At 44.9% G+C, this 72089-nt stretch overlaps 1 protein-coding gene across 1 annotated transcript; it reads right to left on the bottom strand.

The window, feature by feature from the left end:
* Nucleotides 1-24438: 24438 nt before the first annotated feature.
* Nucleotides 24439-68585, bottom strand: KLB (klotho beta). Its single transcript, XM_063922756.1, has 5 exons — nucleotides 67697-68585; nucleotides 37167-37677; nucleotides 35907-36175; nucleotides 28967-30110; nucleotides 24439-26958 (listed from the first exon to the last, which is right to left on the bottom strand). The coding sequence occupies exons 1-5, from the start codon at nucleotides 68435-68437 to the stop codon at nucleotides 26552-26554; spliced, it is 3072 nt and encodes a 1023-aa protein (XP_063778826.1). The 5' UTR covers nucleotides 68438-68585; the 3' UTR covers nucleotides 24439-26551.
* Nucleotides 68586-72089: the final 3504 nt, after the last annotated feature.

Below are 72089 nucleotides of genomic sequence, written 5' to 3'. Positions count from 1 at the left end.
TGACAGTAAGCACTGACCTAATGAATCCAGCCGGAGACCAGGATCAAGCGGCCAGGCCGATGCAAGAACTGGCAGCCCGACTTGAACATCAGGAGGCTGCACAGGGCCACATCATCCGCTGTCTCCAGGATCTCTCCACACGGCTGGATGGGATTCAAACGACCCTCCGTGGACCTGGCACGTCCGGTGCGTCCACTACAGTGACACCAGCTGTAACCCCACCCACCTTACCCATTTCCAGTCCACATCTTCATCTTCCAACGCCAGCAAAATTTGATGGATCTCCAAGGTTCTGCAGGGGATTTCTCAATCAATGTGAAATCCACTTTGAGCTTCTACCTGGCAATTTCTTCAGTGACCGTACCAAAATTGCCTATATCATCTCCCTTCTCAGTGGCTCAGCCCTTGACTGGGCATCACCTTTATGGGAGAAGTCTGATCCCCTGCTATCCTCCTATACTGACTTTGTAGCTACATTCAGGCGCATCTTCGACGAGCCAGGCCGGATAACATCTGCTTCATCTGAGATTCTTCGTTTACGCCAGGGAACACGTACCGTGGGACAGTATCTTATACAGTTTAAAATCCTGGCATCCGAACTGGCATGGAACGACGAGGCCCTGTATGCTGCATTCTGGCATGGCTTATCAGAACGCATCAAGGATGAGTTAGCTACCAGAGACTTGCCCTCTAAGTTGGATGAGCTAATTTCTCTTTGCACGAAGGTTGATCTACGTTTTAGAGAGAGAGCAACCGAGCGAGGAAGATCATCTACTCCTAAATCTTCTGCTCCTCCTTCTCGTCAACCATCTCCATCCAAGGATGAGCCTATGCAAATTAGTCGTTCCCGTCTATCTCCTGCTGAGCGCCGAAAACGTCTCTCTGAGTCTCTCTGTCTCTACTGTGCAGCTCCGTCGCACACTATCAATGCCTGTCCCAAACGTCCGGGACTCCAGATCCTAGCTCGCCAAGGAGAGGGCCGGCTAGGAGTGATGATCTCCTCTCCATCTCCTCATGACTGTAACCTCCCAGTGTCGCTCCAAATTGCTCAACGTTACAGGAACGTCATTGCCCTCCTTGATTCCGGAGCAGCTGGGAATTTCATAACCGAAGTTTATGTTAAACGGTGGTCCCTACCCACCGAGAGACTGTCCTCGTCCATCTCTTTGACTGCCGTGGATGGCAGCAAGATTTTTGACGCAGTCATTTCCTTAAGGACTCTTCCAGTTCGTCTGAGAGTGGGAGTTCTTCATTCTGAGTATATTTCTTTTTTTAGTGATTCCAAGAGCCACACATCCAGTGGTTTTAGGCCTTCCATGGCTCCGTCTCCACAACCCATCAATTGACTGGACGACTACGCAAATACTGGCATGGGGTCCCTCCTGTGCTGAGACTTGTTTAGCCAAAGTTCTTCCTGTTTGTTCTTCCTTCCCCAGGTCAACTGATGTTCCGCCTCCTCCATATCAAGACTTCACGGATGTGTTCAGTAAAGCCTCTGCTGATATCCTTCCTCCTCATAGAGAATGGGACTGCCCAATCGACCTCATTCCAGGGAAGGTTCCACCGCGAGGCCGAACTTATCCGTTGTCTCTGCCCGAGACACACTCCATGGAAGAGTACATCAAAGAGAACCTGGCGAAGGGTTTCATCCGACCATCTTCTTCTCCAGCCGGCGCAGGCTTCTTCTTCGTTAAGAAGAAAGACGGTGGTCTGCGTCCGTGCATCGACTACAGGGGTCTGAACGACATTACCGTCAAGAACCGATACCCTTTACCCCTGATTACTGAGCTCTTTGATAGAGTTAGTGGTGCAACCATTTTCACAAAGCTGGACTTGAGGGGTGCCTACAATCTCATCCGAATCCGTGAGGGTGACGAGTGGAAGACCGCCTTTAACACCCGTGACGGACATTATGAGTACCTCGTCATGCCCTTCGGATTGAGCAACGCTCCAGCAGTCTTCCAGCACTTCGTGAATGAGATCTTCAGGGACATCTTGTACCGCCATGTCGTGGTTTATCTAGACGACATCCTCATCTTTGCTAATAATCTCGAAGATCATCGTTTCTGGGTAAAAGAGGTTCTTTCCCGTCTCCGTGTCAATCACCTCTATTGTAAATTGGAGAAGTGTGTGTTTGAAGTTAAAACCATTCCGTTTCTAGGTTACATTGTGTCCGGTTCCGGACTAGAGATGGATCCTGAGAAACTCCAAGCAATCCAGAATTGGCCTATACCCTTAAGCCTCAAAGGGGTCCAGAGGTTCTTAGGGTTCGCCAATTATTATAGAAAATTTATACGAGACTTTTCCACCATTGTGGCGCCTATCACTGCATTAACCAAGAAAGGTGCTAATCCGTCCAAGTGGTCCGAGGAAGCTACACAGGCCTTTCACCTTCTGAAGCAACGGTTCATCTCTGCACCAGTTCTGAAACAGCCTGACACCGACTCTCCTTTTATCTTAGAGGTAGATGCCTCCTCCGTTGGAGTAGGAGCAGTGTTATCCCAGAGGGCCAAAGATGGACATCTACATCCTTGCAGTTTCTTCTCCCGGAAGTTCTCCCCAGCTGAGCGCAACTATGCCATTGGCGATCAGGAGTTGCTAGCCATCAAGCTCGCTCTGGAGGAGTGGAGATACCTGTTGGAGGGAGCTTCCCACTCAATCACCATACTTACCGACCACAAAAATCTTTTATATCTCAAAGGCGCACAATGTCTCAACCCTCGTCAGGCCAGATGGGCACTTTTCTTTTCCAGATTTGACTTTAAACTCCAGTTCTGTCCGGGTTCTCAGAATCGTAAGGCCGATGCCCTTTCCCGCTCATGGGAGCAAGAAAATGAGTCCGAGTCTGCAGACAAGCATCCTATTATTAATCCGTTGGCATTCTCCACGGTAGGGATGGACTCTACGCCTCCACCAGGGAAAAGTTTTGTTAAGCCAGTTCTAAGGAAGAAGCTCATGCATTGGGCCCATGCTTCCCGTTTTGCTGGACATACAGGCATTCAGAAAACCCTTGAATTTATTTCTAGGTCCTACTGGTGGCCAACTCTGAAGAAGGACGTTATGGAATTTATTGCCTCCTGCCCAAAGTGTGCCCAACACAAAGTCTCCCGCCAGTCGCCTGCGGGGCAACTGGTTCCATTATCTGTTCCCCGTCGACCTTGGACCCATTTGTCGATGGACTTTGTTTCCGATCTACCTATCTGCAACAAGTTTAATACCATCTGGGTGGTAGTTGACCGGTTCACCAAGATGGCACATTTCATCCCTCTCACCGGTCTTCCGTCAGCTTCCAAGTTGGCTCAAGTGTTTATACAAGAGATCTTCCGACTTCACGGTCTTCCTGAAGAGATCATCTCGGATCGTGGAGTACAATTTGTAGCCAAATTTTGGCGAAGTTTGTGTCAAGCCCTCCAAGTCAAGTTAAAGTTTTCCACGGCTTACCATCCTCAGACCAATGGTCAAACCGAGAGGGTGAATCAGGACTTGGAGGCCTTCCTCCGTATATATGTGTCTTCCTCTCAAGATGACTGGGTTCAACTCCTTCCTTGGGCCGAGTTCAGCCACAACAATCAATACCATTCCTCATCTTCTTCTACACCATTCTTCATTAATTATGGATTCCACCCTAAAGTCCCAGAATTCCAACCGCTTCCCGCAACTTCTGTTCCAGCAGTGGATGTCACCTTGCGTCAGTTTTCAAATAACTGGAAGAACGTCCGCGCAGCCCTGCTTAAAGCCTCATTCAGGTATAAAAAGTTTGCCGATAGGAAGCGTAGAGCGGTTCCTGCTCTCAAGGTGGGTGATCGTGTGTGGTTGTCCACGAAGAATTTGAGGTTGAGAGTTCCCAGCATGAAATTTGCACCTCGCTACATCGGACCCTTCAAGATTGAACAAGTCATCAATCCTGTTGCCTACAGGTTACAGTTACCATCCTTCTTGAAAATACCCAGGACATTTCATGTTTCTTTGTTGAAACCGCTGATCCTGAATCGGTTTCATTCCGCACTTCCTCCAGCTCCCAAAGTTCAGACTCAACGGGGAGTCGAGTACGAGGTGGCCAAGATTTTGGACTCACGTTTCCGTTACGGTCAGTTACAATACCTCATTGACTGGAAGGGCTATGGTCCTGAAGAACGCTCTTGGACCAATGCCTCAGACGTCCATGCTCCTGCCTTGGTCCGAAATTTCCACGCAAAGTTTCCTTTAAAGCCTAAGAAGTGTCCTGGGGCCACTCCTAAAGGGGGGGGTGCTGTCACGATCCGGGTATCTGGACGCCATTACTTACCCTTCAGATGCCTCCTAAGGCTGGCTCAGCATTCCAGGACCGGATCCCGCTGTTTCTGAGTTTCCACATGCAGAATGTCAGAGTGGTGATTTCATCAGCTGCGGCCTCCGCTGTGCCCGCGTGGTTAAATGTGCGCTTGTCAGTCTGGCGTCTCCTGTCTCCTGTGGCCGGCGTCGCCATTACTGTTTCAATTCTCACATGGATTACAAACCAAACTTCCCTCCAAGTGTCTGCATGGGCGCAGCCATCTTGGTTTTTGTCATCTGATCATTTCCACCAATCTGCTGTCTGTATTGTTGATTTGCATAATTGCCTAGCCAACCCCTTCCTTGCTGCAGGTATAAGTAAGCTGTGCCTGAACAAGGAAGGCGTCAGTGCTTTGGTTGTCTAACCTAGTTCCAGTTTGTCTCTCTCCTGTGGTTGTCTTCCAGGTTCCAGCTCCTGTCTCCAGACTTCTGCTATAGAGACCCGCACCAGCATTCCATCTGCGGTGTAGCCTGACTCTCCGATCCATTCTGGACTCACCTGTTTCCAGCTACAGCAATCACCTGCTTCCAGCCGAGCTTCCAGCAGTGTACAGCTTCCCTTAAAGGGCCGGTGTCCTTTCTGCAGTTTACCACTCTCCACCGGTATTATTATTTCATCGCTCTCAAGTCAATCACCTGCTTCCAGCCCAGCTTCCAGCAGTGTACAGCTTCCCTTAAAGGGCCGGTGTCCTTTCTGCAGTTTACCACTCTCCACCGGTATTATTATTTCATCGCTCTCAAGTTTGTTTATTATTTAACTGGTTCCAGCCAGTATCCACTCCGTACCAACAACAGTCTGGTTCCAGCCAGTATCCACAGCAGCCGTTTTATCTTCTGCAGCCCAGCCTTTCCTGGAACACCAGCTGGTACGATCCTGGGTTCTCTCCATTGCTACAGTCAGGCCTGGTAAGGACTTTCCAACTAGAAGATTATTAGAACTGTCTCACACTACCAGTGCCTGTGGCCCTTGCCACCCTGTAGTACCCAGGAACTGTATTATTGCCCTGCTGACTTTTATGTTTTCTTATTTTCTGCTGTGTTACGGAGTTTGTCATAATAAACATCATTGACTTTTATCCTGGTTGTCGTGGTCACGCCTTCGGGCAGTTATTCTACATGTTACTTACATGTCTAGGGGTCTGATACAACCTCCCAGGTTCCGTTACATCTCAGCCCCTACAACTGAGGTTGCCTCCCGTCAACTCAGGCCCTCAGTTGTGACACCACCTACCCGTGGTTTATTTTTTTTTTCTATCTTCTTGATACTAGTAGCTTACTTTAGGAGTCTGCAGTGCTGAGTCTGACAGACAGTGTCCAGCAGGTCCGTCATTACATAATATATACCTGTCCGGCTGCAGTACTAGTGTGATATATATATATATATTTTAATTTTATCTCATTATCATCCAGTCTATATTAGCAGCAGACACAGTACGGTAGTTCACGGCTGTAGCTACCTCTGTGTCGGCAGTCGCTCGTCCATCCATAATTGTATACCACCTACCCGTGGTTTATTTTTATTTTCTATCTTCTTGATACTAGTAGCTTACTTTAGGAGTCTGCAGTGCTGACAGACAGTGTCCAGCAGGTCCGTCATTACATAATATATACCTGTCCGGCTGCAGTACTAGTGTGATATATATATATATATTTTAATTTTATCTCATTATCATCCAGTCTATATTAGCAGCAGACACAGTACGGTAGTCCACGGCTGTAGCTACCTCTGTGTCGGCAGTCGCTCGTCCATCCATAATTGTATACCACCTACCCGTGGTTTATTTTTATTTTCTATCTTCTTGATACTAGTAGCTTACTTTAGGAGTCTGCAGTGCTGACAGACAGTGTCCAGCAGGTCCGTCATTACATAATATATACCTGTCCGGCTGCAGTACTAGTGTGATATATATATATATATTTTAATTTTATCTCATTATCATCCAGTCTATATTAGCAGCAGACACAGTACGGTAGTCCACGGCTGTAGCTACCTCTGTGTCGGCAGTCGCTCGTCCATCCATAATTGTATACCACCTACCCGTGTTTTTTTTTTTTCTTCTATCTTCTTGATACTAGTAGCTTACTTTAGGAGTCTGCAGTGCTGACAGACAGTGTCCAGCAGGTCCGTCATTACATAATATATACCTGTCCGGCTGCAGTACTAGTGTGATATATATATATATATATTTTAATTTTATCTCATTATCATCCAGTCTATATTAGCAGCAGACACAGTACGGTAGTCCACGGCTGTAGCTACCTCTGTGTCGGCAGTCGCTCGTCCATCCATAATTGTATACCACCTACCCGTGGTTTATTTTTTTTTTCTATCTTCTTGATACTAGTAGCTTACTTTAGGAGTCTGCAGTGCTGAGTCTGACAGACAGTGTCCAGCAGGCCCGTCATTACATAATATATACCTGTCCGGCTGCAGTACTAGTGTGATATATATATATATATATATATTTTAATTTTATCTCATTATCATCCAGTCTATATTAGCAGCAGACACAGTAAGGTAGTTGACGGCTGTAGCTACCTCTGTGTCGGCAGTCGCTCGTCCATCCATAATTGTATACCACCTACCCGTGGTTTATTTTTATTTTCTATCTTCTTGATACTAGTAGCTTACTTTAGGAGTCTGCAGTGCTGACAGACAGTGTCCAGCAGGTCCGTCATTACATAATATATACCTGTCCGGCTGCAGTACTAGTGTGATATATATATATATATATTTTAATTTTATCTCATTATCATCCAGTCTATATTAGCAGCAGACACAGTACGGTAGTCCACGGCTGTAGCTACCTCTGTGTCGGCAGTCGCTCGTCCATCCATAATTGTATACCACCTACCCGTGGTTTATTTTTATTTTCTATCTTCTTGATACTAGTAGCTTACTTTAGGAGTCTGCAGTGCTGACAGACAGTGTCCAGCAGGTCCGTCATTACATAATATATACCTGTCCGGCTGCAGTACTAGTGTGATATATATATATATATATTTTAATTTTATCTCATTATCATCCAGTCTATATTAGCAGCAGACACAGTACGGTAGTCCACGGCTGTAGCTACCTCTGTGTCGGCAGTCGCTCGTCCATCCATAATTGTATACCACCTACCCGTGGTTTATTTTTTTTTTTCTATCTTCTTGATACTAGTAGCTTACTTTAGGAGTCTGCAGTGCTGAGTCTGACAGACAGTGTCCAGCAGGTCCATCATTACATAATATATACCTGTCCGGCTGCAGTACTAGTGTGATATATATATATATATATTTTAATTTTATCTCATTATCATCCAGTCTATATTAGCAGCAGACACAGTACGGTAGTCCACGGTTGTAGCTACCTCTGTGTCGGCAGTCGCTCGTCCATCCATAATTGTATACCACCTACCCGTGGTTTATTTTTTTTTTCTATCTTCTTGATACTAGTAGCTTACTTTAGGAGTCTGCAGTGCTGAGTCTGACAGACAGTGTCCAGCAGGCCCGTCATTACATAATATATACCTGTCCGGCTGCAGTACTAGTGTGATATATATATATATATATTTTAATTTTATCTCATTATCATCCAGTCTATATTAGCAGCAGACACAGTAAGGTAGTTCACGGCTGTAGCTACCTCTGTGTCGGCAGTCGCTCGTCCATCCATAATTGTATACCACCTACCCGTGGTTTATTTTTATTTTCTATCTTCTTGATACTAGTAGCTTACTTTAGGAGTCTGCAGTGCTGACAGACAGTGTCCAGCAGGTCCGTCATTACATAATATATACCTGTCCGGCTGCAGTACTAGTGTGATATATATATATATATTTTAATTTTATCTCATTATCATCCAGTCTATATTAGCAGCAGACACAGTACGGTAGTCCACGGCTGTAGCTACCTCTGTGTCGGCAGTCGCTCGTCCATCCATAATTGTATACCACCTACCCGTGGTTTATTTTTATTTTCTATCTTCTTGATACTAGTAGCTTACTTTAGGAGTCTGCAGTGCTGACAGACAGTGTCCAGCAGGTCCGTCATTACATAATATATACCTGTCCGGCTGCAGTACTAGTGTGATATATATATATATATTTTAATTTTATCTCATTATCATCCAGTCTATATTAGCAGCAGACACAGTACGGTAGTCCACGGCTGTAGCTACCTCTGTGTCGGCAGTCGCTCGTCCATCCATAATTGTATACCACCTACCCGTGGTTTATTTTTTTTTTCCTATCTTCTTGATACTAGTAGCTTACTTTAGGAGTCTGCAGTGCTGAGTCTGACAGACAGTGTCCAGCAGGTCCATCATTACATAATATATACCTGTCCGGCTGCAGTACTAGTGTGATATATATATATATATTTTAATTTTATCTCATTATCATCCAGTCTATATTAGCAGCAGACACAGTACGGTAGTCCACGGTTGTAGCTACCTCTGTGTCGGCAGTCGCTCGTCCATCCATAATTGTATACCACCTACCCGTGGTTTATTTTTTTTTTCTATCTTCTTGATACTAGTAGTTTACTTTAGGAGTCTGCAGTGCTGAGTCTGACAGACAGTGTCCAGCAGGTCCGTCATTACATAATATATACCTGTCCGGCTGCAGTACTAGTGTGATATATATATATATATTTTAATTTTATCTCATTATCATCCAGTCTATATTAGCAGCAGACACAGTACGGTAGTCCACGGCTGTAGCTACCTCTGTGTCGGCAGTCGCTCGTCCATCCATAATTGTATACCACCTACCCGTGGTTTATTTTTATTTTCTATCTTCTTGATACTAGTAGCTTACTTTAGGAGTCTGCAGTGCTGACAGACAGTGTCCAGCAGGTCCGTCATTACATAATATATACCTGTCCGGCTGCAGTACTAGTGTGATATATATATATATATATATTTTAATTTTATCTCATTATCATCCAGTCTATATTAGCAGCAGACACAGTACGGTAGTCCACGGCTGTAGCTACCTCTGTGTCGGCAGTCGCTCGTCCATCCATAATTGTATACCACCTACCCGTGGTTTATTTTTTTTTTCTATCTTCTTGATACTAGTAGCTTACTTTAGGAGTCTGCAGTGCTGAGTCTGACAGACAGTGTCCAGCAGGTCCGTCATTACATAATATATACCTGTCCGGCTGCAGTACTAGTGTGATATATATATATATTTTTTAATTTTATCTCATTATCATCCAGCCTATATTAGCAGCAGACACAGTACGGTAGTCCACGGCTGTAGCTACCTCTGTGTCGGCAGTCGCTCGTCCATCCATAAGTATACTAGTATCCATCCATCTCCATTGTTTACCTGAGGTGCCTTTTAGTTGTGCCTATTAAAATATGGAGAACAAAAATGTTGAGGTTCCAAAATTAGGGAAAGATCAAGATCGACTTCCACCTCGTGCTGAAGCTGCTGCCACTAGTCATGGCCGAGACGATGAAATGCCAGCAACGTCGTCTGTCAAGGCCGATGCCCAATGTCATAGTACAGAGCATGTAAAATCCAAAACACCAAATATGACTGTGACAGGCCACTGGGTAGATGTATGGACTCCCGCCGCAAGAACAGCAGCGGCGGCACCAGTAGCAGCATCTCGCAAACGCCAACTCTTTCCTAGGCAGGCTACGCTTTGTATCACCGGTTTCCAGAATACGCACACAGCTGAAAACCGCTTACGGCAACTGAGGAAGATCATCGCGGAATGGCTTACCCCAATTGGACTCTCCTGTGGATTTGTGGCATCGGACAACGCCAGCAATATTGTGTGTGCATTAAATATGGGCAAATTCCAGCACGTCCCATGTTTTGCACATACCTTGAATTTGGTGGTGCAGAATTTTTTTAAAAACGACAGGGGCGTGCAAGAGATGCTGTCGGTGGCCAGAAGAATTGCGGGACACTTTCGGCGTACAGGCACCACGTACAGAAGACTGGAGCAACACCAAAAACGCCTGAACCTGCCCTGCCATCATCTGAAGCAAGAAGTGGTAACGAGGTGGAATTCAACCCTATATATGCTTCAGAGGTTGGAGGAGCAGCAAAAGGCCATTCAAGCCTATACAATTCAGCACGATATAGGAGGTGGAATGCACCGGTCTCAAGCGCAGTGGAGAATGATTTCAACGTTGTGCAAGGTTCTGCTGCCCTTTGAACTTGCCACACGTGAAGTCAGTTCAGACACTGCCAGCCTGAGTCAGGTCATTCCCCTCATCAGGCTTTTGCAGAAGAAGCTGGAGACATTGAAGGAGGAGCTAACACGGAGCGATTCCGCTAGGCATGTGGGACTTGTGGATGGAGCCCTTAATTCGCTTAACAAGGATTCACGGGTGGTCAATCTGTTGAAATCAGATCACTACATTTTGGCCACCGTGCTCGATCCTAGATTTAAAACCTACCTTGGATCTCTCTTTCCGGCAGACACAAGTCTGCTGGGGTTCAAAGACCTGCTGGTGAGAAAATTGTCAAGTCAAGCGGAACGCGACCTGTCAGCATCTCCTCCTTCACATTCTCCCGCAACTGGGGGTGCGAGGAAAAGGCTCAGAATTCCGAGCCCACCCGCTGGCGGTGATGCAGGGCAGTCTGGAGCGACTGCTGATGCTGACATCTGGTCCGGACTGAAGGACCTGACAACGATTACGGACATGTCGTCTACTGTCACTGCATATGATTCTCTCCCCATTGAAAGAATGGTGGAGGATTATATGAGTGACCGCATCCAAGTAGGCACGTCAGACAGTCCGTACTTATACTGGCAGGAAAAAGAGGCAATTTGGAGGCCCTTGCACAAACTGGCTTTATTCTACCTAAGTTGCCCTCCCACAAGTGTGTACTCCGAAAGAGTGTTTAGTGCCGCCGCTCACCTTGTCAGCAATCGGCGTACGAGGTTACTTCCAGAAAATGTGGAGAAGATGATGTTCATTAAAATTAATTATAATCAATTCCTCCGTGGAGACATTGACCAGCAGCAATTGCCTCCACAAAGTACACAGGGAGCTGAGATGGTGGATTCCAGTGGGGACGAATTGATAATCTGTGAGGAGGGGGATGTACACGGTGATATATCGGAGGATGATGATGAGGTGGACATCTTGCCTCTGTAGAGCCAGTTTGTGCAAGGAGAGATTAATTGCTTCTTTTTTGGTGGGGGTCCAAACCAACCCGTCATTTCAGTCACAGTCGTGTGGCAGACCCTGTCACTGAAATGATGGGTTGGTTAAAGTGTGCATGTCCTGTTTATACAACATAAGGGTGGGTGGGAGGGCCCAAGGACAATTCCATCTTGCACCTCTTTTTTCTTTAATTTTTCTTTGCGTCATGTGCTGTTTGGGGAGTGTTTTTTGGAAGGGCCATCCTGCGTGACACTGCAGTGCCACTCCTAGATGGGCCAGGTGTTTGTGTCGGCCACTAGGGTCGCTTAGCTTACTCACACAGCTACCTCATTGCGCCTCTTTTTTTCTTTGCGTCATGTGCTGTTTGGGGAGTGTTTTTTGGAAGGGCCATCCTGCGTGACACTGCAGTGCCACTCCTAGATGGGCCAGGTGTTTGTGTCGGCCACTAGGGTCGCTTAGCTTACTCACACAGCTACCTCATTGCGCCTCTTTTTTTCTTTGCGTCATGTGCTGTTTGGGGAGTGTTTTTTGGAAGGGCCATCCTGCGTGACACTGCAGTGCCACTCCTAGATGGGCCAGGTGTTTGTGTCGGCCACTAGGGTCGCTTATCTTACTCACACAGCTACCTCATTGCGCCTCTTTTTTTCTTTGCGTCATGTGCTGTTTGGGGAGTGTTTTTTGGAAGGGCCATCCTGCGTGACACTGCAGTGCCACTCCTAGATGGGCCAGGTGTTTGTGTCGGCCACTAGGGTCGCTTAGCTTACTCACACAGCTACCTCATTGCGCCTCTTTTTTTCTTTGCGTCATGTGCTGTTTGGGGAGTGTTTTTTGGAAGGGCCATCCTGCGTGACACTGCAGTGCCACTCCTAGATGGGCCAGGTGTTTGTGTCGGCCACTAGGGTCGCTTAGCTTACTCACACAGCTACCTCATTGCGCCTCTTTTTTTCTTTGCGTCATGTGCTGTTTGGGGAGTGTTTTTTGGAAGGGCCATCCTGCGTGACACTGCAGTGCCACTCCTAGATGGGCCAGGTGTTTGTGTCGGCCACTAGGGTCGCTTAGCTTAGTCATCCAGCGACCTCGGTGCAAATTTTAGGACTAAAAATAATATTCTGAGGTATTCAGAATAGACTGAAAATGAGTGGAAATTATGGTTTTTGAGGTTAATAATACTTTGGTATCAAAATGACCCCCAAATTCTATGATTTAAGCTGTTTTTTAGTGTTTTTTGAAAAAAACACCCGAATCCAAAACACACCCGAATCCGACAAAAAAAAATTCGGTGAGGTTTTGCCAAAACGCGGTCAAACCCAAAACACGGCCGCAGAACCGAACCCAAAACCAAAACACAAAACCCGAAAAATTTCAAGTGCACATCTCTAGTCTTTACCAGGCAAAAGAAATGAAGGTTGTGCCTTTTAAATGATTGATGCTTTAAATCTATAGGCTTAATCACACTGGCTCATGGAAATTGCACGCTATTACATAGACCGTTATGCAGTGTCAGACTGGACATTTATGCCCTTATTTATCAATGAGTGATAAATTTCACTGTGAGTGATAAACTGCACCAGCCAATCAGCTCCTAACTTCCATGTCACAGGCTGTGTTTGAAAAATGACAGTTAGGAGCAGATTGGCCGGTGCAGTTTATCACTCACAGTGAAATTTATCACTCATTGATTGATATGGGAAGGCAGTGGTAGAGGCCCATGCTTAAGGCATACTTGCCAATATTTTGTGTGTACTCTCTGGGGAAAAGCGCAGAGAAGAGACGCTGCTGGTCATAAAATGGGGTGGTACGAGCGCTCACGTCATTAGGCCCAGATTTTAGCCATATTGCCTCTGTACAGAGCCACGATTACCGGTATTATCTCCCCATCCTGCCCACTTCATTAGGAATGCAGGAGATCCAGACATTCTTCCGTGGGTTCAGGGGACTCCATGAAAAATCGTGAGTTTCCTGCAACTTCCGGGAGAGTTGGCAAGTATGGCTTAACCCAGGGGTTCCAAAACTTTATTGAATCACGGCGTCCTAGAGTATCAGAATTTCCCCTAGGCAGTGCCGTAACTAGCCATTTTAGCGGTGTGTGCAAGAAACAGAATCGCCCCCCCATATACAAAACAAGGCCAACGTGCACCGTAGTTGTGCACAGAAAATATAGGGGCGTGGCTTCATCGGGAAGGGGCGTGTCCACATAGCTCCCCATTACGGAAGGTAGTGTCCCCTTTTACATATTACGGCAGGTAGAGTCCCCTTTAACACATTACAGCAGGCAGAGTCCCCCTTTTTACACATTACGCCAGCATAGTCCTCCTTTTTACACATTACGCCAGCATAGTCCCCTTTTTATACAGTACGGCAGGTAGATTCCCCTTTTTACACACTGCAGGCAGAGCTCCCTTTTACACATAACAGAAGCAGAGTCCCGCCTTTTACACATTACGGCAGGCAGAGACCCCCTTTTTACACATTACGGCAGGCAGAGTCCCCTTTTACAATCACGGCAGGCAGAGTCCCCCTTTTTCACACATTAGGCAGGCAGAGTCCCCCTTTTTTACACATTAGGGAGGCAGAGTCCCCCTTTTTACACATTACAGCAGCAGAGTCCCATTTTTTACACATTAGGCGGCATAGTCCCCCGTTTTACACATTAGGCAGCATAGTCCCCCTTTTTATACATTAAGCAGCATAGTCCACCTTTTTTACACATTAGGCAGCATAGTCCCGTTTTTTACACCTTAAGCAGCATGGGGGGTCATTCCGAGTTGATCGCTCGCTAGCTGTTTTTAGCAGCCGTGCAAACGCATAGTCGCCGCCCACGGGGGAGTGTATTTTCGCTTTGCAGAAGTGTGAACACGTGCAGCTGCGCTCAGCAAAAAGAGTTTGTGCAGTTTCTGAGTAGCTCAGAACCTACTCAGCGCTTGCGATCACTTCAGCCAATTCGTGTCCGGATTTGACGTCATACACACGCCCAGCGAACTCCGAGTCACACCTGCGTTTTTTCAGACACGCCTGCGTTTTTGCAAACACTCCCTGAAAACGGTCAGTTGACACATAGAAACTCGCCCTTCCTGTCAATCTTATTGCGGCCGTCAGTGCGACTGAAAACTTCGCTAGAATCTGTGCACAACCACAAAGGACTTTGTACCCGTACGTTGCGCGTGCGCATTGCAGTGCATACGCATGCACAGAAATTACGATTTTTAGCCTGATCGCTGCGCTGTGAACAACGGCAGCTAGCGATCAACTCAGAATGACCCCCATAGTTCCCCTTTTTTACACTTTTAGCAGCATAGGTAGCATAGTTCCCCTTTTTTACACATAGGTAGCATAGTCCCTTTTTTTTTACACATTAGGCAGGAAGTGAGCAGTGCACTCACCCATCGGCGTCCTCTTCCTGGGAGTGCAAGCGGTCATGTATTAGGAGCAATGCGTCCGGCATAGGAGGAGCCGGGTGCAACACTAGTATTATATATTATAGCAGGGAGCAAAACTTTGGTGGCGGCCAGTGGTGGTGGATGTGGATGGTGCGCCCACAGAGCAACTGCGCTGTGTGCATAGCACCATTTTCCCACACCTAGTTATGGCCCTGCCCCTAGGCCATAAGTTTCTTATTGAAAAAAAATATTAAATTAAGTAAATTATGTTTATATGTCATCTTTAGGTTAAAAGCACTAGTTTTGCCTACTACATTGACAATAAATAGTTTCAATTGGCCCTGGAGCACCAACCTGAGGCACCCCTGCAACTGTCCCGCCAAGGTACACAGTTTGAGAACCATTGGCTTAACCACTTGCCTCACATGTTGGGGTATATTTACAAAGATTCATGTTTTTGCCGTTTTTAAGGGTGTTTGAACTCGAATGGTATCGGGTGCATTTTACTGCAACTTTTTGAATTCTGATACGATCATTCACTAAGCTGCCGATTTTTCCAAATTCGTATTTTCCGATGTCGATGTGATTCGTAATGTCAGGCAGTGTTTTACGGGAGTGATGAGTAAAACACTGCCTGACAAACACAAGGAATCCCGGCCGGATCTGTGAGATCCGTGCAGGGCTTCATTGTGTACCTTAAGAAGCTGTTTAAAGTGTTAAAAAAATCCTGGTCCTGCTTCAAAAAATACGGGGGACAAAAAGCGTAGGGGTCCCCCGTTTTTCTTAAACCAGCACCGGGCTCCACTAGCCAGGTACATAATGCCACAGCCGGGGGACACTTTTATTGTGGTCCCTGCGCCCTGTCATTACATACCCAACTAGTCACCCCTGGCCGGGGTACCCTGGAGGAGTGGGAACCCCTTAAATCAAGAGGTCCCCCCCTCCAGCCACCCAAGGGCCAGGGGTGAAGCCCGAGGCTGTCCCCCCCATCCAAGGACAGCGGATGGGGGGCTGATAGCCTTGTGTAAAAAATGAGAATATTGGGGGTAATTCCAAGTTGATCGCAGCAGGAAATTTTTTAGCAGTTGGGCAAAACCATGTGCACTGCAGGGGAGGCAGATATAACATGTGCAGAGAGAGATAGATTTGGGTGTGGTGAGTTCAATCTGCAATCTAAATTGCAGTGTAAAAATAAAGCAGTCAGTATTTACCCTGCACAGAAACAAAATAACCCACCCAAATCTAACTCTCTCTGCAGATGTTATATCTGCCCCCCCCCCTGCAGTGCACATGGTTTTGCCCAACTGCTAAAAAATTTCCTGCTGCGATCAACTTGGAATTACCCCCATTGTTTTTAGTAGCAGTACTATAAGTCCCAGCAAGCCTCCCCCGCAAGCTGGTACTTGGAGAACCACAAGTACCAGCATGCGGTGGAAAACCGCACGTCGTGGCACTCTCCTGATTGGCTGTGTGCTCCTGTAGTGTGCGGTCAGCGGTGAGGTTACTTTCGGTCAACCGCTGACCGGAAAGTTCCCACCATTGGATACAATGGAGCGCATAGGCGCTACATTGTATCTCTGCCGTGTGCAGCCTCACAGACACTACAGGAGCACACAGCCAATCAGGAGAGTGCCACGACGTGGCGCTCCCTGATTGGCTGAAGGGACCCTCTTTGACAGGAGTCAGGGGGGGTCCTGGCAGTCGGGGAAAGGGGTCCCATGTATAAACATGGGACCCCTTTCAGTGCGTGGTCGGGTTTCCGTTTTTTTGTTTTGCCAAGTACATGGATTATACAAAGAAGACAAGCAACACTGGATTATGTGAGTATAATTTTTTTCACAGGTACCCCGAGGATTCTACATGGAGAAGAGGACCGAGCCTCGTGTGAACATAGGTAAGTATGTATGTTTGGAGGTGTGCGTGCATGTATGTAATAAACTTATACTGTCACGGTGTGTGTGTCCTGTTTTTTGTTGGGTATTTTTTTAGTAGTAGTACTACAGGTACCAGCGGGCCCGGTTTTCTACCGCATGCTGGTACTTGTGGTTCTCCAAGTACCAGCTTGTGGGGGAGGCTTGCTGGGACTTATAGTACTGCTACTAAAAACAATATTCTCATTTTTTACACAAGGCTATCAGCCCCCCATCCGCCGCCCTTGGATTGGGGGGACAGCCTCGGGCTTCACCCCTGGTCCTTGGGTGGCTGGAGGGGGGGACCCCTTGATTTAAGGGGTTCCCACTCCTCCAGGGTACCCCGGCCAGGGGTGACTAGTTGGGTATGTAATGCCAGGGCCGCCGGGACCACAATAAAAGTGTCCCCCGGCTGTGGCATTATGTACCTGGCTAGTGGAGCCCGGTGCTGGTTTAAGAAATACGGGGGACCCCTACGCTTTTTGTCCCCCGTATTTTTTGAACCAGGACCAGGCGCAGAGCCCAGTGCTGGTTGATGAAATATGGGGGAACCCCTGTCATTTTTTTACTCATATTTTGTCAACCAGGACCGGCTCAAAGAGCCCGAGGCTGGTTGTGCTTAGGAGGGGGGACCCCACGCAATTTTTTTTTCTGTTTTTACACTAAACACACCCTTTCCCATAGATAACCATGCACAGATCTCACTGATCCGTGCATGGTTATCCAAACTCGACTGGAAAAAGCAGGTCTATTTTTTTGCTGCTTTTTTTAACGATTCGCAATAAAATAGACCCGCACTTGAGCACTCAGAGACTAACACCCAAATACGAATGAATAGTGAATACCTGTATTGTATGAAATAACAGCCACGTTTGACCGATGGTCTATTTATTCGTATTTCAGAACTTTGCCGTTAAATCCATTACGAATAGACCAGACACTGCCGAGATTTGTGCTTAGTGAATTCCCGGATTGGGCCTTTGAAAAAAAACACACAAATCGGACAAACTCGATTTTTTAGTAAATATTGGCCGTTGTCTCCATAATTAAACATTAACCTTCATGCAGTTAGTTTTTATGTCACTAAAAACCCAATGCAACTCAAAAAAAAATAAAAATACTCCAGGTGCTTAAACTCTAGATTTTGCAATTATAAAATTTATTTCCTGCAAAATAGATTTTAAAGTCATTTTGTTTTAAAATCGGCTAGTTAAACACAAATTGTAATTTTTCATTAAAAAAGTGACGTTAATTCTGTCTTTTTTTTTTGCTCAAAATCAGTAATGTTTATCACATTACAAATTGTGTGGCAGAACAGCATTGTTTATACATCGTAAATTGAATTATACGTTACAAAACTATTTTTGTTGCAATAAAAAATGTATACAGTTCATATACACAAAATACAACATGAAAATATTAAAATATTTTTTACCATAATATTTTTTTTACTCTTTATCAAAAATGTAAATCTGGCCTGTCACCAGCTCCTATGAACTATATTTTTTTGCTTTATTACATATCTGGGTGGATTTACTAAAGCTTGTAAAACAGATAAGTACAGGTTGAGTATCCCATATCCAAATATTCCGAAATACGGAATATTCCGAATTACGGATTTTTTTTAGTGAGAGTGAAATAGTGAAACCTTTGTTTTCTGATAGCTCAATGTACACAAATTTGTTTAATACACAAAGTTATTAAAATATTGTATTAAATGACCTTCAGGCTGTGTGTATAAGGTGTATATGAAACATAAATGAATTGTGTGAATGTACACACACTTTGTTTAATGCACAAAGTTATTAAATATATTGGCTAAAATGACCTTCAGGCTGTGTGTATAAGGTGTATATAAAACAAATGTATTCTGTGCTTAGACTTGGGTCCCATCGCCATGATAACTCATTATGGTATGCAATTATTCCAAAATACGGAAAAATCCGATATCCAAAATTCTTACGGTCCCAAGTATTTTGGATAAGGGATACTCAACCTGTAGTGGTTTTGTTGGTTTTGTGTATGGATGCAACAGAGAAATGATAGCTAGAATCTGATTGGTTGTCACCACTACCACATTTCATGTTTAGACGCTTTAGTAAATCTACCCCATTGCCTCTTTTCATACTTGCTGATGTTTTCATGCAGCCTTCTGGGCATACTCGGAATAGCCAGAAAACTCCTGAAAATTGTGAGGCACCCCAGGGAAGTCTCTCGCATCCCTGTACCCATCGCCCCCACCCTTCTTTTATCTGCCCACCCCCCTGGAACGATGACGCGATTCACTCTAAATCGCGCCACTGTAGCACCCTCCCCATGCCGGTAATGTGGGCATTGCAAAGCAGTGGGCGGGGCTACAATGACACAATTGCGTCTCCAGCCCCCCCAGACCGCATCCTCCTCTGCAGCCAATAAGTAGGCAAGTATGCTTCTGGGACATCCCAGAGGAGAAGGGATGGCCATCGGTGGGTTATACATCGATGGTTACCATCGATGGTACCATCGGTGGATAACCTAGATGGTGGGAAACCATTACTTTAGTATTGAGCTAGCCATGGACCAATCAGGACCCGGGGGCATGGCTTTGTGGTTGTCAGGGGGCGGAGCTATGCTCTGTGTCCCTGACACCCTGGAGAAAAAATAAAAAAATATTTGATAGCTCTTTACCATCGATGGTGGGAAACCATCTGGTTCTCCCCCATCGATGGTAAAAGTAGTTACCATCGGTCATAGACCAGTGATTATTTCGAATCATCGATGGTCGATGGCCATCCCTACAGAGGAGGTGGTCCTCGTGGGAAATATGAGGGGCGCTGCATTGTGAGTCACATCATTGCAGCCCTGCAGTTGCTATAGAATGGCGTGATTCCAAAATTACGCCGTGGTGGGTGGGGCCATGATATGGCAGTTCACTGCAAATTGCATCATCAAGTGAGTGATGTCAGCCTTCTATCCTGGGTGGCCAGGAGAGCTGCTTAAAATTTTGGATTCTCCCAAATAAGGAAGTATGCCTTATGTATTATGTAGCAAGCAAAAAAGAACCTGGGTCTCCCAGGTGAGATTATGCAGACTAGCAGTGAACTGGACATACCTCCTAACTTTCTGACCCATGGGACAAAGCTGTACTGATCAGAAATTCAGGACGGAGCACCAAAAGCATCGAGAGAAGGGGGAACTATCACACTGGGGTCATTATTGGGGCACCAGCCAGCCATGGAGATGATGCAACTCCACCGCTAGGCTTTGAGGCGGCTTGGAAAAGTCTTCTCAGGTAGTAATTTAATAAAATGGGATGGCCATGCCCCTAACTTTGGTCAGGCCCTTCTCCAGCACTGGGGCCGTAGAGATGTCTCTGCAGCCCTGTAGAGCACGCAAATGAGGGCTATCCCACCAAAATCAGGACAGTTTGTGTTTACACATTGCACACGCAATAGAAAATAACTAATTTTGCTACTTCAATCTACCTACAAACAGAATGATACTTTCATATATAAGGAATGGATGATTATATATTTCTGAAAGTTCTTTTTGATTAATGATAGTTGTAATAAATCATTGAATACGGTCAATGTGTGAGAAACAATTATTGTACAGTGTATGTCGTCATCTTTACATGTGTTTTCTTTTCTACCGTTGATACAAACCCAACAAGAATCCTAACTGTAAAGTTGGGTGAATATAGACATTTGCTCCAATCACAAAATTAGATCAGCACGAATCATGGCCATTTAACACTGCGTTACATTTCTGTCAGACCACAGTCAGCCTATTGGCTCTGTTGGTATGGTCAATGGGTCCCATGTAATTCCCTTGTGAATTCTCTATGGTTTCTACTTGGTAAACCTCCTCTGTTTAAGCCACACCTCCAAATTAATTAAACCACACCACTTTTTGCGGGAGCATTACTTCCCCCACTATGACATTTCTCCTTCGTCACCTGGAACATTGTCCTGTCTGCAGTTGAAGCCACATGTATTTCATGTGTGTTATATTTTTAATGGCTGACCTGGAAATCCCAACTACTGTATACAGACTATCTGCAGCGTCCAGAGGTGGATTGGCCATAGGGTCTACAGGGAAGATTCCCGGTGGGCCGACACACCCGTGGGGCCTGTTTTGTTTGAGGACATGTGTCCTTTTTATAGACATAATGAATAAGATGCAAAATAATTTGTATATATGAAAATTACTTTGCCACTTAGCCTGTGATTGCAGATGATCTAGTGTATGCTCTGTCTGCCTGCTTGGCTGACATATAAGATTGAGTGAACAGTGATTGGGATACGGTTTGTGTAATAAGCAAGAAAATATCTTTCTAAAGAATTATATAGTTTCCTAAATTCTGAAAGTGTATCATATAATGTGCTTATAATATTTAATTTTATTTCTTTTTAACTTCCCCCTTGATGCTGGACATGCCCACTATCTGGAAAGTCTTGGGGGGAGGGTGCTGCTGCCACGGCCCATGGCTAGACCTTACACCTCTGGTGCTGCCCATGTGGGGCCACTAGTACAAATTTTTCCAATCCAATTTTTCCAATCTTTTTGTTCCCAATCCACCCCTGGCAGCGTTCATGTATGAAATAAGGAAATCTACAGTATGGTGTTATGAGTGTTACTATATAATTGTGATTCTGGAATTCTGAAATACCAGCAGATGGTCCTCTGATGTTCCTTCTCTTCCCTTATATGCCGAAGGGAATTGTAAGATTATTGATTTGATGTAATCCCTAGGAGACTGGAGGGAAGATGTTCTAAGCCTTGGAGAGTGAAAAAGTGGCAAGAAATAAAGGGGTCTATTTACTAAGCCTTGGATGGAGACATAGGCGGATCCAGGGGGGGGCACTCGGGCCCGTGGCCCCCCCCCTGTCGATTCTGACTTCTTCTTTTGTTCAAAAGGAGAACAGCAGCAGCACTATTACTATTTCTGTCAGTCAGATTTGATAAAAGAGCCAGCAGGCACTAGGACCCGCCACGGCTCTAACAGCAAGTCCATGTGGTAACCAATGGGAAGGCTGGAGCTGCCCTGCTCACGCCGCAACCTACCTCCCCCACTGCCAGCCGGCCAGAGTCCAGCCCAGGCGCGGGGTTCAAATGCCAGCATCAAGTAAGATGTTACTTATGACGGCGCAGAAGGCTTCATTAGCCCTCACTGCACCGCACAGGACTTCCTCCTCCACTTCCTTTACCACCATGCTAGGTGCAGTCACACTCAGCCTCAGCTTTGAGAAGGCGGCCTGTGTGATTGTGACAGGGCTGTCCTGCAGATGTCTTATGCTGCTTGTTGGAGATCCAGCTGGCTGCTTCTGCTAATCAAAGATGGGCAGTTCATGTCCTGCAGCCCGAGTCTCACTGCAGTGCCCAAAACAAGGTATGCTGCACCTGCCACCACCAACTAAAGACTATAATAATTATATTGTGCTGGGGTGCCTTCCAGGCTCCCATAACTAATGGAACAGGTGACCAACATTTCAAGGCCCAATCAGCCTTTTCATCAGGGTGAAACATTGACAATAAACCAGGATGCGCTCCTCCAGCCAATCATTACCTGATGGCGTATTCTGTGAGGCCACGCCCCCTGTGATACCACACCCCTTATCTGGGAGCACATGTGCCTTAGGTGCATGTAAATATAACTATTACCGTTCCCCTATCATGGTGCCCCCCCCTTTCATTTTTTTCTGGATCCACCCCTGGATGGAGATAACATAGAGGGAGATAAAGTACCAGCCGATCAACATCTAACTGTCATGTCACAGGCTGAGTTTGAAAAATGACAGTTAGGAGTTGATTGGCTGGTACTTTATCTCCATCCACTTTATCTCCATCCAAGGCTTAGTAAATACACCCCAAAGTACCAGCCAATCAGCTCCAAACTGCTATGTTAGAGGCTGTGTTTGAAAAAAATTACAGGAGCTGATTGGTTGGTAGTTTATCTATTTCCACGTTATCTCTCTCCAAGACCTAATAAATAGACCCCTTGAGGAGAAGGTCAGAGACAGATAGCCAGAACCCTTGGAATTCAATTCAGCATGCTTTTGTACTTTCTAAATCACCACCAATTGAATTTTGGATTGACTAACATATCATTGCACAAAATCTGTTTTGTTTTGCTGTTTATTGTGTAAAATTATAGCTGTTCATTATGTAGAAATCCATAATCATTTGAATGGTAATAGTAATAATGTGAATCTTGTATGCCACTATTCTACAACTGGCAAAAAAAACCTTTTAGGTTGATTCAAACATCCAGATATAACACATTATCCTCGACTGATTTTTTTTGTTACCTTTTTTTTATTGCAAAATCACTATGATCTCTGAAGCTCCACATTTATATGGCACTGTTGATTTGGGGCTCCAAATTTAATTTTGGGGTCACAAAATAAAGCTGTATCATTTTGTTATCTTGGAGGTGATAGCCTGCGAATAGCAGGCTGTGCAGGACATTTTGCAAGTCTGCCCGGATTGTTAAAGTGGCAATCATTTACACAGCAAAACCAACCATTATCATATTTTGTATCATTTTCTTCTGTGCTAATGAAAACCAATGATTGTATTAGAAAAAATTATATTGTAGCTCTTGTCCGTAAATTGTGTTTCATAATAATATGTCTGGATCAGAAAATTATTCTTGTATATAATGTATAAAAATGACTCCTACCTCTTACTTTAGTAGGCCCAGAGCTTGAAATAATAACACATGTACTAATGTCCTAAGCAGTTGATATAAAACAAATGCAGGGGCTCATTTATCAACAAGTGATGTAACTCGTTGTGAATAATAAAAGTTAAAACTCATTGCGTATAATAACTGGTGTTCCAGCCAATTAGCTCCCAACTGTCACATGACATTTAGGAGCTGAACACATGACAGTTAGGAGCTGATTGGCTGGAACACCATTTATCATACCCACAGTGAAGTCACTAGGGGGTTGCGGGCCACAGTTGGGTGTCACACAACAAGGGGCGACACCAAAGTGCTAAATCCTGCTCAGTGACAGGAGTCGGGCGTGCAAAGAACAGGTAAGGACATCACAGCATACGCAACAAGTTTTATCATTCACAATGAGTTTTATCACTTGTTGATAAATGAGCCCCTTTGTCTGCTAGTTTGGCTGACTAATGGAGCCCATATGTCAGGCAGAACTTGGGGCAATTCCCTATTATGCCGATGCCTGGGTCAGGAGATCGGGGGAAATCCGGCATGTTGGAACACCTCAATTCACCAGCCCCAGGATCAGCGAGCCAGGGATTTTAACATGCTGTTTTTCCATGATGGCGGTTCAGCAGAACAGAGAATCAGCTTGTAGATCAGGCATGTCCAAACTGCGCCCCCCCCCAACTGTTGAGAAACTAAACATCCCAGCATGCCCTGAACCAGCTTTAGCATTCTCTGACAGCAAAACTGTGTCAGGGCATGCTGGGATATGTAGTTTCACAACAGCTGGAGGGCCGCAGTTTGGACATGCCTGTTGTAGATGTATGGCCCGCATTAGACCAAACAAGGCCAAAACTGCAATTTATATGGGTCCAAAAAATAATATTACAGATCTAAACATAATCCAAACTAGAGACTGTAAAGTTATACAGAATAGTTGAGGCTAATGAGAAAGACTTAGGGGAGGTCACAACGGTCGTCACACAGTACATCAACTAGATGAACAGCTTTGACTTAAAAATATCGTAACAGTAATATACATGACACACTGACAAAATACACTGACACATATCCACTTTATTTTAATACCAGATGTGAATCACAATATACAGCTTTGGGAGTTCACTCACGGATTAGTGTTTTCTGTAAAGGCAAAGTGACCTTACCGTCATAAAATCCGTTGTATTGCAGAATATGAAATGAAGAGATGATTAAGTGTACCACTGACATGCATGGTGTTGGTCTTCACAGAAAGTGAAGCAAGCCGACTGTATGCAGACACCTGCCAACTGAATCAAAAGCCCCGCCTACTTGCTGACAGGTCTGCCTACTCGGAGCTTCAATAATACCAATTAAACAGTAAAAACTAATGCACACCGAGATATGTTATATTTTACTCAACCAGATTATTTCAAAACTGTAGTTAAACAGAGACATATGAGTGAACCCCCATATACCCACAATATTTAGCGCACATGACATATTTATAGAATAAAATATATTAATCTGTGACCTTCTTCTTGTTGTTTTTTTAAATATTATGTTACTATTAGGGGTAAATGTTGTATTTCAGGGTCTAAATCGCACATTTAATTTAAGATTTTTTGCTGTCGATTTTAAAGACCGATGTAAAGAATCGTGTGTTAGTTAATGTGCAACTTAGACTGTGAAACACAACATTGATGTTGATCGATCTAAAACTGATCGACATCGATCTTTAGTACATTACCCCCTACAGTCTAGAAAATGCAGCTGCATCGTTGAGTTACTTGTCATCTAACTGTAAAGGTGGAGAGCCGATTGGAGATTTTCCTGACAACTGCAACCTCATTCCAGCTGAAAACAATTGCTGACATACAAATAAGTGTTGGTTATAATGCGGAATCTTTTAAGTACAATATAATAACATTTTAAAAAAATAAAATTGGGCTGAGCGATGAAAAATGCTTTGTAAAAAGATTTTTGAGGGCAGACATTACCTTAAAACCCTCATCTTCACAAAGAGATCTGAAGATGACGCAGCATTTCCTTACACTATTCTGCTACTCCTCTGTGACACCCAGTCAATGGTTGGCTGAGCATCATGGGTAGTAAGTATCACCTATAGGTCTACTACCCATAATGCTCATCCATCCTGTGACTGGTACAGCTTAGCAAGAGCTGTGAGACTGGGGGTAATTCAGATGCGGACTGAGTTGCTGCTTTTCTCGCAAAGTACCAATTATCATGTATCATGTGCAGGAACCATTCTGTGAATGCAAGAAAGGGTCCTGCAATGTCGAAAGCAGTCCAGCATGAGACTTTCTGTGATTGACAGTTTGATGCCTTTTAGTGGCGGCGATAACCTCCGTTTGTAAAAACGAAGGCGTATTTCTGCCCTTTAAGGGGAGTGAAGAGGAAAGTATCTCAGTCATTGAGCATAGATTTCCAGGCCTCCTACAAGCATCTGCGACGGGCAGCTTGCACGACCCTATGGGTGCCGCAAGACACCCAATGGTGTCGAAGGAGGCATCTACTTGTAATAAATGCCTCCTGCTGCATTTACATACAGAGCCATCGCTGCTGCTACTCTGTCCACATCTGAATTAGCCCCTCTGAGAGTAAAAGTATCTGTATCAAAGACGTGTCTAGATAGTTTTATTCTGAGCTGCGGCATTAAAGTTTCTCTAAGTTACATGACCAGTGAGAAGCCATAGTCACCAACCTTCCGTGGCATGCAGTGAAGAGCCACAGATGAGGGTAAGCCCCCCTCCCATTTCTTCAAAACAGAGTCACTCCCAGTGAAGAGACTAGCAGCATTTTATTGATATAAATAAATGTTTTTGTAAAAAGTGCTACTAATCTGTTAAAATGGAATGTCGTAAGTGGGCAAATTTTTTTAAATAAGCAACGTCCCCGAACAGTGACTTTTTCTTTCTTTTTTTAAATAATGAACAAAATAATTACAGTAGACCTGCAGTTTATAAATTAAATTATAAGCACTCATGACGAGAACATCACGTGTCTTTGCCAGTGATGTGTGGGACTGAGATAACACGGCAAGCCAAAGAGGGGGGTGTCAGTCGCTCTTGTAAACATGCTCAGGAACACATTGAATAGATGAATCAGTCTTTGACTTCCGCAGAGAAAATGGAGTGAATACAAGAGAAAAGTGCGTTAGGTGCAGTCGCCCTCAGCACTGGCTGAAACCGGCTTTCTTCTTCATTAGAAAACAAGCTGTGTGCTGGTGTTTCACCGGGCGCAGTTTTCTCCGCTTCCTTTTGTACTTTCTTATGACTGCAACAGTTATTAATAGAATGACGGTGGTAAAAAGGCAAAGGCAGAAAAAGATGAGCGGCTTCCTCTGCTGGATGTATGTACAAAAAGGACAAACGTTCTCTGCAATCGTCATCCTGCAGGAGTTTCTTGTGTGATCCAATGGGAAGCCGTTTGCCGTAATGATTGCACTGTATGTACTCACTGAAGCCTTCGGTTTCAAGTTGTACATGGCAGAGTTGAAGAATCCATATTGTGGTTTGGTTTTATCGGTCAGCTTAAATGCATAGTATCCTTTCAAGTTGATGCCATCTTGTAGGTAGGCTGGAAGAGAATGAGATAGAGTGGGGTCAGTAATATTACATATCAATCCTCATTCCGAGTACAAAGAATATAGAAATATTTATTAATATTGAGGTATTACCTTCTTTCCTAGTGACTTGCACATTTGATAGCGAGTAATTTTTATTGTGGAAAATGTAAGTCATAACTTCATTTTACTTTTGTGAAGAACATTGGGTAAGCAGTAACTAGGGATTTTATAATGTTCTGTGATTGCATGTCTATCATGAAAGCACAAGTGTTTCCCTAATATCCAGTGAGTAAATAGTTGCCTAAATCTCCCAGAATGCTCTTGACACTCCCACATTAGAGGAAGACCTCTCAGACGCCTAAAAGAGCAGAACATTCTCCGACAGAGTGCTTATCTGCCACATGGTCCATCTTTGGGGTTTACTGTGGTGCACCATGGCACTATCTCCTCTGATTGCTACACATTCACCTCAATGACTCAGAGAGATAGATGAGCCCAGGATAGTGATGCACAGGGTGTAGTACATGAGGTAAATGGCCCTACTATAAGGCAGCTGTCTAGGGAGCCAGGATCTGTGGGGCACCCCCACGTCTGCCTATCAAAAAATTAAGAATGTCTCTGAAGGAGGCATCCTTGTTGAACTTAATGCAGACAGTGGCTGTTGAACTTCTAAGACGCCATCTCTGCACTTTCTACTGAGGGGCTTGAAAGTTGGTATTGATGTTTGGGTTGGGTGGAGGGATAGGCTGAAGTATTGCCTAGGGTTCCAAGAGACCTTGCACTGTCCCTGTATACAAAGCATCACACAGCAGATATAGATGATGATAAACAGAATGTATTACAGAGGGAGAGTATGGCGACATGAGGGATTGAGAAGGTGATGATGCATATGGACTATTTCTTAATATGATTTATGAGATATAAATGAACAATATGAACATTTATGTGGGGGATTGATGATGGATATGATAATATAGGGGATTAATGGGAGACATGATAAATGCAGTATTGATGTAGGAGATAATATTTTAGGACCAATTGGGATATGAGGATACTGTGGATCAATGGAAGACATGAAATTGTATTGGATTAATGGGAATATGATTCTATGGGGATTAGAGATGAAGATCTGGGGGATTGATGATAATATGTTGGACTAATGGGGAATATGATGGTATGGGGGACTAATGGGGAAGATGATATCAGGGATGGATAGGAAATATGATGATATGGGGATTCCTGGGGGATGAGGAGATGGGAGATTGATAGGGAAGATGATATGGGGATTTATGAGGAACATAATGATATAGGAACATGATAGGAAAGATGATAGAATGGTGGAACTGATTGGGGAGATAAGGGTTTAGGGAATTGGTGGATAGATGAGGATATAGGGGATTGGTAGGGAAGATGATATGGGCAGTTATAGGGGAGTGATTGAGAGAAGATAATGTGGGGTATTGAAAGAGCAGATCATGATTTGGGGGAGATGATGGTATGGGGGACTGGTGAGGGAGACTGTTAATGGGGGCTGTGAGGAGGTGAGAAAAAGGGGGATTGATGGGTAGATGATGATATAAGGTATTGATGGAAGAGATAACTGTATATGGGATTTATGAGGGAGATGATGACATTGAGAATTAACCAAACTACACCAACGTACATCTCAGCATTTATCTCAAAATATCTCCCAACCCAACCTCTTCGCTCTCCACAAGATCTGCATCTCTCATCCACACTCATTATTCACTCCCATTCATGATTGCAGGACTTTCTTAGAGCTGCACCCACTCTGTGGAATGCCCTCTCATGCACAATAATACCACTTTCAGATATACCACTCTGGAATTTCCCTGCTCAGACCCTGCCACTTCCCTGGATCACGGACCCTGCCCAGTCCCTGCATCATTTTTCCTGTGCCTACATGTCCCAACAGATATACACATATGTTACAAAAAAAAAGGTATGCCATGTTTTTAACTTGTGAAGTAAACTGTAAAGTGCTGTCCCAATCCTTACCTTGTAATAGTTGCTGGTTGTATTGCTGTAAATAATGCTTTCTAAGTTCATCGTTTTCTGAATATTTGTCTTCCACTCCATTTGCTGTAATGTAAATTGGAACGTTTCCATAGTTCTTCTTTATCCAGTTTAGAAGTCTCCTTATCCCATACGGAACTACCGCCAGTCCATTGGATGAAGACAGCCGTGTGACATCCAAGAGAAAAGAGATGTCTTGGCCAGAGTCAAATCTGCTGTCATTCTTTGCCTCGTGAATCACCAGTCTAGTGGTGAAATGATTCAAGGCAAAGAAATCTGCTGCACCTCTCACCAGCTTCTTTTCTTCCTCTGTGAAATGCGGAAGGAAAGACTTAGAAATTCCCTTTTGGTTCTTGGTTTGGATATACTGTCTCATGAGAGGTGGGTAGTCGCCAGAGCCAAATAATGGCTCAGCAAGCCAAGCAATGTCAAATTCCAGAAAACGTTTTGCAGCCTCGTCGTGGGAATTGAGAAAGGGATTGGCTGGCTCGACCCAGTCAGCATGTAGAGACAGTGATATTTGACCTTGTTGTTCAGTCCTATAGATCTTGTCATACAAATGCCATGCCATAGAATGGGCAATGAGTGCATTGTGTGCTGCTCGGTAAGTGTTATTACTGTTGGTTTGGTAATGGTGACTTAGACGGTTTGGCTCATTAATAGTGATCCACTGCTTCACCAGGTCGCCCAGTTCTTGAAAGCACAGCTCTGCATAGTCCCTGAATACTTGAGCGATAGTCATATTTAACCAGCCTCCATTTTCTAACAAAGGTCCAGGAAGATTCAGCGAACTATGTGTTGGGTAATAAAGTGTCAACATGGTCTTGACTCCAAATTTGGATGCTTCTTCTATCATGCAACGGTAATACCTCAGGACTTCTCTATTAATTGTGGACAAATCGCCCCGTGGCAGGATCAAGGACCAGTCTAGAGCAAATCTGTAATGTGTGACTTTCATTTTCGTCAGCATGTCTACCTGTTTTTTGATGGTGAGGAAATCAGTGCATTGAGCAGTACGAGTCTTCAGCTTTACTCCTTTTACTGCATGCAGAATCCCGTCTCCTGTGATATTCCACACATACAATCTGCGATCTGTGAACTGAGGAGAAGAGGGAGCCAGCTCTGCCTGGGAACAAAATGAGCTGAGAATTAGGATCAGTTGGCAGCTATGTCATATTTTGTATTCTGCATGCACCAGAGCCTTATTAAGGGGTGAGTGCCTTGTTCCCCCTTTCTCAAAGGTCCCCCGACTGAAGCACTTCTTGCCTGTACGCTATTGCTGGCTGTTGCATAGTAATGCTGTGGCATTGGGAAACCATGCAGGGAAAGAGGAGATTGCTGCTGCTCAGTGACAGCAGCCTCCCTGGACCCTCTGCAGCCTAGCACACCCTACTGGGCTGGGGAGGGAGGCTGATGCCATTAAGCAGCAGCTGTCTCCTCTCTCACTGCACAATGTTCCCCTGCGCTGCTATAAAGCAGCTAAGCCGTAGTTGGCAGGTAAATATTATGTAGGGGCTATCACCCCTGGGAGCGGTGCTATATTAAGTGCCCCAGGACCCCCGGCTTAGCCTGGCCCTGGCAAGCATGAATAATTTACTTCTGTGCAAGGGTGTGCCTTGTAATTCTGCCGACGGAGTCCGGAAATGCTCCTCATCCTTTACACATAATACTATAAGAAATTACATACTAGTAATGTATAGTATAAAACACAAATGTAATTTAAATGGGTGTGGTATGGAAGGTAGATAGTAACTAGGTTGACAGTGTCTAGGTCGACCACTATTGGTCGACAGTAACTAGGTCGACAGGGTCTTTAGGTCGACATAAGTTTTTAATGTTTTTAATGGGGGGTTTTTGTGTCGTTTTCTTCGTAGAGTGACCGGGAACCCAAATTAGTGCACCGTGTCCCTTTGCATGGTAAGCGAACTTCGGGCAAGGTGCCTCGCTCTGCTACCGCTTCGCTTGGCACAGATTACCGTTCCAATCGTAGTCCACCTGGATCGTTAAGTATGAAAAGGTTCAAAAAAGAAAAAAATCGTGAAAAACTCATGTCGACCTTTTGACCTGTCAACCTATAACATGTCGACCTAGAGACCTGTGATGTTAGTGTATTAGAATGCTTAATATTTGTAGACACTCCCTTACTGATCTGTGTAAGCCTGAATCTTCAGTGATGGTCCCTGGGACCAGGGGGATGCTGGGAAGTGGGTGGTCCAGTGTGCAGTGTGCCTGGAGTTGGATGGAATAAACAGCACAGCAGTGAACTCACATGTCTCTGTGTCCTGATGACTGGATTTACAAACATATGAACAAAACATGGTGTCAGAAGAAGTTTAACTTGGACTGCTAGTGCTCTCAGAGTGTGAAAGAATCTTGCAGAAGTCTGTGGCTGGGATACTCTGTGTCTGCAAAACCTGCCATGTGCTCCTATCTTCAAACAGTGAGTAAACATGGATAAACTAGCTCCTCCAACCGGCATGCTGAATGTCTGGTAACTTGTCTGAAAACTGGAAAAGATTTAAGCAAAGGTTTAATATATATCTTGCTACATGTGGAGCTGATTCAGAGACTGACAAAACGAAGGCATCCATTTTCCTCCATGTGATAGGAGAGGATGTGCTGGACATTTAGAATAGTTTTCAGTTTGATGAGGGGCAGAATATGGTGCTATCTTCTATAATGCAAAAGTTTGAAGATTACTTTGTGCCAAGGAAAAATGTGACATATGAAAGATATAAGTTTTTCACATGTGATCAGAAGTCTGGAGATGGATTTGATCAGTATGTTACAGAGCTGCAATCACTCAGTAAAACCTGTGAGTTTGGTGATTGAAAGGATTCACTGATTAGAGATCGTATTGTCTGTGGAATACCTGATAATGGACTCAGAGAGAGACTGCTGAGAGAGCAAGACCTAACACTAGAAAAGGCAGTGACTATGTGTAGATCTGCAGAAATATCTAGATTTCAAGCCAAAAAGTTACACAAGGATGCTGATGGTGCTGTCCATGTAGTGCAGAACACAGAGCTAAGCAAACCTCCATTCTCAAGAATGAAGCAGTCTAAGCCACAGTCTAATAAGGAAATGTGTAGTAGATGTGGAAATGCTCACAATCCTAAAATGTGCCCGGCTTATGGTAAAACCTGCATGAAATGTGGTAGACTTAATCACTTTGCCAAATGCTGTAAAATTAAAAGTAAAACAACCAAAGTGCATGCTGTTAAACAAACAGATGAATTCTTTGTGGATTGCATTGAACTTTGCAGTGCAGATAAGAAAGAATGGATTGTCCCTTTAACTGTGAACGAGATTGTCATTCCCTTTAAGCTTGATACTGGGGTGCAGGTGAATTTAATATAATTTCAAGACTATAAGACTTTTAGAGTAAAACCTAAAATTCATCCAACCAAAGTGAAAGTTACAGGGTACACTGGGGAGGAAATTTCTGTGAAAGGTACATGCTTAGTGACACTGAAATATAAGGGACAACAGTTTAAAACATCTTTACTGATTGTGGATAAAAATGTGCAACCGATTCTAGGATTAAGTTCCTGTGAGAAACTAAGCTTGCTAAAGAAAGTTTTTATGGTGACATCACAAGTAGAAGATGACTGCAAATCGATGTTTACAGAATACAGAGACTTGTTTGAAGGTCTAGGTTGTTTGCCTGGAGAGCATAAAATAAATATAGACACGCAAGTTTCTTCAGTGATACACCCCTGTAGAAAAGTGCCGTTTGCGCTGAGAGAAAAACTGAAACAAGAGTTCAATCGCATGGAAGCCTTGGGTGTGATACAGAAAGTTGATGAGCCTACTGAATGGGTAAGCTCCTTAGTAAATGTTGAAAAGAAAAATGGACAACTCCGAATATGTCTAGACCCCAGAGATTTAAACAAAGCTATTAAACTAGAACATTTCAAATTACCAACCAGAGATGAAATCATGTCGCAATTTGCGGGAGCAAAATGGTTCAGTAAATTGGACGCGTCTTCAGGAATCTGGCAAATGAAGCTAGATGAGGACAGCTCAAAGCTTTGCACATTTAATACACCATAATGTCGATACAGATTTCTTCGACTACCATATGGAATATTGTCTGCTCCAGAAGTATATCACAAAAAGATACACATGATTTTTGAACATATTCCAGGTGTTGAAACAATGATGGATGACATTATTGTCTGGGGATCTACAAAGGAAGAACATGATTCTAGATTGAGTCCAGTAATGGAACTTGTCAAGAAAGTGAATCTAAAGCTAAACAAGGACAAATGTGGATTTGGCGTGAATACACTTACCTTTATGGGCGACGTGGTCTCGGATCAAGTTGTAAAACCAGACCCAAGGAAAATAACAGCCATAGTGAACATGGAACGTCCTAACAACAAAGACGATGTCAGAAGATTCCTAGGAATGATTACTTACTTAGGAAAGTTTATTTCTCAACTCTATGAATGAACAGCCTCTCTTAGATGGTTGTTGGACAAAGATAACGAGTGGATGTGGTCACATGAACAAGAAGAAAGTTGGCAAAACTTGAAACAGATCATTACAGAGCAACCAGTGCTAAAATTCTTTGATCCTGCGAAAAGAATAAGAATTTCAGCAGATGCTTCGCAATTTGGCCTAGGCTCAGTGCTGTTACAAGAACATGAGGATACATGGCAACCAGTAATCTATGCATCAAGAGCACTGAAAAGTGCTGAAACAAGGTATGCTCAGATAGAAAAAACTTCTAGCGATCACATATGCATGTGAGCGATTTCATCAGTTTGTGTATGGTCAAACATTTACAGTGGAAACTGACCACAAGCCATTGATAGCTATCATGACTAAATCATTACATGACTGTCCCATGAGAATTCAACGAATGCTTATCAGACTACAGAAATATGATGTACACTTGCTGTACTGTCCCGGCAAATACATGTACATTGCTGATACACTTTCTCGTGCTGTGGACAAAAGTGAAGGTTCCAAAAGTCTGATGGATGAAGAGATAGAAGCCTATGTTAATTTGATCGTTGCTTCTCTACCAGTGTCTCTTGCAAGACAAGAACAGATTAGGAAAGAAACTGAGACAGAGGACACAATGAAAGTGTTGAAAGATATCATTCTGAAAGGTTGGCCAGCAGAAAAACATGCGTGCCCGCTGTCTATCCATGATTATTGGATGTACCGCAGTGACCTTACAGTTGTCGATGGTATTATTTACAAAGGCAATAGGTTTGTCATACCTGCACGACTAAGAAAAACTATGCTGTGCAAGATACATGGAGGCCACTTAGGAGAAGAAAAATGTAAGCGGAGAGCGCGTGAAGTTATGTATTGGCCAAGAATGAACCAAGACATAGCACAGACCACAGCTACATGTGAATTATGTCTTACGTATAGATCAAAACAACAAGTCGAGCCACTGAGTCCTCACGCAGTGCCAGAGAGACCATACCAGAAGGTTGGCGCAGATTTGTTTGATAGTAATTGGAAAACATACATTGTTGTGACTGATTTTTACTCTAACTACCCTGAGGTGAAGACACTATATACAACTACTAGTAAAGCCGTAATCAATTGCATGAAGTCAATCTTTGCAAGACATGGTGTTCCTATGGAAGTGTTCACTGACAATGGTCCTCAGTTTTCCAGTGCTGAATTTAGACAATTTGCTGATGAGTGGGAATTTGTCCATACTACGTCAAGTCCCCACTATCCACGCTCAAATGGGTTGGTGGAAAGTTCAGTAAAAACTGTAAAGAGTCTCATGAAAAAAGCTCAAGAAGGTAAAGAAGATTTCTACAAAAGTCTTTTAATCTACCGCAGTACACCTTTACAGAATGGACTTTCTCCTGCACAAATGCTGATGGGAAGGAGGATTAGAGCAAATCTCCCGATACATGATGAACTGCTTAATACACATAACTCAGTGTTGGTCAGACTGAGTAAGGAAAGTCAACAGGCGAAACAGAAACTGTTCCATGACAGACGAACAAAATGCTTATCTGATCTAAAATCGGGTGACCAAGTCCGTCTCAGAGATCACGAGAAAGGTATTTGGGGGCAGAAAGGTATTGTGCAAGCACAAATAGCATCAAGATCTTATACTATACGTACAGAGCGTGGAATGGAAGTAAGAAGAAATCGGGTGGATTTAAGATCTCAACCTAACCATAATGAAGACAACATGACTGAAGAATACCCTTCATCTGACATGTACGATGATCCTGATAATGGTGACCAAACCACGATTCTAGAAAGGTCCAACATGGTCGATGAAACACAGACTGTGTATGAAAGACCCAAAAGGGAAATACGCAGACCTGAGAGACTCATTGAAACATGTTAGATTATGTTCTTAATATGACGTTGTTAATTGTTGCATTGAAGCGTACAGGGCTTATCTTTAAAGAAAAGAGGATGTGATGTTAGTGTATTAGAATGCTTAATATTTGTAGACACTCCCGTACTGATCTGTGTAAGCCTGAATCTTCAGTGATGGTCCCTGGGACCAGGGGGATGCTGGGAAGTGGGTGGTCCAGTGTGCAGTGTGCCTGGAGTTGGATGGAATAAACAGCACAGCAATGAACGCACATGTCTCTGTGTCCTGATGACTGGATTTACAAACATATGAACAAAACAAGACCCTGTCAACCTAGAAACCCTGTCGACCTAGTTACTGTCGAGCAATAGTGGTCGACCTAGTGTCGACCTAGTTACTGTCGTCCTAGAGACCGGATCCCAATTTAAATCATTATTAGACCTAACAATGTAGAGATCACTCATTTAGACTTTTGCAGTAAGATGTACATTTTTTGGTCAGTACATACATACATACATACATACATCTGCTCCCCTCAATACTGTCTTGACACACCCTGCCCCCACCAGCCTAGTTCTTGGTGGACTCCTGCACCGTTGTGTTTACCTTTAGTACAGAATCTGTTACTCCCCAGGAGTAGTCGCATGGAAACTGCCCATGGGCCATCGTGTCTGGTGCCTCCAACGGAAACCCATTGTCATGTATGACTTGCTTGTAATATAACGCAGAAGATTTGGGCGTTATTGTTCTGTCCATCTTGCTGAAATCTACGTAAAATAACCCACGCCTGATTTTGTATCCTTCCTGCCATTCGAAGCTGTCCATCAGTGACCATGCGGTGTAGCCATAAACATTAACGCCATCATGTCTAATAGCTGATCACATAATAAAAACAAAACAAAAACATATTACATTTGAATCAAAGAGGAAGATATATCAAACCTTATACACAGGACAAGGGGAGGTGTTGTCATTAGCTTCCAATCAGATTCCAGCTATTACTTATCTAATAAGTTCCATAAAATGATAGCTAGAATCTGATTGGTTGCTATGGGCAGCATCTCCACTGGTTCTCTTATGGGATGATGAAGCTCACCCTTAATTAGCAAATTGCAGAAAAGCTTCCATTCTATATGAAGCAGCAAAAGCCACACAAAGTTATTCTAGGATGTTTTTTGAGTACCAATTAAATTTTGAGTATATACAGAACACATGCCCTCAGACGTAGGGGTCTATTCATGAAGCAGTAAAAAACAGTTGAAAAGTGAGCCAGTAGAGAAGTTGCCCATGGCAACCAATCAGCCTTTAAGTAACATTTGTCAAATGCATTTTTATAAAATTATACGTAGCAGCTGATTGGTTGTCATGGGTAACTTTCTCTACTGGCTCACTTCTCCAATCTTTTCACTGCTTCATGAATAGACCCCTTAGTATTAAGTCTCAGCCACAGCAAGAACAGCCATGACTGAATCCTCATCAGAATAAAGCCGTTTATTCTTTTATTATTTCTAGAGATGGCCTATGACCAATGTCAACTACTTTTACCATCGATGTGGGAGAACCAGATAGTTTCCTGCCATTGATAACAGAGCTACCAAATTTTTTTTCTACAAAGTGTCAGGACACGGAGCATAGCTCTACCCGCTGACACCTGCAAAGCCATGCCCCCTGACTGACCCACAACTCATTAAACACTAAAGCAGGGATGACCATTGGTGGGTGAAACCATTGATGATATCCTTACAAATGGTTTCACACCATCTAGGTTAACCATCAGTGGTAACCACAGATGGATAACCCACCGAAGGCAATCCCTAGTTAGCCCTGGCACCATTCTCACATTAGGGAGCTGCAGCATCTACTTACCTAGTCGGACATCATTGATAAATTTCTTCATGATGTATAATATGACGGTGTCTTCAGTTCTGATGTTGCTGTTGGAGAACCAACCATTTTCCATGATGAGGATTCTGGGACTGTCATATTCCAATTTAATCCAGTTCAATATCCCCCTTAAATGAAGTGAAACTCGAGTTGACTTGCTGGCATCATTTGATGGCTTAAAGTTATTGGGTCCAAAGGAGAATGCAAAGAAATCAGCCGTCCCTTTAATGTGAGCTCTTTCTGCCTCTGAAAATGTAGGTAAGGTTGAGCCGTATTTTCTCTTCAGACTCTCGGGGTAATCGCCATCGCCGTGAATAGGTTTAGCAAATCGCCCAAGTACAGTATCCATGGATTCTTGACATATCTCAATAGCTGGGGAGTCGATATTTCTTTTGTTTGGTTCTATCCAATGGGAGCCCAATGTGACAGAGAGGTACCCCTTCTGAAATGGGCGGTAGTGGGTATTATAGGTGTGCCAGACCAACGCATGAGCCTGAAATACATAGCACAACAACTTAGTTACAGGGACAGCAAATACCAGTTTGCACACTGAGGGCTTGTAGCTGATATGGAACTGTATATAGGGCCTATTTCAAGGTTGATTGCAAAACAACATTTTCCTCTAATGGGCAAAACCATGTGCACTGCATGGGGGGCAGATATAACATGTGAAGAGAGTTAGATTTGGGTGGGTTATTTTGTTTCTGTGCAGGGTTTATACTGGCTGCTTTATTTTTACACGGCAATTTAGATTTCAGTTTGGACACACCCCACCCAAATCTAAAGGGACCTGCACACTTGCCGATGCATTAAATTTTGACGATGATCGATCTGAATGACGATCGATTATCGTCCAAATTGACTTGCATTGCAAAGCAACGGAGAACCAACGATTAACAACCGCGGTGCCGCGCATCGTTCATGCATACACACTGAGCGATATGAATGATTTCTCGTTCATTACTGAACGAGATTGTTCATATCGCCTGCACACATCGGCAAGTGTGTAGGCCCCTTATCTCTCTCTGCACATGTTATCTCTGCCCCACCTGCAGTGCACATGGTTTTGCCCACTAGAGGAAAGTGTTGTTTTGCAATCAACCTTGAATTAGGCCCATGATGTAGCGTCAATATCTCAAGGTGATATCTAGATTTTGCTCAGTTAAATGTTGTTAGTTTATAGCCTACCCTGAGAATAGATGATGAGGGGTAAATTTATTGGGGGGAATTCAAATGTTTGAAACGTTGGTTGGGTATCTGTTTTTTTCCTGTCTAATAGATAGGAAAAAACAGACACCTAACTGACTTTTAAAACAATTGAATATCCCCCACTAAGTGACTTCTCATGCGTATAAGGTCAATGGGTCAATTTACAAAGTCTTGGAGAGAGAGATAGATGAAGCACCAAATAGCCAGCTCCTGTCATTTTTTCAAACACAGCCTGTAACACGACAGTTAGGCACTGATTGGTTGGTACTTTATCTCTCTCCAATGCATAGAACCCAAAATTTCAAACAGCAATGATATTACATCACAAACAGTAATGTATACATTACACCCACCCCCTGGCACTGATGCCAATGTGAGCTGGGTGCAGAAGAGACGGGCCCCCTAAGCCTCCGGACCCAATAACTACGGCACTCCCTGCACCCACTATAATTACAATTCACAACAAATATAGTAATAAAACAAGACTAGGGGGGATAGGTATCAAACTTTTAAGAGATATGAGGCGGGATGTAATTGCATCCGAGTTTGCTGGAGGTGTAGGGATGCGGACGAACTCTGACTTTTTTTTAAAGCAGCAGTCATTTACAAGCCATGGTTTTGCAAACTCGGATGGTATTACATCCCGCCTACAAAGTGTAGATGGTGCTAGATAAATGATAGCCAGAAGCTGATTAATAGCTGTGGGCAACGTCTCCACTTTACCTCTCTCGATGGTATTAAAGAACCAAAGAGGTAAAAGGACCTAGCTTGGAATCTTGCAATCTAAAAGACAGTAGGCTTTCCCTACATGAGGTTTAGGGGCCTGTTTGTCAACATGGTGATAGATCATCTTTTTTTTTTTTTGGGCTCATTTTATGAAAAAAACCTTTTGCTGGGACAGCTAAGAAGCAGCAGTAAGAAGAGAAGAGGAGATAGAGGAGGGAGATACGCAGGGCATAGCACAAATAATTGTGTTGTCGTGCCCTGTCCCTGTGGATTGCCGTGATGCGGCATTGTACACAGTGGGTGACCTTCAAGCTCCCAATCCATGGACTTTATCCAGCAGGGGGTGACCATCATCAAGCCCCCAATCCGCAGTCTTTAGCCTCCCAGGATTAGCATCCAGGAGACTAGCCTATGGTCTTGGAAGTCCAGGCGAGCTATCCGAAATTCAGGAGCCTCCTGGACATTCTGGGAGAGTGGCCAGGTATGATCTCCAGGATTAAAAATGTGGAAGCCCCATATTTAGCATTGGATCCTCAGTCATGGGTACCATTGACTTTCCCTTCATTATGAACACATGGTTACATGGTGTAAGGAAGTAGATCACCCTCTGTGCTGGCCATTAGAACCAGCTTATCAGCAGCTATAATGGATGGAAAAAAGTGCAACTAAACACCTTTTTTTTGTTGTTGTTGCACTGCTATGATCTTATATTATCTGTACAGAGAGGGATCAGTATATAACACAGGAAACCCAGAATGTAATGTGCATATATTAATATACATCTATACATATATATATATATATATATATATATATATATACACTGCTCAAAAAAATAAAGGTAACACTAAAATAACACATCCTAGATCTGAATGAATTAAATATTCTTATTAAATACTTTGTTCTTTACATAGTTGAATGTGCTAACAACAAAATCACACAAAAATTATCAATGGAAATCAAATTTATTAACCCATGGAGGTCTGGATTTGGAGTCACCCTCAAAATTAAAGTGGAAAAACACACTACAGGCTGATCCATCTTTGATGTAATGTCCTTAAAACAAGTCAAAATGAGGCTCAGTAATGTCTGTGGCCTCCTCGTGCCCGTATGACCTCCCTACAATGCCTGGGCATGCTCCTGATGAGGTGACGGATGGTCTCCTGAGGGATCTCCTCCCAGACCTGAACTAAAGCATTCGCCAACTCCTGGACAGTCTGTGGTGCAACATGGCATTGGTGGATGGAGCAAGACATGATGTCCCAGATGTGCTCAATTGGATTCAGGTCTGGGGAACGGGCAGGCCAGTCCATAGCATCAATGCCTTCATCTTGCAGGAACTGCTGACACATTCCAGCCACATAAGGTCTAGCATTGTCTTGCATTAGGAGGAACCCAGGGCCAACCGCACCAGCATATGGTCTCACAAGGGGCCTGAGGATCTCATCTCGGTACCTAATGGCAGTCAGGCTACCTCTGGCGAGCACATGGAGGGCTGTGCGGCCCCCCAAAGAAATGCCACCCCACACCATTACTGACCCACTGCCAAACCGGTCATGCTGGAGGATGTTACAGGCAGCAGAATGTTCTCCTTGGCGTCTCCAGACTCTGTCACGTCTGTCACATGTGCTCAGTGAGAACCTGCTTTCATCTGTGAAGAGCACAGGGCGCCAGTGGCGAATTTGCCAATCTTGGTGTTCTCTGGCAAATGCCAAACGTCCTGCACGGTGTTGGGCTGTAAGCACAACCCCCACCTGTGGGTGTCGGGCCCTCATACCACCCTCATAGAGTCTGTTTCTGATCGTTTGAGTAAACACATGCACATTTGTGGCTTGCTGGAGGTCATTTTGCAGGGCTCTGGCAGTGTTCCTCCTTGCACAAAGGCGGAGGTAGCGGTCCTGCTGCTGGGTTGTTGCCCTCCTACGGCCTCCTCCACGTCTCCTGATGTACTGGCTTGTCTCCTGGTAGCTCCTCCATGCTCCGGACACTACGCTGACAGACACAGCAAACCTTCTTGCCACAGCTCGCATTGATGTGCCATCCTGGATGAGCTGCACTACCTGAACCACTTGTGTGGGTTGTAGGGAGATCATACAGGCACGTGGAGGCCACACACACTACTGAGCCTCATTTTGACTTGTTTTAAGGACAATACATCAAACTTGGATCAGCCTGTAGTGTGTTTTTCCACTTTAATTTTGAGGGTGACTCCAAATCCAGACCTCCATGGGTTAATTAATTTGATTTCCATTGATAATTTTTGTGTGATTTTGTTGTCTGCACATTCAACTATGTAAAGAACAAAGTATTTAATAAGAATATTTCATTCATTCAGATCTAGGATGTGTTATTTTAGTGTTCCCTTTATTTTTTTGAGCAGTGTATATACCGTATATATATATACATACATATACATATATATATATATATATTTATAAATAAACAATGTGTGCTTGTTAGAGGTTTATCATTGGTACATGTGTATCCTAGGGACATTATGATGGTTACCACCAGTTGAAGCACATAGGAGTTTCTGGGCAGTGTCTGGGGGCTGGCTTTCCCAGGCGGGTGTGTCACTGTCAGGGACTGCGCCCGCAGCAGGCTGCCGTGTACCATGTGGTTGCTCTAATGTCTGCTGGTGCAGCCGATGTCTACTCGATGGTGCGACTATTTGTGCACCGTAGCGGTTTACGGGTGCAGGAGGTCTGCATCTCGGTAGGCCGCCCATCGGATGTGGCATTAACATAAATTTGTAGTAGCAGCTGCAACAAAATCAGACCCTTTGCTTTACATGAAGAAAGCATTCCTAATCTACAGTAAGGACTGAGGGGGTCATTCCGAGTTGATCTCACGCTGCTGATTTTCGCAGTGCAGCGATCAGGTTACTACTAGAGATGAGCGCCTGAAATTTTTCGGGTTTTGTGTTTTGGTTTTGGGTTCGGTTCCGCGGCCGTGTTTTGGGTTCGAACGCGTTTTGGCAAAACCTCACCGAATTATTTTTGTCGGATTCGGGTGTGTTTTGGATTCGGGTGTTTTTTTCCAAAAACACTAAAAAACAGCTTAAATCATAGAATTTGGGGGTCATTTTGATCCCAAAGTATTATTAACCTCAAAAACCATAATTTACACTCATTTTCAGTCTATTCTGAATACCTCACACCTCACAATATTATTTTTAGTCCTAAAATTTGCACCGAGGTCGCTGTGTGAGTAAGATAAGCGACCCTAGTGGCCGACACAAACACCGGGCCCATCTAGGAGTGGCACTGCAGTGTCACGCAGGATGTCCCTTCCAAAAAACCCTCCCCAAACAGCACATGACGCAAAGAAAAAAAGAGGCGCAATGAGGTAGCTGTGTGAGTAAGATTAGCGACCCTAGTGGCCGACACAAACACCGGGCCCATCTAGGAGTGGCACTGCAGTGTCACGCAGGATGGCCCTTCCAAAAAACCCTCCCCAAACAGCACATGACGCAAAGAAAAAAAGAGGCGCAATGAGGTAGCTGACTGTGTGAGTAAGATTAGCGACCCTAGTGGCCGACACAAACACCGGGCCCATCTAGGAGTGGCACTGCAGTGTCACGCAGGATGGCCCTTCCAAAAAACCCTCCCCAAACAGCACATGACGCAAAGAAAAAAAGAGGCGCAATGAGGTAGCTGACTGTGTGAGTAAGATTAGCGACCCTAGTGGCCGACACAAACACCGGGCCCATCTAGGAGTGGCACTGCAGTGTCACGCAGGATGTCCCTTCCAAAAAACCCTCCCCAAACAGCACATGACGCAAAGAAAAAAAGAGGCGCAATGAGGTAGCTGTGTGAGTAAGATTAGCGACCCTAGTGGCCGACACAAACACCGGGCCCATCTAGGAGTGGCACTGCAGTGTCACGCAGGATGTCCCTTCCAAAAAACCCTCCCCAAACAGCACATGACGCAAAGAAAAAAAGAGGCGCAATGAGGTAGCTGACTGTGTGAGTAAGATTAGCGACCCTAGTGGCCGACACAAACACCGGGCCCATTTAGGAGTGGCACTGCAGTGTCACGCAGGATGTCCCTTCCAAAAAACCCTCCCCAATCAGCACATGATGCAAAGAAAAAGAAAAGAAAAAAGAGGTGCAAGATGGAATTATCCTTGGGCCCTCCCACCCACCCTTATGTTGTATAAACAAAACAGGACATGCACACTTTAACCAACCCATCATTTCAGTGACAGGGTCTGCCACACGACTGTGACTGATATGACGGGTTGGTTTGGACCCCCCCCAAAAAAGAAGCAATTAATCTCTCCTTGCACAAACTGGCTCTACAGAGGCAAGATGTCCACCTCATCTTCACCCTCCGATATATCACCGTGTACATCCCCCTCCTCACAGATTATCAATTCGTCCCCACTGGAATCCACCATCTCAGCTCCCTGTGTACTTTGTGGAGGCAATTGCTGCTGGTCAATGTCTCCGCGGAGGAATTGATTATAATTCATTTTAATGAACATCATCTTCTCCACATTTTCTGGATGTAACCTCGTACGCCGATTGCTGACAAGGTGAGCGGCGGCACTAAACACTCTTTCGGAGTACACACTTGTGGGAGGGCAACTTAGGTAGAATAAAGCCAGTTTGTGCAAGGGCCTCCAAATTGCCTCTTTTTCCTGCCAGTATAAGTACGGACTGTGTGACGTGCCTACTTGGATGCGGTCACTCATATAATCCTCCACCATTCTATCAATGTTGAGAGAATCATATGCAGTGACAGTAGACGACATGTCCGTAATCGTTGTCAGGTCCTTCAGTCCGGACCAGATGTCAGCATCAGCAGTCGCTCCAGACTGCCCTGCATCACCGCCAGCGGGTGGGCTCGGAATTCTGAGCCTTTTCCTCGCACCCCCAGTTGCGGGAGAATGTGAAGGAGGAGATGTTGACAGGTCGCGTTCCGCTTGACTTGACAATTTTGTCACCAGCAGGTCTTTCAACCCCAGCAGACCTGTGTCTGCCGGAAAGAGAGATCCAAGGTAGGCTTTAAATCTAGGATCGAGCACGGTGGCCAAAATGTAGTGCTCTGATTTCAACAGATTGACCACCCGTGAATCCTTGTTAAGCGAATTAAGGGCTGCATCCACAAGTCCCACATGCCTAGCGGAATCGCTCCCTTTTAGCTCCTTCTTCAATGCCTCCAGCTTCTTCTGCAAAAGCCTGATGAGGGGAATGACCTGACTCAGGCTGGCAGTGTCTGAACTGACTTCACGTGTGGCAAGTTCAAAGGGCATCAGAACCTTGCACAACGTTGAAATCATTCTCCACTGCACTTGAGACAGGTGCATTCCATCTCCTATATCGTGCTCAATTGTATAGGCTTGAATGGCCTTTTGCTGCTCCTCCAACCTCTGAAGCATATAGAGGGTTGAATTCCACCTCGTTACCACTTCTTGCTTCAGATGATGGCAGGGCAGGTTCAGTAGTTTTTGGTGGTGCTCCAGTCTTCTGTACGTGGTGCCTGTACGCCGAAAGTGTCCCGCAATTTTTCTGGCCACCGACAGCATCTCTTGCACGCCCCTGTCGTTTTTTAAAAAATTCTGCACCACCAAATTCAAGGTATGTGCAAAACATGGGACGTGCTGGAATTTGCCCATATTTAATGCACACACAATATTGCTGGCGTTGTCCGATGCCACAAATCCACAGGAGAGTCCAATTGGGGTAAGCCATTCCGCGATGATCTTCCTCAGTTGCCGTAAGAGGTTTTCAGCTGTGTGCGTATTCTGGAAAGCGGTGATACAAAGCGTAGCCTGCCTAGGAAAGAGTTGGCGTTTGCGAGATGCTGCTACTGGTGCCGCCGCTGCTGTTCTTGCGGCGGGAGTCCATACATCTACCCAGTGGGCTGTCACAGTCATATAGTCCTGACCCTGCCCTGCTCCACTTGTCCACATGTCCGTGGTTAAGTGGACATTGGGTACAACTGCATTTTTTAGGAGACTGGTGAGTCTTTTTCTGACGTCCGTGTACATTCTCGGTATCGCCTGCCTAGAGAAGTGGAACCTAGATGGTATTTGGTAACGGGGGCACACTGCCTCAATAAATTGTCTAGTTCCCTGTGAACTAACGGCGGATACCGGACGCACGTCTAACACCAACATAGTTGTCAAGGACTCAGTTATCCGCTTTGCAGTAGGATGACTGCTGTGATATTTCATCTTCCTCGCAAAGGACTGTTGAACAGTCAATTGCTTACTGGAAGTAGTACAAGTGGGCTTACGACTTCCCCTCTGGGATGACCATCGACTCCCAGCGGCAACAACAGCAGCGCCAGCAGCAGTAGGCGTTACACGCAAGGATGCATCGGAGGAATCCCAGGCAGGAGAGGACTCGTCAGACTTGCCAGTGACATGGCCTGCAGGACTATTGGCATTCCTGGGGAAGGAGGAAATTGACACTGAGGGAGTTGGTGGGGTGGTTTGCGTGAGCTTGGTTACAAGAGGAAGGGATTTACTGGTCAGTGGACTGCTTCCGCTGTCACCCAAAGTTTTTGAACTTGTCACTGACTTATTATGAATGCGCTGCAGGTGACGTATAAGGGAGGATGTTCCGAGGTGGTTAACGTCCTTACCCCTACTTATTACAGCTTGACAAAGGGAACACACGGCTTGACACCTGTTGTCCGCATTTCTGGTGAAATACCTCCACACCGAAGAGCTGATTTTTTTGGTATTTTCACCTGGCATGTCAACGGCCATATTCCTCCCACGGACAACAGGTGTCTCCCCGGGTGCCTGACTTAAACAAACCACCTCACCATCAGAATCCTCCTGGTCAATTTCCTCCCCAGCGCCAGCAACACCCATATCCTCCTCATCCTGGTGTACTTCAACACTGACATCTTCAATCTGACTATCAGGAACTGGACTGCGGGTGCTCCTTCCAGCACTTGCAGGGGGCGTGCAAATGGTGGAAGGCGCATGCTCTTCACGTCCAGTGTTGGGAAGGTCAGGCATCGCAACCGACACAATTGGACTCTCCTTGTGGATTTGGGATCTCAAAGAACGCACAGTTCTTTGCGGTGCTTTTGCCAGCTTGAGTCTTTTCAGTTTTCTAGCGAGAGGCTGAGTGCTTCCATCCTCATGTGAAGCTGAACCACTAGCCATGAACATAGGCCAGGGCCTCAGCCGTTCCTTGCCACTCCGTGTGGTAAATGGCATATTGGCAAGTTTACGCTTCTCCTCCGACAATTTTATTTTAGGTTTTGGAGTCCTTTTTTTACTGATATTTGGTGTTTTGGTTTTGACATGCTCTGTACTATGCCATTGGGCATCGGCCTTGGCAGACGACGTTGCTGGCATTTCATCGTCTCGGCCATGACTAGTGGCAGCAGCTTCAGCACGAGGTGGAAGTGGATCTTGATCTTTCCCTAATTTTGGAACCTCAACATTTTTGTTCTCCATATTTTAATAGGCACAACTAAAAGGCACCTCAGGTAAACAATGCAGATGGATGGATTGGATACTAGTATACAATTATGGACGGGCTGCCGAGTGCCGACACAGAGGTAGCCACAGCCGTGAACTACCGCACTGTACTGTGTCTGCTGCTAATATATAGACTGGTTGATAAAGAGATAGTATACTCGTAACTAGTATGTATGTATAAAGAAAGAAAAAAAAACCACGGTTAGGTCACTGGTATATACAATTATGGACGGGCTGCGGAGTGCCGACACAGAGGTAGCCACAGCCGTGAACTACCGCACTGTACTGTGTCTGCTGCTAATATATAGACTGGTTGATAAAGAGATAGTATACTCGTAACTAGTATGTATGTATAAAGAAAGAAAAAAAAACCACGGTTAGGTGGTATATACAATTATGGACGGGCTGCCGAGTGCCGACACAGAGGTAGCCACAGCCGTGAACTACCGCACTGTACTGTGTCTGCTGCTAATATATAGACTGGTTGATAAAGAGATAGTATACTCGTAACTAGTATGTATGTATAAAGAAAGAAAAAAAAACCACGGTTAGGTCACTGGTATATACAATTATGGACGGGCTGCCGAGTGCCGACACAGAGGTAGCCACAGCCGTGAACTACCGCACTGTACACTGGTTGATAAAGAGATAGTAGTATACTCGTAACAACTAGTATGACGACGGTATAAAGAATGGAAAAAAAACCACGGTTAGGTGGTATATAATACAATTATGGTTGGACGGACTGCCTGCCGAGTGCCGACACAGAGGTAGCCACAGCCGTGAACTACCGCACTGTACACTGGTTGATAAAGAGATAGTAGTATACTCGTAACAACTAGTATGACGACGGTATAAAGAATGAAAAAAAAACCACGGTTAGGTGGTATATAATACAATTATGGTTGGACGGACTGCCTGCCGAGTGCCGACACAGAGGTAGCCACAGCCGTGAACTACCGCACTGTACACTGGTTGATAAAGAGATAGTAGTATACTCGTAACAACTAGTATGACGACGGTATAAAGAACGAAAAAAAAAACCACGGTTAGGTGGTATATATTATAATACAATTATGGATGGACGGACTGCCTGCCGAGTTCCGACACAGAGGTAGCCACAGCCGTGAACTACCGCACTGTACACTGGTTGATAAAGAGATAGTAGTATACTCGTAACAACTAGTATGACGACGGTATAAAGAACGAAAAAAAAACCACGGTTAGGTGGTATATATTATAATACAATTATGGATGGACGGACTGCCTGCCGAGTTCCGACACAGAGGTAGCCACAGCCGTGAACTACCGCACTGTACACTGGTTGATAAAGAGATAGTAGTATACTCGTAACAACTAGTATGACTATGACGACGGTATAAAGAAAGAAAAAAAAAACCACGGTTAGGTGGTATATAATACAATTATGGATGGACGGACTGCCTGCCGAGTGCCGACACAGAGGTAGCCACAGCCGTGAACTACCGCACTGTACTGTGTCTGCTGCTAATATAGACTGGTTGATAAAGAGATAGTATACAATACTACTAATATACTGGTGGTCAGGCACTGGTCACCACTAGTCACACTGGCAGTGGCACTCCTGCAGCAAAAGTGTGCACTGTTTAATTTTAATATAATATTATTTATCATGTACTCCTGGCTCCTGCTATAACAACCTGCAGTGCTCCCCAGTCTCCCCCACAATTATAAGCTTTATATACAATACATTGATGTGCAGCACACTGGGCTGAGCAGTGCACACAGACTGAGTCACTGTGTGACTGTGTATCGTTTTTTTCAGGCAGAGAACGGATATATTAAATAAAACAAACAACTGCACTGTCTCTGGTGGTCACTGGTCACTGTGGTCGTCAGTCACTAAACTCTGTCTGCACTCTGCACTCTCTTCTAATCTACAGTATCACAGCAATCTCTCTCTCTCTCTCTCTTCTAAATCTAATCTAAATGGAGAGGACGCCAGCCACGTCCTCTCCCTATCAATCTCAATGCACGTGTGAAAATGGCGGCGACGCGCGGCTCCTTATATAGAATCCGAGTCTCGCGAGAATCCGACAGCGTCATGATGACGTTCGGGCGCGCTCGGGTTAACCGAGCAAGGCGGGAAGATCCGAGTCGCTCGGACCCGTGAAAAAAAAAGTGAAGTTCGTGCGGGTTCGGATTCAAAGAAACCGAACCCGCTCATCTCTAGTTACTACTGTGCATGCGTATGCACCGCAATGCGCAGGCGCGTCATACGGCTACAAACAGCATTGTTGCTGTCCAATGCTTCTAGCGACGATTCCATTCGCACAGACGTTCGCAATGAGATTGACAGAAAGAGGGCGTTTATGGGTGTCAACTGACCATTTTCTGGGAGTGGTAGGGAAAACGCAGGCATGTCCAGGCGTTTGCAGGATGGGTGTCTGACGTCAGTTTCGGGACCAGGCAGGCTGAAGTCATCGCAAGGGCTGAGTAAGTTCAGACCTACTCAGAAACTGCAAAAAACTTTTTCGTCCCGCTCGGCTGCACAAGCGTTCGCACACTTGCAAAGCAAAAATACACTCCCCCGTGGGCGGCGACTATGCATTTGCAAGTCTGCAAGAAGTAGCTAGTGAGCGATCAACTCGGAATTAGGGTCTGAGATCTCTCCTGGTGTGACATTAGTGTACAGCTAAGGTGTATCCCGCTATGGTGGTGACTTATCAAACCTTCTAAAGGCGGCAGGGGGAAGTGTAGCAACCAATCAAATTCTAGCTATCATATTACAAAATGTGCTACATAAATGATACTAGAATTGGTTGCTATGGACAACACATCTACTTGCCCTGTTTAGAAGGTTTGATAAATCTAAGTGGGTAAATGATTTTAATAGTTAGTCTAAAACAGCAATCGAAACTATTACATGCAGATCACACTCTATTCAGATAGGGCCCTGGTTGAACTATAACCCATGACCCTAGTGCTATGAGGCAGCAATGTGCCATTATGTATCCCCATTTCCATTTTCTGTAACTTGCCGATTCTCCTCCACAGTTTTCCTATAAGCAGGGCCGGCAACAGAAATATTAGGGCCCCCATCAGATTTATATATATATATATATATATATATATATAGATATATAGATAGATAGATAGATAGATAGATAGATAGATAGATAGATATGTAAATATATATAAAATATAAATATATATGCGCAACAGAATTTGCGCTATATAAGAAACTGTTAAAATGTTTATATATTAATATATTTATTTATACAAATATATAAATAATATGTATATCTCTACTTCCTCTCCCCCCCCCCCCCCGCACACACACACACCACAGTCTGTGTCTTCCTCTCTCCTTCCTCCCACACACCCCACAGCCTGTCTCTCCCCAATGCCTCCATGCTGCATTCCCAGCTCCCTTGCCTATCCCAAAGCCCTGTATCCCCTCACCAATACACTCTTACCCCGGGGAGCGACTCACCTGTGCTGCACTCCCCAGATCCAAACACCGCACATCAGACCCTACCAGAAGGTGCAGGGCACAGGAATCTTGGCTAGGGGAACAGCTGCCATGTCCCATAACTGCCTGCAACAGAGCAGAACCCGGAAGGGCATACGCACACTCGCGCCGCACAGTCACTGTATGTGAGAGACTCCTGTCACTCTGAGGCTGTGGCCACACCGCCTACAGCTCGCTGTCCTATTTGGACAAGACGGCTCACATCCCTGACGGGTACTTATCAGCATATACTTGGGGCCCCTCTGATCCTAGGGGCCCAGTACATCTGTCCCCTTTGTACCCCCTGTCGCCAGACCTGCCTATAAGATAGGTCATATCAAAGCTTTAGGCTATATAACCCATGGAATCTTGGGAATGTCTTTGCTCTTCTCACTTTCTCTGCCTCACAGCTGTGCAGCTAATACACACATAGCTGGGAGGGAGAGGCAGGGCCCATAACCCATTGCTCACTGACAAACAAGAAGACACACAAAGTCATTGGCGTGAGAGTTTGACAGCTAGCAGTGCTGCTGGGAGGGGTGCTGGGCAAGAGATACAACATGTGCCTGTTGGAACAGAGCAAATAAAATGTGGGATCTTATCTCTATGGTCTAGTGAAGGGGACCTGGCTGGATGCAGCACAATTTGGGTTCATGAAAAGCGCTTTATCCACAAGCTGTAAACTCTTAAACCAGATCCTCACCGTTCTTCGTTGGCATACTGACCAATGACTGTGCTGCTAACTAATACCCCTTTTCCACTAGCTCAAAAAACACGGGTAAATGCACGGGGGCGCGCATTTACCCGTGTTTTCTGCAAGTGGAAAAGGGTAAACCCGGATCAAGTGACCCGTAAATCCTACCCGGCTATTTACCTGGGTAGGACACGGGAATGATCCGGGTAGGGATGTAGTGTAAACGGGAGCCGTGTCGATGCGACACGGCTCCCGTTTACACTGTATGGAAGGGCGGCGCTGGGAGATCATGTGATCTCCCTGCGCCGCCCCTGCCGCGCCACTAGAAGCGTCACAAACCCGGCATATGCCGGGTTGTGACTGCTGATGGGAAAGGGGCCGAGCACGGGTCGCAGCAGGGGGCAGCTCCCGTGTCAGGCTCCCGGCTGCGACCCTTGCTCGTAAGTGGAAAAGGGGTATAAGCTGTGTTAAGTTACATATGGAACGTTGGTGTACTGCAAGAGAAAGTGTTATTATTACCAGTACCAGTATACTTAGCAGCACTTTACAATAGGGCACAAGCAGGTGCGGATTGGGAACAAAAAGCGGCCCTGGAAAAATTTGTACTAGTGGCCCCACATGGGCAGCACCAGAGGTGTAAGGTCTAGCCATGGGCCATGGCAGCAGCACCCTCCCCCCAAGACTTTCCAGATAGTGGGCATGTCCAACATCAAGGGGGAAGTTAAAAGGAAATAAAATGAAATATTATGAGCACATTATATGATACACCTTCAGAATTTAGGAAACTATATCATTCTTTAGAAAGATATATTTTCTTGCTTATTACACCAACCGTATCCCAATCACTATTCACTCAATCTTATATGTCAGCCAAGCAGGCAGACAGAGCATACACTAGATCATCTGCAATCACAGGCTAAGTGGCAAAGTCATTTTCATATATGCAAATTATTTTGCATCTTATTCATTATGTCTATAAAAAGGACCACATGTCCTCAAACAAAACAGGCCCCATGGGTGCGTCGGCCCACCGGGAATCTTCCCTGTGGACCCTATGGCCAATCCGCCTCTGGGCACAAGCACAGTAATAAAACAAGACAGCGTATTGCCAGACTCCTGCTACAAACTCACAATCTAAAATAGTATTGGATACTTCCAGGGGCGGATCCAGAAAAAAATTACAGGGGGGGCACCATAAGGGGCGTGGCTTTGTTGGGATGGACGTGGCTTCGTTGGAATGGGCGTGGTATTGCAGGAAAAGACTACCTTATACCCCAGTTTTGCAACCTGCACGCCCAGACGTTGGCCACCACAGGAAAGAAAAATAATCCTGATTCATGCCCCTTACATTATTTGTCATTTTTCCTCCTTATAGTAATGCCCAGTATACATTATGCCACATACTGCAATGGCCCTTAGACATTATGCCACACACAATAATGCACATGACACAGTATGCACACACCGTAATGCCCCCGACACATTATGCCACACACCGTAATGCCCCCGACACATTATGCCACACACTATAATGCCTGTGACACATTATGACAGGAATTGCAATGCCCGTTATACATTATGCTACACACTGCACTGCCCCTGATACATTATAGCACATACAATGTCTGTGACACATTATGACACACACTGCAATGCCCGATACATTATAGCACATACAATGCCTGTGACACATTATGCCACACACTGCAATGACCTTGAGACATTATACCACAATGCCCGTGATATAGTATACCATACACCGTAATGCCTGTGACACATACCGCAATGCCCGTTATACCGTATGCCACACACCGCAATGCCCGTTATATATTATGCCACACTGCAATGACCCTGAGACATTATACCACATACCACAATGCCTGTGATATAGTATACCACACACCGTAATGCCTGACACATTATGACACACACCGCAATGTCCGTGATACATTATGCCACACACTGCAATGACCCTGAGACATTATACCACATATCACAATGCCAGCGATATAGTATACCATACACCGTAATGCCTGTGACACATTATGACACACACCGCAATGTCCGTGATACATTATGCCACACACCGTAATGCCCATTACACATTAAGTCCTACAGTAAGGCTTCTAATTACTTTTCAAATACCTGCTCGTTGTCAGGGGTTTCATGCACTGGGTGTCATGCTCGTTGCCAGGGGTTTCATGCTCTTGGTTCCATGCACGGTGCCAGGGGTTTTCATGCTCAGGGTGTCATGCTCGTTGCCAGGGGTTTCATGCACTGGGTGTCATGCTCGTTGCCAGGGGTTTCATGCACTGGGTGTCATGCTCGTTGCCAGGGGTTTCATGCACTGGGTGTCATACTCGTTGCCAGGGGTTTCATGCACTGGGTGTCATGCTCGTTGCTAGGAGGTAGTCCTTGTTGCTAGGGCTGTGCTCCCAGTGCCACATATGTCCCCAGTGCCAGATATTCCCCCACGGTGCCAGGTACTCACATGCCCCCAGTGCCAAATATAGCCCCCCCCCCATGTGCCAGGTACACATATACCCCCCCAGTGCCACATATGCCCCCAGTGCCAGATATTCCCCGACAGTGCCACATATGCCCCCAGTGCCAGATATCCCCCCCCAGTGCTATATATGCCCCCAGTGCCACATATGCCCCAGTGCCAGATATTCCCCCCCAGTGCCACATATGCCCCCAGTGCCAGATATTCCCCCCCCAGTGCCACATATGCCCCCAGTGCCAGATATTCCCAGACAGTGCCACATATGCCCCCAGTGCCAGATATCCCCCCCCCCAGTGCTATATATGCCCCCAATGCCACATATGCCCCAGTGCCAGATATTCCCCCCCAGTGCCACATATGCCCCCAGTGCCAGATATTCCCCCCCCCCCAGTGCCACATATGCCCCCAGTGCCAGATATTCCCCCCAGTGCCATATATGTCCCCAGTGCCAGATATTCTCCCCCCCCCCTGCCAAATATGCCCCCAGTGCCAGATATTCCCCCCCAGTGCCAGATATGCCCCCTCAGTGCGTCCCCCCCCCCTTCCTCCGCCGCCGCCGCTCCCCTGCTGTTAGGAGGGACACGGAGGGCACAGTGCACGCCTCCCTGTGTCCCTCCTGTGTCTCCGGCGGCCGCGGGTCACTCTAATAAAGGAAGTGCTCACGAACGGCACTTCCTTTATGAGACCCGCGGCCGCCGGAGACCCAGGAGGGACACAGGGAGGCGTGCACTGTGCCCTCCGTGTCCCTCCTAACAGCAGCGGAGGAAACGAGACCGCAGACTGACATGCGGACGCTCGTCCGCATGTCAGTCTGCACTAAATCAGTGGCGCCCCCGCAGCCCCTCGCCCCCAAGCCACCGCGAGGGCTGCGGCGTGCGCACAAAATAAAATAAAAATACAAAAATCAACTAAAAATGACAGGGGGGGCACGTGCCTTGGTGCCCCCCCCCCTAAATCCGCCACTGGATACTTCAGTATATAGTATGTTCCACATATTGATGTAGGATGTAGGATGACTTATAATGGGGAAAAAAATATTTATCAATTAGGTTTTACACCTGATAATTGTCATTTCTTATCGCCACTATTCCATACCCTCCAACACTGCAAAGCCAGAAATCGGTTTAAAAAAAACAGCCACGTAAAGGGGGCGTGGCTATGGGTAAAGGGGGTGTGGCCCAGCGGCGCTGCCATTTAACGCAATGGAGACTAATGGAGATGCTGAACCCGGCACAAGGCCCTTTTTGCCCGGTACAGACCATTAAGAAAGGGTACTGCATACCTCCCAACTGTCCCGATTTTCGCGGGACAGTCCCATTTTTTGGGGACTGTCCCGCTGTCCTACCCGCAGGCCGCAGTGTCCCGCGGTGGGAGGGGGAGCAGTTGAGAGGCTCCTGCACTTGCTTCTCTGCTAAGCATGCGCACAGCGTCTATTCAGTGGAGACAGGAGGAGAGGGGGCATGGCAGCAGCTCACGAAGCGCTGGGCATGCCCCCTCACTGACGGAAATGGGGGCGTGGCTTGCATTCGTGGGTCCTCCGTGAAGCCACACCCCCTTTTATAGGCCACACCCCTTTTCGCCACACGTGTGTCCCTCTTTACGTAAGAAGAAAGTTGTGAGGTATGGCACTGTACTGACCAAAAAGGTACAGTTGGAGGGTATGCTATCCACGCCAATAAAAAATGAATGGGGAGATACATGGAGAGAGATAAAATAACAACCAATTAGCTCCTGACCTCCATGTTACAGGCTGGGTTTAAAAAAGACAGGAGCTGATTGGTTGGTAATTTATCAATTGTATCTCTCTCCACGCTTGAATAGATCTCCCTCGTAGTATCTCCCAAATGTACTGATACGCACATGCAGGGACAAGGGCTAGGAAAGGGGCTATGTAACATGAAATGATCGCTAATGTAAACATTCCGTTTCAGGACCCCTGCTAACTTGATATACGTCAGCGTACTAAGGGCCTAATTCAGCATAGATCGCTATTATGAGAATTAATTTATTATTTATTTATTAATTATTAGCAGTTTCTTATATAGCGCAGCATATTCCGTTGCGCTTTACAATTAGAACAAAAGTAATAGAACAAAACTGGGTAAAAACAGACAGACATAGAAGTAGGGGTCTGGGACTCCAGGTCGACAACAAAAAGGTCGACACACCTTAGGTCGACGCCAATTGGTTGACACACCTTAGGTCGACATGGACCAAAGGTCAACATGAACAAGGTCGACATGGAAAAAGGTCGACATGAGTTTTTTATGTTTTTTTGTGTCGTTTTTTTCGTAGAGTGACCGGGAACCCCAATTAGTGCACCGTGTCCCCTCGCATGGCTCGCTTCGCTTGCCATGCTTCGGGCATGGTGCCTTCGCTCCGCTACCGCTTTGCTCGGCACAGATTACCGTTCCAATCGTAGTCCACGTGGATCGATAAGTATGAAAAGTTTCCAAAAAAGAAAAAAATCGTGAAAAATTCATGTCGACCTTTTTCCATGTCGACATTGTTCATGTCGTCCTTTTGTCCATGTCAACCTTTTGCCCATGTCGACCCAAGGTGTCGACCAATTGGCGTCGACCAAAGGTGTGTCGACCTTTTTGTTGTCGGCCTGGAGTCCGGATACCAGAAGTAGGAAGGCCCTGCTCGCAAGCTTACGAGAATTTGTAGGTGTCTGCGAGTAGACAGGAAGAAAAAACGCCCCGTGCAAGTTTGCGAATGCAACGCAGAGCGCTATCCATACGCAGATGCATACGCAATTTCCAGATCATTAAAGATTTTTTGCCATCTGAGCAAATGTGAGTAGGTCTGAGGCTGCTACTAACCTGCGTCTGAGACAGCCTGGAAGTGGTCTGTGCTGACGTCAGAGACCCTCCCCGAAAACCCCTGGGCACGCCTGCGTTTTTTCTGACACACCCAGAAAAAGTCGGGTATATGCCCAGAAACGCCGGCCTCCTGTCAAACAGCGGCTACATTGTGATTATGATCTGTGTGCAATTTCTGTCGCTGTTACCCCTCGTGTGTGCACAATGCAAACGTTACGCATGCGCAGTCGTTGGAATAGCGATAAATGCTGAATTAGGCCCTAAGGACCTTATTCAGCTTTAGTTGCAGTTTTGCTATTTTAGAAAAACTGCAACTGCTTGCGATCGCATGCTGGTGGCGTCCAGCACAGGACAAGGCCGCCCAGCATGCAAATGCCCACCAGCAATTCAATTGCGATTGCATTGCTGAATTGTGGATGCCCCGTTGCCTCCACAGCCTGGATGGCATCACATGGCCTCCCCGAACCTGCCCCGTTTTTGACACCACACCCACCCAACACCAAGTCGACCACCCTGCAAACGCATCTGCCTGTCAATGAGGCAGAGGTAGTGTCGGACTTGGGCATGAAGAGCCCACCAGGGGAATGCAGTGGTAGGGGCCCATGTTAAGGGGTGTGACCAGTATCCAGAGGGGATGCGGCCAGCCACCACATTGATTTGGCTAGAGTTCAGTTTGAATGCACTCCACCCAAATCTTACTCTTTCTGCACATGATATATCTGCCCCTCCTGCAGTGAAGCATGGTTGTGCCCATTAGTGTACTGTTTTGGTTTGCTAACAGTTCTGAATAACCCCCTAAATCAGTGATGGGGAACCTTTGGCACTCCAGCTGTTGTTGAACTACACATCCCAGCATTCCCTGCTACAGTTTTAGCATGGCCAAATAGCAAAACTGTAGCAGGGCATTCTGGGATGTTCAACAAGAGCTGGAGTGCCAAAGGATCCCCATCACTGCCCTAAGTAGAAACAACTTTAATAGATGCTTATTGCAGCAGAAAAGTGAATAACCACTGAATTATCAAATGTGAGCCGTGACTGCAAAAACACTATGCGGAGTTTCCTTGGGATGACTCTTGCAGAACACAGAGGTGCAATGTGCAATACACGTGCACTCTGTACTGGAGTGAGAATCTCGTTAGCACAGCACAGGTGTACTCTCAAGGTCCACAGATAGGTGCTATCTTGCAAGCAGCGAAGCAGACTGCCCTGTCACCTCTCTGGAGATTATACAGGTAACGTAGACACACTATGTACTTGTCTGCTGCATACAAGGCTGACTGACACACATATATATATATATATATATAATATATATATATATATAATATATATATGTCAGTCAGCCTTGTATGCAGCAGACAAGTACATAGTGTGTCTACGTTACCTGTATAATCTCCAGAGAGGTGACAGGGCAGTCTGCAACCTAGTGGGGCAGGTCATGTTGGAGGGTCTGTGTGTGTGTGTGTATATATATATATATATATATATATATATATATATATATATATATATATATATATATATATATATATATATAGGGGAATATTTGGTAACTAGTACTGCGCTTTTAAAACTTTAATAATACTGTTATAAGATTTGGCAGAGATTTCTATAACCAGATGTTCTTTGAGTATATTCGGCAGTAACCCCACAGATTGGTTCTCTACCTGGAAGGGCCTCTTGAATAAGTATATGGGAATTGTTTCTTTAGGGGGCACCTATATATGTAGCTTTCTATATCTGATGACAGGGTGATATAGTATCTGGACTCATAACAAAAGAAAAGACCTGTCTTTTAAGTACTTGTCAAAAACTCAATTGTACCTATATATTATTATCTTGTAACAGGGCTTCAATAATTTTTTAAAACATTTTAAGAAAGTATTTTAATAAATATATGTATATCTTGGAAAAGATTGATGCGGTTGTATTCAATGAATAGTTTGCTGTAACAAATTGGATAATGTTTTAACTATAGATACAAATCCAAAAGGACCTAACCTATAGAAAGCTATACAGGTAGGCGCCCCCTAAAGAAACAATTCCCATTAAAAAATAAATATATATATATATATATATATATATATATGTCTTTTAAAATAATAAATCTACCCTTGTACTTGCATAGTGAATAGATGCAGATAGAAAAGTGCTGAAACAGATAACTAAAATCCTTAAGCTACTTAAGAAAAAATGCTAAAGATATTGGCCCTCATTCCGAGTTGATCGGTCGCAAGGCGAATTTAGCAGAGTTACACACGCTAAGCCTACGCCTACTGGGAGTGAATCTTAGCTTCTTAAAATTGCGACCGATGTATTCGCAATATTGCGATTACAAACTACTTAGCAGTTTCAGAGTAGCTTCAGACTTACTCTGCCTGTGCGATCAGTTCAGTGCTTGTCGTTCCTGGTTTGACGTCACAAACACACCCAGCGTTCGCCCAGACACTCCTCCGTTTCTCCAGCCACTCCTGCGTTTTTTCCGGAAACGGTAGCGTTTTCATCCACACGCCCCTAAAACGCCGTGTTTCCGCCCAGTAACACCCATTTCCTGTCAATCACATTACGATCGCCGGAGCGATGAAAAAGCCGTGAGTAAAAATACTATCTTCATTGTTAAATTACTTGGCGCAGTCGCAGTGCGAATATTGCGCATGCGTACTAAGCGGATTTTCATTGCGATGCGATGAAAAATACCGAACGATCAACTCGGAATGAGGGCCATTGTGTTACTAGTTATTAAGCCCCAATGGGTGCACTTACCTTCTGCGTGGAGGGTACCTTTTGTATTGCTAGCTTCAGAGGGTTATTTTATATATATCATATCCCTAAGCTGAATTCTTAATATGGGAACATATTTCATATACTGGAATAAAAATTTTTGTTTTGCACAATGTATACTAGCATATGGGGAGATGAATCAAATCTTGGATGAGATACAGTGGAGAGAGATAAAGGGACAGATGTACTAAGCTTTGGAGAGAGATAAGGTGGGGACTCTTGATACATCCAAGACTTGATACATATCCCCCTGTGGTATCACACAGCTGCATTTTGCAGAGGTTAGCCTGTTATAAACCATTACTATTTTAAATAATCATGTTTTCCCCTGCTAGAAATAAGTATGAAATATAAAATGAATATATGAGATAATTGAGAAAAAGGTGTAATATATTTTATATTGTAGCATTTATATATGACCGATCTAATAATCCTATCACAAACAGTCCTTGTCTAGGAAGATGCGTAATACACAAGTGGATTTAATATACAAACTACTGTAAGTAATATTACTGTTTAATTACGGATTGCATTACTTCAGGGCTTGTTAGATGAGGTGTGCATTGTAGGAGATATCACGCTGCTTGCTAGCAGCTGTGCACCTGTAAGCCGCAGATCATTTAGGTGAAGCCAAAGCAAACATATGGTGTTTTTTTGTGTTGCTTTTTTTAATTAATGTTTAAGTGATTGTGGTCAAAAAGGTTGCCTGAAGTAATGTACAGCAGATGGGTAAACCTTTGACCCAGGTAATGTCCATCTATGTCTCAGTAGGTTTCCATGGTATGTACACAATGTAATGGACAGGCAGTGAGGGATGATGCTGATAATGAGGCTCGGCACACTCCCTGCCTGGGAGGGAATATCTCCCTAGTCCCTAGCCACTGATCAGCTGTCAGACCCTGCTGCCTGATACTGCAGAATGAGTTTCAGGGCTAGGCATAGCTGTCGTCCATTGTTGGTTAAAACTTAAAAACCATTGAAGATTTGCCACTGATGGTCGATGGTTTTGCCATCGATTGCGGAGATCCAATGGTTCTCCACCATTGAGGGTTGCCTGTCAGCAATGGCTTTGTTTTTTGTCCCTCAAGCAAGAGGCACTGAGCATACCTTCTACCCTGCATTGTGCCCCTAAGCCCCGTCCCCAAACCAGTTTGGCCCGCAGCCTGCCGTGCCCCACAGCAGGAATGTCCATTGATGGATGCAAGCCACCAATGGTTCACTGTCGATGGTTTCATGTCATCGATGTTAATCACTGATGACACCATCAATGGTGTCCAACAATGGTTAACCTATAGATGGCAATCCCTAGAAAAGGTCGTCGATTCATCTGGTGAGCCACTGTACTGGTGGGCACTGAAGAGGGTGAGGCTACTCCTCATCATGGCGCTTCATCTTCTAAAGAGAACAAGTGGATAAGTTGCCCATAGCAACCAATCATATTCTAGCTGTCATCTATCTAGTGCATAGTGGGGGGCATGGTTATGCCAGTCCTGCAGTCCTGGGTCCCTCAAGAGTCTCTGCATTCTTGGTACAAATCCCAAAGATATTGTTGTTATTTACACACACAGTGTCTGGAACACTCTCAAATGATGGGAGAGGTGGCTCTAGCCCTCGTTGATCTGAGTGATGTTCGGTGAGGGTAGGTAGATCCTCCCCTGTCATACTCCAGTATACTCCAGAGACTTATGCCGCTTTCACATCGCAATGCCGGGTCACACCAGGGAAATGGAAACGGGACCTTCCTGGGTGTAACCCGGCATTGGACGCTTTCAGACTGGCTTCCCAACCTGACAATATCCCGGGTTATCATCGCATTGACCCGGCAACCCGTTCACACTGCACCTGACCTGGGAATACCCCGGGAATAACCATTCTTTATTGACGGGTTGAATTACCCGGTCAGGCGACTTAATAATTGATTTGCAGAGCATTGTGTCCTCACCCCTGCCTGCTTCATGGATTGTGGAGGGAAGGTCCAAAAAGTTATCAAGTAAGCTCCAGAAAAACTGCAGCGGCCATTAATTGTACGATAGAAAGCAATAATGTTGTTAACGGAATGGTAGTAAATACATTTGGATGATGACCGCTATTGGATCTTGGGTTACCTTCTGATTGCACAAAGACAGCACCAGATACCAAATGGTGTCTGTCCACTGGCCCACACCTTGAGTAGCCTGATCTCATGGGATTTGGCTACCTGGCACTGAAGAGAGATGTGGTGGTTCTTCTCACCGGTCAAGCACCAGCATGGAAGCATTTGTTCTCAGCTTGTACCTTCCCATCTGCTATCTAATAAAGGCATTCAGTGCTTACATGCTGTGGCTTTATTTAACAAATGTTATTATTTTTTAGCAAATTCTACAAGACATGGATGCTAGGCTTTCATTACAGAAGCAATACATTCATAAGTCAATAAAGTAATATAAGCCAATTGAAAGCAAATATAACAAATTGCGCTTTAGAGGCAATCTTGCTGAAATCCCGCTGGCTCTGTTAAATCAGAACCTATTACATAACCCCACAGAGTGCTTGATTCCGAATTGCCTGCAAACCAGCTGCAAAGAGCTGATTACCACCCAGTCACTCCCATTCAGCCGAGGGATGCTGGTTGCTCTCATCTGCTCAGAGATACACTCGGCTCTGACACAGGTGCAGTTGCTGAAGATCGCTAGATCCATCTACAAAGCAGCATCTGTAGATAATGTGTGCAAGAAAAGCATGTTTTATATTGTGTTACTATTGCTATGAGTGGTGGACCCACTGAAGAGCCGCCCATAGGGTGAGGCAAAGGACAACAGTACAGGAATGTCAACAACTTTGGGAGATATTGAACCGTGGAACGCAGCCAGCGCTCAAAAATGAAATGAGAGTTCAGGCTAACAGGTGAAGGACTCTGTTTATTTGTTGTAGTCATCCTTGAAAATCAGTAGGACAAACATAATGCAGTAATGTCGATCTATTTTACACACACGTTACTTCTTACATTCAGTAGATACCTCATATTTGCGGATAACCTGTTTTCGGGGATATAGCCGTAAATATACTTTGATAATTGGGCCCCATAGCGAGAGACAGAGAGAAAAGGGGCCAGATGTAAATACGCCAGAGTTTGGCGGCCATGTGGGATGCTGGCCAAACTTAAACGTATTCTTAAAGGGGCAATCACTTACAAGGCAAAACCATGCCTTGTATGTGGTTGCCCCTTTAAAAAACATCCGAGTTCAGACGGCATCCCGCACGGCCGCCGAACTCAGGCGTAATTACATCTGGCCCGTGGAGGGAGATCACATAAAGATTGCTGGGGAGAGGGGGAAGTAGTCAGTTTGTCAATAGACACTATGCTGACAAACTATATGTGGATGGGAGAATGCCAACATGGGTTGTTACTTGCAGTATTTTATCTGTTTTGGAGTCATAACTATAAACATGATTGTAAAGTTTACTGTTCGGCCAACACAGTATACATGCTTTCATTAACATTAGAACTGTGTCGGTATGATGCAGTCAGCATTCTGCTCCAACCCCATATAGGCCCAGATTTACCAAGTCTTGGAGAGTGATAAATTGCATGGTGATAAAGTACCAACCAATCCGCTCCTAACTATCATTTTTCAAACACAGCCTGTAACATGAAAGTTAGGAGCTGATTGGCTGGTACAGGTTGAGTATCCCATATCCAAATATTCAGAAATACGGAATTTTGGGTAAGAATGAGATAGTGAAACCTTTGTTTTCTGATGGCTCAATGTACACACACTTTGTTTAATGTACAAAGTTATTAAAAATATTGTATTAAATGACCTTCAGGCTGTGTGTATAAGGTGTATATTATTATTATTATTATTATTATTATCCTTTATTTATATGGCGCCACAAGGGACCCGCAGCGCCCATTACACAGTACATAATAAAATGAGCAAACAAGAAAAACCGCACTTACAGTACAGGACAAACTAGGACAGGTATAGAAAACCCGGGGTTCGGTGCCATCAGGGAGTATGGAGTATAAGATGGTGTAAGTAAGAAAAGGAAAGGCACATGAATATATGAAACATAAATGAATTGTGTGAATGTACACACACTTTATTTAATACACAAAGTTATTAAAAATAATGGCTAAAATTACCATCAGGCTGTGTGTATAAGCATACCTTCCAACTGTCCCGATTTTCGCGGGACAGTCCCATTTTTTTGGGACTGTCCCGCTGTCCCACCCGCGGGCCGCAGTGTCCCGCGGTGGGGTGGGGCAGTTGGGAGGCTCATGCACTCGCTGCCTTGCTTAGCAGAGCAGTGGGGAACAGACGCTCTGCGCATGCACACAGCGTCTATTCAGTGGAGCCAGAAGGAGAGGGGGCATGCCAGCGGCTTACGGAGCGCTGGGCATGCCCCTTCAGTGACAAAAATGGGGAGTGACTCGTGATCGCGGGCCATTCGCGAAGCCACACTCCTTTTCCATGGGCCACGCCCCCTTTAGGGGGCGTGTGTCCCTCTTCTAGTGATAAAAAAGTTAGGAGGTATGATATAAGGTGTATATGTAACACAATTGCATTCTGTGCTTAGACTTGGGTCCCATCGCCATGATATCTCATTATGGTATGCAACTATTCCAAAATACGATATCCAAAATACTTCTGGTCACAAGCATTTTGGATAAGGGATACTCAACCTGTACTTTATCACCGTGCTATTTATCACTCTACAAGTCTTGATAAATGGGGGCCATAGTTTGTTGACATATTGTCTGTTGACAAAACATATGTATCCCAGATAGATAGAGAGAGAGAGAGAGAGAGAGAGAGAGAGAGAGAGAGAGAGTTTGTCAACAGACATTGTGGGCAATTCAATTAAATGCAATGTGCCAGGGAGTAAGGGGTCTATTTACTAAGCACTGGAGAGTGATTAAGTGGGGAGAGAGAAAGTACCAGCCCATCAGCTGCTAAATGCATGTTACAGGCTGTGTTTGAAAAATGCCAGGAGCTGGTTGGTTGGTACTTTATCTCTCTCCACTTTATCTCTCTCTGCGGCTTAGTAAATATCCCCTTATGACGGTGGTGTGATTTTGAGGGTACATCTCATCTCCACGCAATCCTGCAATTCAATTCCAAACTCCCGGACAAGTTTCAAAGCAAAATCATATTTTTCTCTCAACCCCCCCCCCCCCCCCCCTCCCCCGTGAGCATGGGTGGGGAATTTCTGTTTCCTAAGCTAAAAAATGCCAGGACACAGAGCAGAAGTTCAGCTTCACCTCTGAAAATAAATAATCAGGAACTTGGAGGTATTTTTACATAGCACAATATGGCCAATACAGGTGATGGGGTTTATTTAGAAGAATTGGGTTGCAAAACCCGACCCTTCTGAGCGTTTTTGTGCCCGATATTTAAAGGGGAAATGCTTTTACTAGCAAGACACAACTAGTAAAGTAAAAGCATTGTCCTTTTAAATATCAGGCATAAACACGCTCAGAAGTATCTCTTCATAAATAAACCCCGAAATCTCTAATAATCTAAAAAAAATAGGGTAAATGATGTAGGACAGGTAGGTGGAGTGATGCTTTTATGGGAAAGTACTTTGGAACCTGTAGGTTTGAGTTAACAAAAAATTCCAATATTTTGCAAACTAGTCTTAAAACCCTGAAAAAGTACATTCCATAATTTTTTTTGAGCCCCAAATTGCTGTGCTGCCTATCATGTTTCCACAATTAGTAAAAAAGGAAAACAAACCATTTGACATCTTTAAGAACATCCAATTGTTTGCTTGTGGTCACTAACAGCCTTCCATTACCACCCTGCTACAGTATGTTATTTGCCACATTTGGGGGTTTAGGGTGATTTCCCCATTTTTTCATCCACTTCTCCTAGGTCACACTTTGTAGAATTCAAACCACATGATGGGGTAAATGTACTAAGGTGGGAGGTTTTTTTTTTAGAACTGGTGATGTTGCCATAGCAACCAATCACATTCCACTTAACATTTATCTAGCTGCTTCTAAAAGATAATAGAATCTTATTGGTTGCTATGGGCAACATCACCAGTTCTAAAAAGCTCCCACCTTAGTAAATTTACCCTGATATTGACACAATTCCCAGGAATGGACACTTACAATTGAACTGCGAGAGATGTAGGTAGGCGCTTCACGAAAATTAGTAACGGTGTGTGTGATATTTAAGTTGCAGATTCCCAAAGTCCACTGAATTGAATCACCCCCCTATATGTGGATAGGCCAGGGCCGAAACTAGGATTTTCGTCATCCGGGGCAAGGCGGTAATTTGTGTCCCGTCCCCCCCCCCCCCCCCCACAATAAAAAAAAAACATGCAAACAAACACTGTCAGACTAAAATAGTCAAATTATCAAAAAAATGTGAAAAAAAGGGGATACTACAGGACAATATTCCCCTATGTGCCCCAAATGCCCCCCCCCCCCCCAGCAGTGTGTTCCACTACATGCCCCCCGTGTGTCCCCATACATTGCACTATATCACTGCACTACATTCCCATATCCACTGCATTGCATCACTGGTACAACATCCCCTACATGCTGAACTACATCACTACACTACAGCGTGTCTTCTCAATTGTGTGTAGGCGGCAGCTTGTTATCGGCAGCTTGTTATCGGTTGGTGCTGGCCAGGCAGCAGGGATCATAGCCTGCTTAACAACACAGCACCAACAGCTCACCTCTATAGCTTGCACAGTTCAATGCATGCTAGTCGCAGCACTGCATGGCAAAGAAGATAGTTTAAGACAGTAGCCGGCATAGGAGAGATCCCAGGAACTGGAGCTCATCTGCACAGCGTCGGAGCCAACTGTGGGCAGACAGGTGGGTCAGAGACACTGCCCCGGGAGCAGTCAGCTGTCTCACTGGAGCAGCACAGCACTGCTGGTACAAAAAAACAAAAAACAAAAACCCTGTTCCTCTGTAACTCCCTGGCACCCCTTCAATTCCTGCACCTGGGTCGCATGCCCCCTTAGCCAGCCCCCCCCCCCCCCCCCTAGTTACGGCCCTGGATAGGAGAATGCGGACAGCAAAATGACGCCACAGTTCTTATGTTATTTTCAGCATCTTATCTGTGTTGGCATCTTGATTTTAAACATGATATTAAAGCATAATGTACTGCCAAAACAGTAAAAATGCTTTAATTACATTAGAACTGTATCAGCATGATGTCCTCAGCAATCAACTACATCCACATATAGTTTTACATAGAAGATAGATAGATAGATAGATAGATAGATAGATAGATAGATAGATAGATAGATAGATAGATAGATAGATAGATAGACAGACAGTCAGTATATGAAGAGCTCAGGTATTGTTTGGGTGTTACACCGCAACCTTGGTGGTGTGAGTAGAGACCGGCCAGCACTGTCCCTGACAAGGCAAACATTGGATGAGTACTTCAGGGGAGTACAAAATACACACAAGTGACAAAAGTCAAGGATAAACTGGTCACAAAGCATTGAGAAAAGTAATTATTAATTGTATAGGGTAAACAAAGTGGGCGGCTATACCTCCAATTATTTTTTTCTTAAGTAAATTCAATTCTCACTACACCTCAATACAATTGACCCTGTATAAAAATCTATATCATAACATTCAAAATATATACTATGGCCCAGATTTATCAAGTTTTGGAGAGTGATAAATTGCACGGTGATAAAGTACCAACCAATCAGCTCCTAACTGCCATGTTACAGGCTGTGTTTGAAAATTGACAGTTAGGAGCTGATTAGTTGGTACTTTATCACCGTGCAATTTATCACTCGCCAAGGCTTGATAAATCTGGGCCATAATTTATAATGTTTAACTTATTATGTACAGTACATCTCACGGGTTATGGTCATTAGGTTGACAGCACTTAGGTCGACAGTCATTAGGTCGACCACTATTGGTCGACATGCATTAGGATGACATGGTCAATAGGCTGACATAGGCAAAAGGTCGACCTGTACTAGGTCGACATGGAAAAAAGTCGACATGAGTTTTTCACATTTTTGTTCATTTGTTTTACTTTTTCATACTTTACAATCCACGTGGACTACAACCGGGAACAGTAACCTGTGTGAAGAAGACGACACCAAAGACAGTAAAACAAACAAACAAACTCATGTCGACCTTTTTTCATGTCGCCTAGTACATGTCGACATATTGACCATGTCGACCTACTGCATGTCAACCAATAGTTGTCGACCTAATGACTGTCGACCTAAGTGTGGTCGACTTAATGGCCCACACCCCATCTCACTGTGAGCTACTGTCCACTATAATCTCTAGTTATAAAGGTTGTATATATTAGAGGTTGTATATATTACTCTATTTTGGTGTTACTGGCAGTAGTCCGGTCTGCATGGGAGAAAAATCCACCCCATGTTAAAAACTTCATTTTAAATATTTAGAAATAACTATGAATGTCATAAACAATACATGTTAGAGAATCAATAGTCGCTACATGTAACCTAGATTGACTATACGCAACTCAGATTTAACAAACAAAATATTTGCACTTATTGGAATACATGTTATCTATTATGCTACATATATTTAGATTTGTGGGATAATGAGACTTTGGTGCAGATAAAATAATAAAAACATCTAGTTTTGTGTTTGTACTGAAGGTTCAGTTTGATTTACATTATTGCGTAAATCAATAAAAGTCTAGAACGTTACCCAGAATCAGCAACCAATAAGGTAAGTAAATACATTGGAATTGCAACATTACTGTTTAGATCGTTAGATTGTTAGCTCGGCACCAGGATATTCATTTACAGTCTATTGTATTTTCAGAAGCTGCTACATAGTGTTGCAATATGAGCATACACCGATTTACCTTGATGAGGTTATGTGCCACTGCAGACACCCTTGCATCGTCTCCTCTCACCCAAGGGGCATTTATCCCTGAGCCGTAACCGTGCCAGGCTATCAGGTAGGGGTTGTGCATGGAGATCCAATACCTCACCCGGTCCCCAAACTGTTGGAAGCAGAACTTGGCATAGTCATTGAACAGATGGGTGACACTCTGATTTGCCCAACCCTCGTACTGCTCCTGGATGGGCACCGGCAGGTCCCAGTGGTACAGGGTGACCACTGGCTTCAAGCCCTTGCCGATCAGTAAGTTGATGAGGCTGTTATAGTACAGGACTCCCTGCTCGCTGGGGATATCATCTCCCTGGGGGAAAAGCATTGGCCAAGAAATGGAAAAATGGTAAAAATCCACCCCTAAAAACTCCAGGGCTGGCAGTTCCTTGCCCGGGAAGCTGGCAGATGTGTCTGCAGGCTGCCCACTGGTAAGGTTTCCAAGCCAGGGCTGGTGGGCTCTCATAAACTCGTCCCATACAGAAGGTCCTCTGCCGGAGTGGTCCTCTTCTATTTGCAGGGAGGAACTTCCTACTCCCCATAGAAAGTCTTTGGGGAACGTTCCATGGCTAGAAAAAAGTTGTTCCTCAGTTAAAGGCTTGACTTGTCCCATCCTTTCCCAGACTTTCCTGCCTTCTCCAGGGATTCCAGTGACATCTCTTGGGAAAATGATAGCCACAAAAAGCCAGAGTCCTTTCAGCCAACATGCAACCATTGTGTCCCCCTAGTCTACTGGCAATGGGACTCCTTTCATGTGTCAGGATGGAGAGGCTTCCATTCAGGGGCAATGGGCTGCAGAGAGAATGGGTGTCCCACTGACCCTGCTGTCTTCTACTGCAAGCGCTGGGACTGTCTTATCTCAGCTGGTCTATAGAACCGGATTGTAAAAGTCCTGTCAATGATTAGCTTGAACTGTGTGCTCGGGAGGAGTTTCTGCAAGAGGGGGTGGCGTGTCCTTGTACCAGCTATGGAAAGCCTGATCATATGAGATATAGAAAATATATGTCTGCCACACATAAGACCATATATATAGTTTTGTGTGGGGCAGATTTACTCTTTAACTATTTAAGTGCCAGCTAACACATTTTGATGATGACGAAAGGTTTAATATATATATATATATATATATATATATATATATATATATATATAATGCAGAAGTGATTGTGCATTTATGGTAATGTACAATTTCTCTACTTAGCTGTAAGCCTGTACCTGTAATAAAATAACTAGTTGCTTCTATGGGGAAACATTATTGCAAACTGCAAGGTTCCCCTTCATATAAGAGTGCTATGTGAAGGGGAATCCTGCAGTTTGCAATGATATGTTTCCCCATAGAAGCAAGCAACTATTTGTTGTGTGGTACAAGACGTGATGATATTATCCATTTGCATATGTATCCCTGTATTATGTGTCTATTTACGTACATGGTGAAATGTATCTTTTTGCAATGCAAAATTATGGAGTGTGCGGATTGTAATCTCAGGCGGTATCTGCCCTGGTAACACTTGTAAATACAGGTCCCTGTCTTGTGTATATAATGTGTTTATTTTACATTACACAGCAATCAGCAGGAGCCTCATGCAGACCTCATACCAGTGACTGGGCAAATAGAAACCGATACATGCTGTTATCATAACGGATTGGAGATAACGATATGAAATGTCCAACAACGTGACTGTCAGAACTGCGAGTTATGGCGGTAGCCGTGTGACCACTGTCAGGGTTACCCTCTGATGCGCACAATGCGCTTCATAAGCAACTGATAATAATATCAACAACATATAGCAGTAAAAACATAATTAGTAGTAGTAATAATAATAATAATAATAATAAAATTAGTATTCTAATAACAAGTATGTTAACAGTGATACAAATAATTAAAACTATTGTTGTTATTATTATTATTATTATTATTATTATTACTACTACAACAATAACAATAATTACAACATTCACATAAATATTAGCAATGCTAATAACAATGGTAGAGACAGACTTGGGGGGAGGGGGCAGAGCTGTCTATACGTATGGGCTAAGTGGGCAGTTGCCCTAGGGCACCAGGAGTATAAGGGCCCTAGGCTGATAGCTGAGGGTCCCCGGGTAACAGAAGATATCCGACTTGAAAGCAGTGGTCCCCATCTGAGCCTGGTTAATTGCTCTTCCCAGTCAGTTATCTCGGGTTCTGTCTGACTTATGCGCCCTACACGCTGGGCAATCACGCTGCAAGATATGAACGATTTCGTTCATTAATGAACGAGATAACGTTCATAACTGTCAGTGTGGAGGCCCCGTGCTCGTTCATCGCTGATGCCCCGTCGGCTGTGCATGCAGGCCAATATGTACGAGATCTTCCATATTTGCCTGCACGTCTACGGAGCCGAGTGACGGGGGAGTGAAGAAACTTCACTCCCCCCGTCACTGCCCCCCCCGCCGCCGGGTCGCCAGTCTGCCGTATTGGCGGTCGGGCAGCTCGGCGGCACATCGCTGAGTCTGTAGGGCCCATTAGAGTTTTTCTGAGGGTATACTCCAAAAGCTGGGACTCTCACCTTTTGGGCGACATTGGCAGTTTGTCTCTACTATGCACAGAATCAGAGCAATCAGCCTTCCTGCAGCTGGCCCCTGCTCCAGCTCCACACACCTGGTATGCAGTTTTATATATTCGTTGGTGTATTGCTCTGGCTCCTGAACTCTGATCCCGAAGCAGGGCCGAAACTAGGGTTTCTGTCACCCGGGGCAAGACAGTCATTTGGCACCCCACCACCACCACCACCTCCCCGTTATACAGAAATACATCCTCCCATACATGTATACACCATCAATAATACACAGTACGGTACATATCTACACAGCCCCTGAATATACACATACTACCAAAATAAACATATATACGTGCCCCTGTATATACACATACCCCAATATACTGTGATTAAATACACCCCTCCTATACATACAAATGAAGTACCCACCCCGGGTACTCCAGCATACACACACAACACCGGGTTACACTGCACTGCTCCAGTACACACACACAGGGTTACACTGCACTGCTCCAACACATACACACACACAGGGTTACACTGCACTGCTTTAACATACACACACAGGGTTACACTGCACTGCTCCAACACATGCACACACACACAGGGTTACACTGCACTGCTACAACACACAGGGTTACACTGAACTGCTCCAGCACACATACACACAGGGTTACATTGAACTGCTCCAACACACATACACACAGGGTTACACTGCACTGCTCCAACACACAGGGTTACACTGAACTGCTCCAGCGCACACACACAGGGTTACACTTCACTGTTCCAGCACGCATACACACAGGGTTACATTGAACTGCTCCAACACACATACACACAGGGTTACACTGCACTGCTTCAACATACACACACAGGGTTACACTGCACTGCTCCAACACATGCACACACACAGGGTTACACTGCACTGCTCCAACACACAGGGTTACACTGCGCTGTTCCAACACACATACACACTCACAGGGTTACACTGCACTGCTCCAACACACATACACACAGGGTTACACTGAACTGTTCAAGCACACATACACACAGGGTTACACTGCACTGCTTCAACACACACACACACACACACACACACACACACACACACACACACTCAGGGTTACACTGCACTGCTCCAACACACATACACACAGGGTTACACTGAACTGTTCAAGCACACATACACACAGGGTTACACTGCACTGCTTCAACACACACACACACACACACACACACACACACACACACTCAGGGTTACACTGCACTGCTCACACACACACTAGGTTAAAGTACACTGCACACACACATATTGTACATATATAGCTGCCCGCCTCTCCCTACCTACTTTTAGTGCTGATCTGCTGTGTCAGTCAGGGCCCCCTCCTCTCCATTTCTGAAGTGCGCTGTCACAGTGACATTCACACACACAGCGCTGGCAGAAGCGACGGCTGTGTTTCCGGGAAGCAGCTGTAGCCTCTACGGAAGCGTCCTGGCGCAGCGGAGCGGGACGGCACCTCTTCAACTCTGCGCCATCCTGCACTGGTCGTTCCCGCTTACTGCCTTGCGCCGGCGCCCTCTCCTTTTCCGCGCCCAGGTCGCGTGCCCCCCTAGCCCCCCCTAGTTGCGGCCCTGCCCCAAGTCCCCAGTATCTGCTGAAAGGTGGGACGCTCTAGTTTTTTTTATCCAATTGAAAGCTAAGAAATGTATTTCCAGGAACTTGAGATATCTGCAGTCAAGCAAGCTGCCCTCCCTCCACAGGAAAATGCTGAATATTAAGCCCACTCCACTATCCACCCCTCCCAGGGGTGCTTCTAGAAAGGAGGA

This window comes from Pseudophryne corroboree, chromosome 1 (genome assembly GCF_028390025.1).
Source record: "Pseudophryne corroboree isolate aPseCor3 chromosome 1, aPseCor3.hap2, whole genome shotgun sequence".
Taxonomy (NCBI): domain Eukaryota; kingdom Metazoa; phylum Chordata; class Amphibia; order Anura; family Myobatrachidae; genus Pseudophryne; species Pseudophryne corroboree.
The sequence above is the reverse complement of the archived record's forward strand: the minus strand, read 5'-3'. Positions and strand labels throughout refer to the sequence as shown.

Coding starts and splice junctions, on each gene's coding strand:
- KLB (XM_063922756.1), bottom strand. CDS start 68,437: ATGGTTGCATGTTGGCTGAAAGGACTCTGGCTTTTTGTGGCTATCATT. Junction 36,176..37,166: donor TATCAATGATGTCCGACTAG/GTAAGTAGATGC, acceptor TTATGTGATCAG/CTATTAGACATGATGGCGTT. Junction 30,111..35,906: donor TAACAGATTCTGTACTAAAG/GTAAACACAACG, acceptor TTTTGTTCCCAG/GCAGAGCTGGCTCCCTCTTC.